The sequence below is a fragment of the Thunnus albacares genome, chromosome 4 (genome assembly GCF_914725855.1).
Source record: "Thunnus albacares chromosome 4, fThuAlb1.1, whole genome shotgun sequence".
In the NCBI taxonomy this organism is placed as follows: domain Eukaryota; kingdom Metazoa; phylum Chordata; class Actinopteri; order Scombriformes; family Scombridae; genus Thunnus; species Thunnus albacares.
Window position 1 is genome coordinate 37,396,512 of NC_058109.1, and position 72,089 is coordinate 37,468,600.

At 39.9% G+C, this 72,089-nt stretch overlaps 2 protein-coding genes and 2 pseudogenes across 2 annotated transcripts; 1 reads left to right on the forward strand and 3 right to left on the reverse strand.

The window, feature by feature from the left end:
• Window positions 1–9,330: 9,330 nt before the first annotated feature.
• LOC122981263 lies at window positions 9,331–10,873 on the reverse strand (annotated as a pseudogene).
• A 6,156-nt stretch (window positions 10,874–17,029) lies between these two features.
• golt1a (golgi transport 1A) lies at window positions 17,030–29,783 on the forward strand. Its single transcript, XM_044349580.1, has 5 exons — window positions 17,030–17,117; window positions 19,011–19,102; window positions 22,506–22,684; window positions 29,051–29,114; window positions 29,234–29,783. Exons 1-5 carry the CDS (start codon window positions 17,093–17,095, stop codon window positions 29,261–29,263), a joined length of 390 nt encoding a protein of 129 aa, XP_044205515.1. The 5' UTR covers window positions 17,030–17,092; the 3' UTR covers window positions 29,264–29,783.
• Window positions 29,784–41,701: 11,918 nt separating this feature from the next.
• Window positions 41,702–45,351, reverse strand: kiss1 (KiSS-1 metastasis suppressor). The gene is made up of 2 exons (XM_044349695.1): window positions 45,237–45,351; window positions 41,702–41,996 (listed from the first exon to the last, which is right to left on the reverse strand). The coding sequence occupies exons 1-2, from the start codon at window positions 45,322–45,324 to the stop codon at window positions 41,773–41,775; spliced, it is 312 nt and encodes a 103-aa protein (XP_044205630.1). The 5' UTR covers window positions 45,325–45,351; the 3' UTR covers window positions 41,702–41,772.
• A 1,326-nt stretch (window positions 45,352–46,677) lies between these two features.
• Window positions 46,678–51,916, reverse strand: LOC122981264 (annotated as a pseudogene).
• Window positions 51,917–72,089: the final 20,173 nt, after the last annotated feature.

Here is a 72,089-nt window from a genome sequence, read left to right on the forward strand (position 1 = left end):
TTGTTAACCACCACCCACCACCACCCGCACTCTAGCATTACCTGTACTACAGCACCTGCACCTCCTTATCCAACCGCCTCACACATGGCCAGCCTCGGCCTTTTCCTGGCTCCCGCACCTCCATCCAGCAGCTACACCATGGCTACCGCCCAGCCACCAGTGTGCCCCCTAGCATCCGCCCGGCCCTCCCCCATGTCTCCCACCCTCAGGCAGCAGATCCTAACCGGTAATTACATTGATCTCGCTCAACTCATTCACCCTACATCAATCAATCCTCACATCCCCAGGGAACTGCTCACCTCATTCGGCCCCTTGGAACTTAAACAGCCACTTCCTGCCCGCTCCAAGGACCTCACAGTCGCCGAGTTCGATTTTGCTTTCTCACTGTATAGGGACATAATTTGTTCAGCCTTCCCCGACCGCAGGTCCGAGCCCGACGACTACTTGTTATTAATTCTTGACCTGGCCTTGCGTTTCGGCGGCAATGGATTCTATTCCTATCATATCCTCTTCGCCTCCCAAGCCGCTGGTCGCCTCCAAAAATCTTCGACTCATTGTCCGAAGCCCTCTGCTGGATTCTTTCCAATAATTATAAACTTCCGTACGTCATCCACCTACTTGATGACTTCCTCACAGTCACGCCACCATCTTCGCCCCCGTCATACGGTCTCACCACAATGATTTCCGCATTCACCGATCTCGGCGTTCCCCTGTCTCCAGAGAAAACGGAAGGCCCAAGCACATCCTTGGAATTCCTCTGCATCACCCTCAACTCCATTACACTCCAAGCATCTCTGCCTACTGAGAAACTCCACCGCATTTCTCTACTCATTCAAAACTTTCTCATGGCCAACACATGCACTAAACGTCAATTACTCTCTCTGCTGGGCCATTTCACCTACGCCATCCCTCAGGGCCGATCTTTCTTGTCACACCTTCTCTCCATAGCCACCGCCGTCCCATCCATCCACGACCACGTCACGCTAGACAGCAAGATGGAACTAAAAATGTGGCACCAGTTCCTCTCTTCCTGGAACGGCATCTCCTTCTTTTACGACGACCATGTCACAGACACCAATGACATCCAGCTATACACCGACGCCACCCCTTCAGTCGGCTTTGGCGGTAACTACGGTGGGAGATGGTTCTCTGCCGAATGGCCACCTGACTTCTCTTCCCTGGCCCCTTCCTCCACCATTTCGGAAATGTACCCGATAATCATTGCTGCCATTCTTTGGGGGCACGAATGGTCCAAAAAGACCATCGCCATCCACTCTGACAACAGCGCCGTCATCGACATCCTCAACAAAGGCCAGTCACACAATCTGGACATCATGCAGTTCGTGCGCAAGCTCACATTGGTTTCAGCCCAGCACCAGTTCATCATCCGAGCACTCCACATCCCAGGTCACAAAAACGCTATCACTGATTCACTCTCTCGTTTCCTGTTTCAGAAATTTAGACAACTAGCTCCAGCCTCCAAACCTCTTCCGATTCCAGTCCCTCCGTTTTCAGCCACAATCTACAACTGAACCGGCAACTGGAACAACTGGTCACCATTTCACGGGACAACATCATCAACAGCGTCACCCCTCGAACACTATCTTCATACCTCACCGGCTGGAATTCCTTTAAAGCCTTTCACGTCTCCCACGGACTCCCATTCCCTTCACTGGACATTCTTACCCTCTCCTGCTTCATTACATTCGCCCACACTCAACTCAAGATCAAGTCTTCCACCATACAGACTTACCTCAGTGGAATCAATTTCGTCGTTAAATTGATTTCCGGAGCGCCATGCCCGGCCTTGTCCCACTCTCATGTCAACATATTAATTAAAGGTCTCCGCAAGGCAGAACCGCACCCCGCACCAAAACGTTCACCCCTCACGTCATACCTTCTGGCCCGATGCATTCACACACTCCGCACAGGCTACTTGTCTCCCCACATAGACAAAACCCTGGAGTCCATGTTTTTACTAGCCTTTTTTGGCCTCCTACGCGACTCAGAAATCACAGCTCCTTCCTACTCCTTTGATCCATCACTACACGCCACATTGTCCGACATCTCTTTCCACTCTTCAGACACACTCATCTACCACCTCAAATGCAGCAAGACCAACCAGTCGAGTCAACCTCAACCCATCTACCTTTTCCGCCTAGATTCATACATAAGTCCTTACAAACCCATCCACGAGTACATCAACACTAGACTGGCCAACCGAGCTTCCCCTCAAGACCCTCTGTTCATCACGGAAACGGGAAGGGTAGCAACACATTTTTGATTCCACCACCACATGCGCTCAGTACTTGCCAGATCCGGAATACCCCCAGACCAGTTCTCAGGACACTCATTCCGCATTGGAGCCGCTTCCACCGCCTCTAGACAAGGCATTCCCGACAACATCATCAAAATCCTCGGCCGTTGGTCATCCCCCGCCTATCATACCTATATCCATCATGACCTGGATAACATAAAGAAATCCCATTCTTGCCTCTCCGGTTGAAGTCTCTTTGGGGGCTTCGTACAGATGCCGGATCATCGAGACAGCACCCCCACCCTGAGTCTCAACCCCCTGTTCCCACTTACCTCCCCGATGTCGACGCCTCTCCTCCTTTCATCTATCACTCTCCTATCCACACCCTCCTTCCCCTCTTTCCCGCCTGCTCTTCTTTCTCCCCATCCCTCAACCCCCATCACCTCTCGACCCTCACCCCCGCATCCTCACACCCCCGACCCTCTCCCTATATATATATATATATATATATATATATACATACACATGTGTGTATATATATATATATATACACACACACACACACACACACACACACACACACATATATATATGTATATATGTATATATATATATATATATATGTGTGTGTGTGTGTGTGTGTGTGTGTGTGTGTATGTATATGTATATATATGTATATATGTATATATATGTATATATATAGTACAGACCAAAAGTTTGGACACACCTTCTCATTCAATGAGTTTCCTTTCTTTTCATGACTATTGACATTGTAGATTCACACTGAAGGCATCAAAACTATGAATTAACACATGTGAAAATATGTACTTAACAAAAAAGTGTAAAACAACTGAAAATACGCCTTATATTCTAGTTTCTTCAAAGTAGCCACCTTTTGCTCTGATTACTGCTTTGCACACACTCTGCATTCTCTTGATGAGCTTCAAGAGGTAGTCACCTGAAATGGTTTTCACTTCACAGGTGTGCCCTGTCAGTTTTAATAAGTGAGATTTCTTGCCTTATAAATGGGGTTGGGACCATCAGTTGTGTTGTGCAGAAGTCAGGTGGATACACAGCTGATAGTCCTACTGAATAGACTGTTAGAATTTGTATTATGGCAAGAAAAAAGCAGCTAAGTAAAGAAAAACGAGTGGCCATCATTACTTTAAGAACTGAAGGTCAGTCAGTCCGAAAAATTGGGAAAACTTTGAAAGTGTCCCCAAGTGCAGTCGCAAAAACCATCAAGCGCTACAAAGAAACTGGCTCACATGAGGACCGCCCCAGGAAAGGAAGACCAAGAGTCACCTCTGCTGCGGAGGATAAGTTCATCCGAGTCACCAGCCTCAGACATCGCAGGTTAACAGCAGCTCAGATTAGAGACCAGGTCAATGCCACACAGAGTTCTAGCAGCAGACACATCTCTAGAACAACTGTTAAGAGGAGACTGTGTGAATCAGGCCTTCATGGTAGAATAGCTGCTAGGAAACCACTGCTAAGGACAGGCAACAAGCAGAAGAGACTTGTTTGGGCTAAAGAACACAAGGAATGGACATTAAACCAGTGGAAATCTGTGCTTTGGTCTGATGAGTCCAAATTTGAGATCTTTGGTTCCAACCACCGTGTCTTTGTGCAACGCAGAAAAGGTAAACGGATGGACTCTACATGCCTGGTTCCCACCGTGAAGCATGGAGGAGGAGGTGTGATGGTGTGGGGGTGCTTTGCTGGTGACACTGTTGGGGATTTATTCCAAATTGAAGGCATACTGAACCAGCATGGCTACCACAGCATCTTGCAGCGGCATGCTATTCCATCCAGTTTGCATTTAGTTCAACCATCATTTATTTTTCAACAGGACAATGACCCCAAACACACCTCCAGGCTGTGTAAGGGCTATTTGACCAAGAAGGAGAGTGATGGGGTGCTGCGCCAGATGACCTGGCCTCCACAGTCACCGTACCTAAACCCAATCGAGATGGTTTGGGGTGAGCTGGACCGCAGAGTGAAGGCAAAAGGGCCAACAAGTGCTAAGCATCTCTGGGAACTCCTTCAAGACTGTTGGAAGACCATTTCAGGTGACTACCTCTTGAAGCTCATCAAGAGAATGCCAAGAGTGTGCGAAGCAGTAATCAAAGCAAAAGGTGGCTACTTTGAAGAAACTAGAATATAAGACATATTTTCAGTTGTTTCACACTTTTTTGTTAAGTATATAATTCCACATGTGTTAATTCATAGTTTTGATGCCTTCAGTGTGAATCTACAATTTTCATAGTCATGAAAATAAAGAAAACTCTTTGAATGAGAAGGTGTGTCCAAACTTTTGGTCTATACTGTGTATGTATATGTATGTATGTATATGTATGTGTATATATATATATATATATATATATATATATCCCACCCCCCCTCCCATGGGGGGTGGTGGTGTGTCTTCCTCAAGCTCGGGTCCTCTACCAGAGGCCTGGGAGTTTGAGGGTTCTGCACAGTATCTTAGTTGTTCCTCGGACTGCGCTCTTCTGGACAGAGACCTCAGATGTTGGACCCGGAATCTGCTGGAGCCACTCTCCCAGTTTGTGGGTCACAGCCCCCAGTGCTCCAATTACCACTGGCACCACTGTTGCCTTCACTCCCCACATCCTTTCTGGCTCCTCTTTTAGCCCTTGGTATTTGTCGATCTTCTCGTGTTCTTTCTTCTTGATGTTGCTGTCGCTTGGGATTGCTACATCTATTACCACTGTCTTCTTCTGTTGTTTGTCTATCAACACGATGTCCAGTTGGTTAGCCATCACCAGCTTGTCAGTATGGATCTGGAAGTCCCACAGGATCTAGGCTTGGTCATTCTCAACCACCTTAGGAGGTGTCTTCCATTGTGACCTCCAACCCATACTCAGTGCAGATGTTCCTGTACACTATGCCAGCCACTTGGTTATGGAGTTCCATGTACGCTGTTCCTGCCTGCATCTTACACCCTGCTATTATGTGCTGAACTGTCTCAGGAGCATCACCTTGTGCTGCCATGATTAGTGCTTCTGTGCTGTCCTTCAGTCCAGCCTTTTCCAGCCACTGGTAGGATTTCTTGATATCAGCCACTTCTTTTATCTGTTGGTGGTACATGCCGTGTAGGGGCTTGTCCCTCCATGATGGTTCTTCCTCCTCCTCTGCATCATCGGGTTTCTGCTGCCTGAGGTATTCACTTAGCAGTTCATCTTTGGGGGCCAGCTTCCTGATGTATTCTTGGATGTTGGTTGTTTCGTCCTGGACAGTGGCCACTGTCCACTAGCCACTGAGCATTGATGTTATGTGATGCCTCCTTCTCCCATATGCTCTTCCAGTATTGTTCAGTCTCAGCCCTGGGAGGATCTGTTCTTGTGTTATTACCTTGCCACTGAGAGTACACTTTGGATGGTTCAGTGGAGAACATACTATTTATTCTCCTGGCTTCTGCTTCTCCTGTGTATCTCTTCAGGCGTGTAGCCAGAGCTGTGAGCCTTTGCTTGGCAGTCTCCAGTGCCTCAGGTATAGACAGCTTGTTGTACTTCCTGGGTATCCCTTTCGTCCCCACACCTTTCTGTAGCTCTGAGAGTTGACTAACTTCTCTCTGCGTTGCCTCCAGCCTCCTTCTCCATGGAGGGTAATGTTCTTTGTGGCTCATGGTGTTCATCTTGTAGCCAAGCATCTCTAGGATCACTGTTGCTATGGTGTATATCAGCTGATTGGTCTCAGTTATGGTCCTGGTAGGGATAGTACATAGTGCTGCATTCACATCCTCTAGCAGACTTTCAGAGGGTACTTTGTCACTTAGCCTTGGTAATCGGCTACGGGGGTGCTGGGTGTCCAGCTTAGTTATAATAGTCATTCTTAGGTCAGTTGCCCTTGTGTTAAGGTCGTAAGGGCTTGTTGGGGCTTGGTACCCAATCTCGGAGTGTGGGGAGGATGATGATATCTCCCCTCTGACCTGTCATCCTGGCTCCCCCTTGCCGTAGCATGTTCGTTGTACCTCATCAATCTCTAGTTGTGATAACAGCTGCCATTTGCGGATGTTGGAACACTGAGCTAGTAGTTGTTTCTTTGTAAGCTTAGATGTTGGGTTTCGAAGCATCCATATATCCCACAACCTCTGCATGTAGCCCCTCTCATTGGGGTTACTTGTATAGTAGCATTCCAACAGATCCCTATTCTCTGCTCCATCTATGTCTTGTTCCAGTAGCCCATTTCTCATCAGGGTGTCCTGGTTCCCTGACACCTGATGCGGACCTTGTTGACCCGGGCGACGTCCGAGCCAGTTTGACTCTCGAATTTGTGGTTATTTATATATTTATGTATATATATATATATATATATATATTTAGTATTTTTGTATCTTTTCTTTCATATATTTCATACAGTTAGTGCCAATGTTTGACTGAACTTGTGGAGGATGTTCAGACCCTCTCTGGAGGGAGACAGGAGAACCAGGTCATCAGAAATTTAACCTTTTTGTCCTGCAGAGTCATACCAGGAGCTGTGGATTTTTGTAGTTGTTCTGCCAATATATATATATATATATATATATAATGTGTGTGTGTGTGTATATATATATATATATATATATATAATGTATGTGTGTGTGTGTGTGTGTGTATATATATATGTTGAAAAGGGCTTGGTTCCTCAGCTCGGATGCTGACAGGGCCACCTCGTGCTCTTTCACGGCAAGCTGTGGTGGAGATAACAGCAGAGTCGACTCAGTTGAAGAAGAGTGGGGCAGAGAAGTTATCCGGGTGTACGTGAAGAAATCCTTTTCTTCCTTCTGCAGACAGTGAGAATGCTGGGTCACAGCAGCAGTGGTCTGCTCTCGGATCCAGTGATTGTGTTTGGTTGAACACGGGGAGAAGTCTCAGCTTGTCCAGTGAGAGGAGAAACTTCCAGTCGGTGGGGAAAAAGACACGTGTCGTGGAAAATCCTCAGATGGGCCAGTAACTCTTCAGATTACTCACGACTCAACACAAATCTCAAAAATTCATAAGAAAGAGAGAGACTCAAAAATACACTGGAAGCTGGTAGAGTTCAATGTAAATAGGTTTACTGTGCATATAAAAAGATACAGAGCAAACCAAGGCCTTTTGTCCTGGGACAAAGAAAAAATCTGATGCAAAATCATAAAACCTCATATTATATACTTTTCATAAAGTATATTCACTAACCAAGACCACTCCTTCTAGAATATGGATTTAATGGTTTATTGGAAGGGTGATGGAAGAGCAGGGTGAAAAGGAGGAAGGATAGTTAGAGGGATGATTGGAGAGGGAAGGATGGATGGGGGAAGGGAGAAGGTCAGGGGTGTGAGGATGCGGGGGGTGAGGGTCGAGGTCGTGGGATGCGGGATGAGGGGGTAAGGGTCAAGGGGATGAGGGTCGAGGGATGGAGAGAAAGAAGAGCAGGCAGGAAAGAGAGGAAGGAGGGAGTGGATATGAGAGTGATAGATGTAAGGAGGAGAGGCGTCAACGTCAGGGAGGTAAGTGGGAACAAGGGGGTTGAGACTCAGGGTGGGGGTGCTGTCTCAATGATCTGGCATCTGTATGAAGCCCCCTGTTCCTGTGTTCAAGCAGAGAAGAGAGGAAAGTTAGCGGAGGGGTCGGGTGGGAGGGACTTGCAAGCTGAGACAAAGAGGAGAGGAGCGGATGTGGTGTGTCTAAATACCCTGTGGTGCGGAAATGGGATGTGTACAAGGCGTGGTCTTTGGTTCCCGAACTTTGATTATAAGTCTATAAACTTCATTTCACTAACCAAGACCACTCCTTCTAGAATATGGATTTAATGGTTTATTGGAAGGGTGATGGAAGAGCAGGGTGAAAAGGAGGAAGGATAGTTAGAGGGATGATTGGAGAGGGAAGGATGGATGGGGGAAGGGAGAGTGTCAGGGGTGTGAGGATGCGGGGGTGAGTGTTGAGGTCGTGGGATGCGGGATGAGGGGGTAAGGGTCGAGGGGATGAGGGTCGAGGGATGGGGAGAAAGAAGAGCAGGCGGGAAAGAGGGGAAGGAGGGAATGGATAGGAGAGTGATAGATGTAAAGAGGAGAGGCGTCGACGTCTGGGAGATAAGTGGGAACAAGGGGGTTGAGACTCAGGGTGGGGGTGCTGTCTCGATGATCTGGCATCTGTACGAAGCCCCCAAAGAGACTTCAACCAGAGAGGCGAGAATAAGATTTCTTTATGTTATCCAGGTCATGATGGATGTAAGTATGATAGGCGGGAGACGACCAACGGCCGAGGATTTTGATGATGTTGTCGGGAATATCTTGTCTAGAGGCGGTGGAAGCGGCTTCAATACGGAATGAGTGTCCTGAGAACTGGTCAGGGGATATGCTGGATCTGGCAAGTACTGAACGCAAGTAGTGATGGAACCAAAAACGTGTTGCTACCCTTCCCGTTTGCATGATGAACAGAGGGTCTTGAGGGGAAGCTCGGTTGTATTGATGTACTCGTGGATGGGTTTGTAAGGACTTATGTATGAATCTAGGTGGAAAGGTAGATGGGTTGAGGTTGACCCGACTGGTTGGTCTTGCTGCGTTTGAAGTGGCAGATGAGTGTGTCTGAAGAGTGGAAAGAGATGTCGGACAATGTGGCGTGTAGTGAAGCCAAAAAAGGCTAGTAAAAACATGGACTCCAGGGCTCTGTCTATGTGGGGAGACAAGTAGCCTGTGCGGAGTGTGTGAATGCATCGGGCCAGAAGGTCTGACGTAAGGGGTGAACGTTTTGGTGTGGGGTGCGGCTCCGCCTTGCGGAAACCTTTAATTATTATATATATATGAGAGTGGGACAAGGCTGGGCATGGCACTCCGGAAATCAATTTAACGACGAAATTGATTCCACTGAGGGAAGTCTGTATGGTGGAAGACTTGATCTTGAGTTGAGTGTGGGAGAATGTAATGAAGCAGGAGAGGGTAAGAATGTCCAGTGAAGGGAATGGGAGTCCGTGGGAGACGTGAAAGGCTTTAAAGGAATTCCAGCCGGTGAGGTATGAAGATAGTGTTCGAGGGGTGACGCGGTTGATGATGTTGTCCCGTGAAATGGTGACCAGTTGTTCCAGTTGCCGGTTCAGTTGTAGATTGTGGCTGAAAACGGAGGGACTGGAGTCGGAAGAGGGTTGGAGGCTGGAGCTAGTTGTCTGAATTTCTGAAACAGGAAATGAGAGAGTGAATCAGTGATAGCGTTTTTGTGACCTGGGATGTGGAGTGCTCGGATGATGAACTGGATGTGCTCGAATGTGAGCTTGCGCATGAACTGCATGATGTCTAGATTGTGTGACTGGCCTTTGTTGAGGATGTCGACGACGGCGCTGTTGTCAGAGTGGATGGCGATGGTCTTTTTGGACCATTCGTGCCCCCAAAGAATGGCAGCGATGATTATTGGGTACATTTCCGAAATGGTGGAGGAAGGGGCCAGGGAAGAGAAGTCAGGTGGCCATTTGGCTGAGAACCAACTCCTGCCGTAGTAATCGCCAAAGCCGACTGAGGGGGCGGCGTCGGTGTATAGCTGGATGTCATTAGCGTCTGTGACGTGGTTGTCGTAAAAGAAGGAGATGCCGTTCCAGGAAGAGAGGAACTGGTGCCGCATTTTTAGTTCCATCCTGCATGCGCGGTCTAGCGTGACGTGGTCGTGGATGGATTGGACGGCGGTGGCTATGGAGAGAAGGTGTGACAAGAAAGATTGGCCCTGAGGGATGATGCGGGTGGCGTAGTTGAAATGGCCCAGCAGTGAGAGTAATTGACGTTTGGTGCATGTGTTGGCCATGAGAAAGTTTTGAATGAGTAGAGAAATGCGGTGGAGTTTCTCAGTAGGCAGAGATGCTTGGAGTGCAATGGAGTTGAGGGTGATGCTGAGGAATTCCAGGGATGTGCTTGGGCCTTCTGTTTTCTCTGGAGACAGGGGAACACCAAGATCGGTGAATGCGGAAGTCATTGTTGTGAGACCGTGTGACGGAGGCGAAGACGGTGGCGTGACTGTGAGGAAGTCATCAAGTAGATGGATGACGTATGGGAGTTTATAATTGTTGGAAAGAATCCAGCAGAGGGCTTTGGACAATGAGTCGAAGATTTTTGGGCTGCTCTTGCAGCCGAAGGTTAGACGCACGGCAAAACGGTACGTGCCCTTCCAGGAGACTCCGAAGAGGTGCCAGTAGTTGGGGTGGATGGGGAGGACTTTGAAAGCACTTGTGACGTCCGCCTTGAACAACCATGCTCCTTGGCCAGCGAGGTGGATGAGGGAAATGGTGTGGTCTATGGTGGCATACTGCATGGAAATGTCCAGGCTGGGAATCAGGCTGTTAATGCTTGGAACAGTGGAAAGTTGGGGGACGAGAGGTCGATGATGAGCCTCTTTTTCCCGGAGTACTTCCTGGTTGCCACTCCGATTGGGCTGACTACAGCTGTTGCTTTGTTGGGTTGTGTGGGCATGTGGCTCTGGCGTGGGTTCCTCCGCAGAATTAACAAGTGTGGAGGAATTTGCAGCTGGAGGAGCTGCAACCGAGGTCGTTGAAGTTATTGCAGATCATCCGTCCTCCCTGGTAGAGGACAGGTCTCCCTCTCCTGTCCGTGCCTTTGGGGAGGGGGCCAAGGATGGACGGCTGATCTATGGCAGGTTTGGGGGTGATGGATGGTGGGGGAGCCACCAGTGGCAAGCTGTATGGCATGGCTGGCCTTCGCTTGTCTGTTACCGAGGCGCAGGGCAGGGGGGCGGAGAGGGTGCATGCTGCAGTGGGATGGGAAGGGGCGCCACACATTTCGCAGTGCAGAGAAGCGCGAGCTGCGAAAACTCAGCAGTAGAGAAAGGGAGGGTGAAAAGAAGAAAGAGGGGGAAAAGGTCAGGTATAACTTGTGGAGCTGCTGGGGCCCGCTGTTGTTGGTGCTGTCTGAGCGGCTGCTGTGGTGTGTGCTGTGCAGGTGGGAGAGCAGCTGAGGTGGCCGGGAGGGAAGGGGCAGCAGAGATAGGAGCCAGAGAGGAGGAGGGGATGCTGGGGTGGTGGGATGTATATGCATGGGATGTAAGTGCTGCTGAAGAGAAAGTAGGAGGAAGAAATGGCTGTGGAGCACAGAGAGCCTGCATAGGATTAGAAGCAGCCTGTACTGGAGAGGCTGAGGTGGCTGAGGATGAAGGTATGCGTCTGGCGGAGTGACGTGCCGTGACTTCATGGAGGTCGTTGCGCGTGCGACGCTGGGAACCCAGAGAATCGTGGGGAGATAAACAGGAGAGAGTGCTGTCCTGCAGGGAGTTTGTGTATAATTGAAACAGTCTTGCCTTGTTGTCGGTGCGGTGGAAGGGGATGTTATTTTGGCTGAGGAAATGCTTTAAGCGAGCGACGGTCCACTCGGACATGTTTGGGGCTGAGGAGTGGTCAGTACGCTGGTGGCGAGGAGAGCGCTGCGCGCGGTGGCTGCTCCTCTTGGGCGGGCTCCGAGATCTCGAGCGAGGCTGGAGTGAGCGTCGGGAATGAGTGACTCCCTCCGGACGCCGAGTACGGGACCTTCCCTTGGAGCCGCTGGGGAGCGAGGGGCTCGATGATCGACGGAGGATGGGGGCCGAGGGGCCGGGATGAGGGTAACTGAGGAGCGCAGGCAAGGCTGCCGGAAAGATCGGACGCCAGGGGATGTCTCCGAGACATCGAACAAGTCCTCGTCCGAAGCATTGAGGAGCAGTTCGAGGTCCATGATGTAAGTAAGAAAAGTTTAAGTTTAGATGCTGGTGTGTCACAGGGTGCTTGCAAGCTGAGACAAAGAGGAGAGGAGCGGATGTGGTGTGTCTAAATACCCTGTGGTACGGAAATGGGATGTATACAAGGCGTGGTCTTTGGTTCCCAAACTTTGTTTATAAGTCTATAAACTTCATTTGTGGAGCTTAGTTTCTAGTCTACGCCTCATTTTTAATTAAATTCAACCATCTGGTCATTATTTCTGGGGTTCATAAGTGAGCTTAACACTGGTGATAATACAAGTGTGACTTATCTTAAAAATGACTGCCTCAGCATCTTCCACCTTTTTCTCACACTAAAAATGGACCTGGCGGCCTTTAATCATTCACACAGAAAACCAAATTGCTATATCACAGATTAGACTTCTTGCTAACTCCCTGGGAACTGTCTCTTATTGGCATAATGCTATTGTTGCACTCTCACTGGCATATTCGTTTGATCATGGAAAGGCAGTTTTTCACCACATTCCCCCCTTTGCGACTTTATAGTCGCATCAAAATATCTTCTCTATCTGCAGTGATGGAGTCAGTCATACCATAGAGCAACAAAGCTCCTGTGGTGAGATGACCATAAATGTGGATACCATCCCGAGTGGGTCCAGTCATTACAGATCATGGCGCGGAAAACCTCTCCTCCCTGTTTGGCGGGGAGTGAGTAAAAGCCGCACCTTGCCTACACCTCCCTGATCTGAGTTGTAAGAGCAAACCTCTGTTAGCTTGATGAGGGAAATCTTCACCTTCACCCACTGATAGAACATGTTAATTTCCCACTGTGTAGTTTTTAATTTACTCATTGCCACCATCTGCTTAGTCTGAGCCTTAATCCATGCTGTCCTAGTATCACGCTTTGCTCTACCTGTGTGCCGCTTGTAGAATTGCTTAAACTCTCTCTTCCATTTTTCTAAGGTTTCTACTGAAAACAACTATTAATTTAACTATTAATTTATTAGCTGAATATAGTCTTGGTCTGGTACTTTAAGGTGTATATGGTGATGGTCAGTTGGTCAGTCATAGATCAGTGTCAGTATTTCTCCTAGCGGTATGCGTCCTTGTGTTGCTGCTACTGTTGCGGTTGCCAATGCACAATTCTCTATCTGTCTGCTGGTGTTCTGCATGTTAGTGTTCTGCATGTTAGTATTCTGCATCTCAACTGACTGTCATGCCTCTACCCCTCTCACTATCAATATCATTACTAAAATTGGAGCCCCTATTATCTGTATCAACATAACAATGATCATGATAATTAGCTCCATCATTAAGCCTACATGCCCTCTAAGAGGATTCCTCAGATTCATCAAGATATTTTGTTTTTTCTTTCGGCTTCTGATGACCCGCTGGTGCTGCTTCTGGGCCTGATGACCTCTTAGCCAATCTCTGGGATCTTCTCTCTCCCTGTGGGACTGTAACATCTTCCCCAGCTTGCTTTCCTAAGGGTGCAGCACTTGCCCTTAAATTGTCTCTGAGTTCAGTTAGTGTCCTTCCTGGCGCCTCCACCCTGCTGCAGTGATTAAGGTGATACCAAACAGTCTTACCTTCAACTTTTATGGCACTTGGAGTGGCTAAGATCACCTTGAATAGCCCTTTGTTCCTGAGTTAGTCCCAGTGTTTTCTCTTTAACACCCCCCGATGTACACGTAGTCACCAGGCTGCACCTGATGGAGATCCTCTTCAATCTCTCTCCTTCCTCCTTCGGTGGCACCTTTCACCTGTTGAAAAATAGCTTTGTGGATAGCAGTTAGGTGTTTGACATAATTTGCTAATTCCATTTCCAACTGTTCGAGCGGAGGACCCTTATAGGGTCCTCTGAGATATGCAACTTGCAGACCTGTAAGCATTTCATGCAGGGTTAAGTGTGTCATACATTTTCATCTTCATTAGTGCCAAAGGTACCACATCTGGCCACTTAAGCTTTCCTCTTTCATACAAATCCCAACACATTTTAGCCAATCTCAGTTTCAAGGTACCATTTGCTCTTTCCGCCATCCCTTGCAACTGCAGATGATACACACACCCTAATCTGTGCTTGATACCCATACACTTAGTCAGGAGCTGTATCGTTGCATTTACAAAGTGTGGACCAATATCTGAACTGATTTTATCAGGTGCGCCAAATCGTGGTATGACCTCCTTAATAAGAAACACTGCTACTGCTTGTTCATAATTCTTAGCTGTAGCTATAGCCTCTATCCACCAACTGAATCCATCAATAATAAACAACACGTACCGTTTGCCTTGTGCCTTTCTGTCTTTTCCCACGTCAATAAAGTCCATCACTTTTTTTGTCTGAATGGACCATCAGGCACCAGAATGGTAGCAATAGGCGTCAGAAACGCTTTTTTGGCAATGTCATAGCTGACAGCAATTGAGCTCTCGCTGCCCCATGAGTTACAGGCGTACCATCAGCTCTCTGAAATCCTCTTTGCCTCCATATGTTGCCAAAAATATGACAGACTCTGTAAGCATAGGCTGAGTCTGTATAGATGTTAACTGTCTGTCCCTCAGCCAACTCAGCAGTCAAAGCCTTGATTTCTGCTAGTTGTGCTGAAAAGGGTTGATCTAACCCTTTCACCTGTACCGGAGAAAAGGTTTTCATATCATCATTTAACTTGGCTATGCCATATCCAGCATGGCGACCCATTTTATCTCCAAAACATGAACCATCAACAAAAAGAGTTAGCTGTGCTTCAATTGGTTCATTGTCTTTTCTAGCTTTTAAAAATGTTTCTGTCACCTCTGTGCAGTCATGCGGCTCCCCATCTGTTGGCAGTACCATTTTTGTTGCTGGATTTATGGTAGTGCATCTCTGAATGTCAAGCTCTGGTGCGGAAAGTGTAACTTCATAAGCTGTTTTTCTCCCATGGTTGAGCACAAATCTGGAACCTGTCAATAATGCATGTAACTGATGTGATGTATATAATATTACTGGGTGTCTCATAGTTATGGTGCCAGCTTTTTCAGGGGCAGTGTCATCACAGCTGTGTCACTGTGACTTCCTGTGGTGTTGGAGCGTCTCTGCCAATAAGAGGCGAGAGTTTCCGGATTTAACACCAAGGTGCGAATTGAGCAGAGCAAGTTGGGAGATAGACTCCCTTTGTTTGACTGGCACCTTCCTTGTTATCAGGTATTGTGACTGCATGCAGGTCTTTGTTTCATGCACATTGAGTATGAGGCCCAACAAAACTATGATGACATCTTGTACAGGCATGCTTAAAGCCCCTTGATGCTGTCTACCATTCTACACTCAGGTTCATTACTGGCAGTATAACATTCATCATTGCATCCTGTAAAAAAGGTTGGGTGGTCCTCTCTCTCTGAGAGGCAGGATTTTCATATGTATTTGTTTATTTACAAGGCCTTTATTGGTAAGCTGCCTTCTTACATTAATTCCATGCTAGTTTCGTCCACTGGACCCCATTGCACTAGGACTAATGACTGGCTTACACTCCATGTCCTTCGTGTTCATACAGAGCTTAGAAAAAGTGCTTTTGGCTTCTTTGCACCATCAACCTGGGCCACACTACAAAGCACTTTAAAAATGAGTTCATTGGTAACCCTTGGTCATTTTAAATCCACTGTCTCAATTTTTTAAACTTCTGGACCTGTTTTTAATTGATTTTGTTGTTGCTCTATTAATTGTATTTATATGTTTGTTTTATTGTCTTCTTTCCTGCTCAACGTCATTGTGTATGAGGGCTTCACCCTAAATGATTTTCGAGTTTAAATAAAGACAAATAATATAAAGGTTAGACCTGTATTTGTCATTTAATGGTTATTAAGTTTCACTACAGAAATCATTCATTAGTATTGTAAGTTTCCGTTGATTATGATTTATTCTAAATAGTTTTACTGAGACTAGGCCTGTATCCCCCAGGTCCCAAAGTGCTTGTAAGCAATAAACAATCAATTAATCGACATCAGAGCTGCTTGTGTGTCTTCGTGGGAATCAACTTCTAACTGTCAGTCGTTAGTCCACCACCATCATCACAACACAACACAGAGACTGTATCAGACATATAAATGAGACTAAATGGGGGCGGTATAGTCAGAAAAGGTATATATATAGCCAGAAAAGACAATCCCCCGTTACATAGACTGATAAAGGCCACGCCCATTTCCGCCTAAAAACTTTTCTGCCATTTTGGATTTTTCATTAAACACATTTTTTGCTTTTGTTGGCACATTTTTCATCTAATCTTAACTAAACTTGATATATACCATATTTAGACGATCCTGAAAAAAGCTTATGTGTTTGTTTTTTGGTATCACTTATCATTTTGTCTGTAATTAGTTACTCAGACTTTTTAAGGTGTGGCCTGATGCCCTTAACAGGCCATAACTCTTCAGTTAAGTTGAATTTACACCAAATTTGGAAATGTTGTACATGCAGCCACACTGAACAAGTGTGTAACCCACAGGGGGCGCTAATGTAATATAACACGATATTTCTATAATTCTGTTGTCTTTAATGAAATGAAACTTGGTACACAAGTTCTCCATGAGAATGTGCATGACATATTCAAACTTGGCAACAACAGCCTCGCCTTGTGGCCCTTAGCGATACACCACCATACTACTTATTTAATTCCATATCTCTTAAAAATAATATTCCATGGTAACAAGTTTAGCAAATTTATACAGATGGGGTTGCTGAACAAGTCTGCAGCATCTGATACAATTTGTAGGTGGTGCTACAAAATTTTAAAAAGTTGCTGCTGAAGCAGAAACTTGCAGTAGCAGCAGCTGGCAATAGCAGCTAACAGCTTGCAGCTCTCACAGGAATTTTCTTCAAAAATACAAATATTCTAGTTAACTATGTAAACCCATCAGAACTTTTAAAGACGGTCTGTGGTATTCAGGAGCCCAAACTAAAGATAAGCGATGAATGAATTAAATGTCTTTGAATAGCTGATGACATCACTCAGGTAGTTGACCCTTAACCTGAGAATCCCCAGTGTTCAATGTGCGCCTGCTCTGCTAGTGTCTGCTAGTTAATGTTCACCTCACAAACTGATAACATCACGCACAAAGGTCACACGAAGAGAAAGAAAGCACTGCCAGGCACAAAAGGAGCAAAGCCAGCAAGTGAGAGGAGGGAAGATAAAAAGGGATTACCATGGTGGTCATCACAGAGCTCCAAAGTAAGTGTTCCCACAGTTCCTCTCTTCTGAAGTATTAGCTTGTAGAAGCTTTGCATCTCAAGGTAAAATACTACATGTATACCAAGAAAGTATAGTATTTGGAAAGTTTATCATTGAGGTCAGTTTACTCAGGCCATTATCCGTAAGCATCACAGAATCATGTCTAGGAATTGTGCTGACAGTTTGACTTAAAAATTACTCCTGTAAGAATGAATGAACAGGGCTGATATATTCAAAACTTCTAAATGCTCTTAACAGTGGTCCTAATCTCTGACTGAGTCAGAAAATGGGATTTAAACCATTTTGGTTGGTTTTGGCTTGGTATAAAGAGGCTCAAACATAGTGTTGTAAAACTGGGACAACGATCATGTCTTCCCACATTGCCCATCTCAAACACAGCCAATAGCAATCCTCCAAAGGTGGCGAGACATGGCTGCTTCACATTCATTCATTACAGTGTCATGCACACCTTGTCATGATCAATCATTCATTGTGTCCAATGTTATATATATCTACTTAATACAGTATTTCATAAATTATTTATACAAATCTGTGGAGGTCTTCTAAAATGTTTGTTTGTTAATTAAATACATAATTGATTGTGTCTGGTTCACTGAAACAGAGAAAACGGGGTCAACATAAAAATAAAATTTAATACTTGTAAGTGCATTAGAATAACTTCATGTGTCATTTCTGTTTTCTTGTCTATTGTTACTCTTTGAAACTCACTAGAATTCTTTGTACTTTTTGTAGGCTCACAACCCCAAAAATGATTGCACTTCAATATAATAATAATAATAATAATAATAATAATAATAATAATAATAATAATGATAATAATAATTATAATAATAATGATAATAATAATAACAACAACAACAATAATAGTAATATTGTATAAAGAGTGCGATCATTTGATTGTATTCATGCTGAAATAATTTGGGCGCTAACACCAGGTGTTTACTCTAAAAGCAAAATGACATCATCCTCAAAATTCTGATGCACATAAAAAATTTTAACACATCAAAATTTGACTCTGAGAGGCTTACATACAGTGAAAAGCAGTGAATCACTAAGTCTTATAGTTTTCTCATTAGCTACACCATGGATTGCTAAAAAAAATACAATCACACCAATTAAATTTCATCTGTCTTTGATCTAAATGGCTAACACAGGTTGAGATCTTGGACTCATTAGTTTTTGTAGAGTAGGGATTTCTGTAACAACTTACCCTACTTCCAAAGTGCATGGAACTGCATCAAGTAAACTGTTTATTAGTTTTAGGCCATGCAAGCAGGTTGCCTTGGCTGCTGCTGAGGCGCTCTACTGGTGTAGGTAAGCCCGTAAAACATGCACTGTGACACTGCACCATTCTTCATGCTCCCATCAGCAATGGACACTAAAAGTATTGTGAATATGTGGTTTTGGAGCTTTGAGGTGCAATAAGCATAAACACAGCTGTGAGTGACTATAATCACTACTGTTTCCTTTTTGCCAGTTAAATGTGAGGAAGCTCATTGATATTTTTAAGAATATGGCTGGTAATGTTCTTTGTTTTTGTAATTATCAACAAATCCCATAAAAAAGATTGAAACCAACCAACACTGAAACCCCCCCCCCCACCACAGACAATAAGTGAAAAGGAAAAATATAGAATAACCCAAAATAAATTCACTGATCTACATGAATCTACAGTCTCCTGTGCAGGTTAGGACATTTCTGCAGTTATCCCTCAGAGATAAATTAAGTAAATAATTAAAATTAACCATTGAGAACTGTTTGCATGCTCTATGTATCTATCACTAAATGAAATGCCCGCAAATCATTGTGCTGAACTTTTTGTATTGACTAAATGAACTGACTACAGTTCCCCTGTGTATACTTGTCTTCCAGAGATTGGCATTGGTCTGATGGGATTTGGTTTATTTTTCCTGCTCTTTGGTGTGCTGCTGTACTTTGACTCTGTCTTGCTGGCCTTTGGGAATGTGAGTGATCACTCACACACACACATCTGCTCAGTGTCATGTCATTTAACATTTTAGAGTTAATGACCAACTTGTTAATTGAGATAATGTATGTATTTCACAGCTGAAGACTAATTATTATAATTATGTTAAATATGACATGATTATTATAATTATCAATGTCACTTTAAATGAGAAGGAATGAAAGAGGTATACATTGTAGGTGTTTAAACAAGAAAAATGGCTGCCAATATGGAATAACCTTAGGCTCAAATCTCATCTTCAGTAAGACTTGCAGCAAAGGTCTTAAATGAATTGTATATGAAATCTTCTTGACCGCTTGGCCACCAGGATCCAACCTATAGGAAAACTTTAGACTAAAAAATCAGCTGGTTATATTATTTACTGGATATTATCCAAACACAGGCTGTGTGTCTGTCAGGTTTTTCATTAAGGGAGCAACTCATCAACATCTTAATTTGCAGTGAGTTAACTGACTGGAAAATTAAAAATCACATAAAATCTGCTGTCATTTTAAACATTTGAATCTTGCATACATATCGTGTATCTTTATAGGGTGATGATGATGATGTTTTTAATTATCATGATGAAAGGCTTCTTACTCTAAACAAGTGTTTAATTAGATTTAATAAGCTGATAAATTCCCTGTTTGTGGTAGAATGACATGCTCTTACAGTAACTGCTAAAGGAGAGTATTTAAACACATGCTAAATATTTACTTTGGGTTACAATTTAAAGCTACTATTTGACTATTTCTCAGTTAGGTGCCACCTGGTGGAATATGAGACAAACAAAACATATTCCATCAGAAAAATTCAGCAATATTTTACTTTAAATACCCCATTAATAATTTATAATCAGTGTATAAACATTTAATAAATGGCTTATAACACACTGTTATTTAGTTATAAATAGATAAAATAACAGATATAAGAAGTGTTTATTAATGTACAGTATCTGTCAGCAATTATAACTTCTCCCTTGAAGACATATTTTATTACTATATTGTCATTTCTTATTATAGTTCTAGTTGTCGACAAATACATTAATAAACACTTATTTCTGCTTACAGCTACATTATTGTGTGTAATGGACCATTGATTAATTGCTTGTTTGCTGCTGATAAATGCTAAATAGCACTCAAATTGTTACCAAAAAGCTTCAACAATAATGTTAAAGAGGACCTATGATGGTCATTTCTCATTTTTTTGATTTTTATTTTTTGACTTGATTAAAGTAGCTTTGCATGATTCACAGTTCAAAAAAACTCTTTATTTATCTTATACTGGCCCTTTATGCAGCCCCTCACCTCAGCCTTTGTCTCTAACAGGCAGTTTTAGCTCCTGTCTCTTTAAGCCCCCCCCCTCCTGATGAGCCCACTCTGTTCTGATCGGCCAGCTTTCCAGAACTTACCAAGGGGCAGCATGTATCAGAGTTGTGTTAAGTTACTGTTGATGCAAACCAAACATTTCCTGCTTTACTGCTTCAAATTAAAGGCTTTAAAATGACTAAAGAACAGGAGACTTTTATTGTGAAGAATTTACAGGCAGTGAAACATGTTCCCCAGTGAATTAGCAGAGATAATTCTTTAGCTTTTTAGCTAAAAACCGGGCAACACAACAACATCTAGAGATATTTGGAACTCTTTGTTGTGTAGATCAGTTAGATACAATGCATGGAATAGTACAAGCAGAGACTGCTACAGTGATGATGATGTTTCTACATATGTTTACCTCATTATTTGACTCATTAACATGAACATTGTAACATTACTGAAAATATAGAAAAGCATAATAGGTCCCTTTTAAGGAGCAAAGTTAAGTTGAGAAACTAATATCTGCAGCCTCTTGTAAAAGCAGCGCTCTACAGTTTGTAAAACAGCAGGGGTCTTATGTAGACCCATACCTGTGCATGTGTACTGCACTGTGAGCCACAGAACAAGAGACTCAACCAGTGGCATGTGGCTGCAGCATCACTGGGTAAGGTTGGGCAAATATTTCCATACTTCATTTCCTGTTACACTCTGCTGTCACCCAGGTGGAAAGTAACTAAGTACTTTTCTTCACCCAAGGACTGTACTTAACTACAATTTTGAAGTACTTATACTGTACTTGAGTAATTCCATTTGATGCTACTTTATACTTCCAATCCACTAATATTTCAGAGGGAAATATTGTACTTTCTACTCCACTATTTTTATTTGACAGCTTTAGTTACTTTATAGAGGAAGATTTGACACAATGGTAACAAGCTTTTAAAATACAACACATCATTAAAGTCGAAACCAGTGGTTTCCAACCTTTTTGGCTTTTGACGTCTTACAAAAAGCAGTGTGTAGTCGGGTCACATTTCAGATGTGTGTGAGTTGTTAACAGCTCCACCAAATAGTGATTTTTCCCTCTAAACTTCTTATATGGTTTAATTTCAGTAATTGTTCACATGATCCAATATTTCACCAAAAATCAAAGATTGGAGAAAAAGTCCAAAAACTGAAAACAGATCTGTGTATCAGAACTTTGTTTTGGCTTCTTTCCTCTCCCATTCTAATCATCTCACAACCCCTCAGATGTATCTGGTGACCCTTTAGAGGGTTCCAATCCCTAGGTTGGGAACCACTGGACTAAACTAGCTAACTGTATATAAAGTAATTAAAACTAGCTCCGCCTCCAGCAGCTACAACAGTAACATGCTGCTTATACACTTATGCTTCCGTATTAATAATCTGATGATGTCATATATAAAAAATATATCAGTCAGGGACCAAACGACTGCTTTTACAGCAATACTTTAACTACATCAAGCAAATAATACTACTACTTAATAGTACTTTTATTGTAAAAGGATTTTTCATGCAGGGCTTTTAGTTGAAACAAAGTATTTTTACAATGTTTAACTGGTACTTTTACTGAAGTAAAGGATCTGAATACTTCCACCACTGACTGTTAGCCAACAATGGAAGGCACAATGACACAAAGTCAATTTGTTGTAAAAGATTAAGAGGAGGGAATGGGTTTCTGTAGAAAAATAATAGATAAAATACATTTTACAGTGATAGATATCATGTGCACCTAAATCTTCAAATGTTGATAATAAGGTCACTTTACCGATAGTATTTATTCCTGGTCATATCGTTAGTACATAGTCAGACGGCAAAGCAACAATAACACTCTAAGGTGTTCTGAGGAATCCCACAGAGACTAAAGGTATTTTATCCAACCAAACATGTGAACAACATGTGATTCTAGAGACAGGGACATCTTCCTACAGTTAAACAAGAAAGTTTACAGGCTGATTGTGAATACATCAGCAATACCTGTACACAACAAACACAAAAAAATAGCAGAAGTGTAAGAATATGTTTCTAATTTCCCCTCACGTTTTGTTCTGATCCCTCTCCTTGTAGATCTTCTTTTTGACTGGTTTGATATTCATCATTGGCTTCAGGAGGACAGCCCACTTCTTCTTCCAAAGACAAAAATTTCGAGGTTCTTTCTTCTTCCTGGGAGGCGTGTCTCTGGTGCTGTGCCACTGGCCAATCATCGGTATGCTGGTGGAGAGTTATGGCTTTGTGCTTTTATTCAGGTAAGTTCACTTGTTTGTGTTTCTGAGACAGGAAAAAAAGTTTCATATGAATCTTTCCCTCATTGAAACCAAACTTTTCCCAGAAATGCCAGAAAGGTCATTAACAGGTTTAATAAGCAATGGTAATCCTCCATCTCCTGTTAACCGACCCGTTGGATGTAGGATATTGCTTGTTTGCACGTTATTCAATCAAGATAAATACAGTGGACAGCCATGCATACTGGTACGACACTCTGGCACTTCTCAAATCGGATGCTAAAGATTAGCATTGATAATCACATCCGATGACAGAAAAACAATGGTAATATAAAAATACTGTACATACAAATATAATATTGAATTTTTAACCTCAGGAACTACACATTATACACATCCTCTGATTGTTTCGTACTGTGTGTGTACCCAAAGCAAAATTTTTGGACAACAACAGAGGTTTACAGCACAGAGGAATAATATATTAGGCTTTGATACACACACAATACTTTTTAGTATTGTTGGTTTCATTGTTGGTTTGGCTCCAAACATGAGATTTGTTTTTAATGAGAAAAATATAAAAAATCACTAGCCATATCCTTTAATGAAAAGAAACCAGAGAGTGAAGTCCATATGTCAGAAGTCCATGAAAATATCATGAATATACTGGAATTGTGGAAATCAGGAAAAATTATCTTTGGGATGGATCAGGGTGATGGTGGGGCCTCCTGTGCTGTAAAATTACTCAGTTCTATCTCAATTCTTTCTGGTGCAGGGAAAATGGCAGCCACAACGTAATATAGTTTAGATGCCAAACCCCAAAAATAATGGTTAAAACTTGGAAATAAGAAAGAAAACAAAATATGCAAAAACAACAGTCTGACGAGGAATGAATCCATGCTCAAGATCAACAATAACAAAGTCTGCCAAAATAGAAAGAACAGAATTCAAAGGTGGCGTCCACCATGGCAGAAAAAGCGAGGTGCAACAATTGTTTGCGGACTTGAAGGACACATTAACTAAAGGAATTAAAGAACTCAGAGATAACCTTAAAGACTTTTGACAAGATATGGAACAGGACATTAAGACAATCATGCAACAAACAGCAGACTTACATAAGGACATGAAGATAAAGTAAAGTGTGTGGAACAGCTGGATATGCGTGTGAGTGAGCTTGATGACACCAAGACCATATAGCAAAAAACACTGGAATACGTGAAGACATGAATGGAGGAGATTGGGGATCAGATGGACCATGCGGAAAGTAAATCTAGGCAGAATAATCTCTGCATTTATAACGTTGAGGAAAAAAGTGAAGGCAGTAACATGACAGCCTTCAAAATTCTGAAAGTGTCAGGTGAGCTCAACATAATCCAAGCGCACAGTATACATAAGGAAGAAAAATTCTACAAGACCTATCATTGCAGCTTTCCTGAATTTTGTCACAAAGAAAAGAGTACTCAAAGCAGCATGGGATAAGAAAGAAGTCTTTCTGTATAAAAGCGCATGTATTTATTTCGATCACAACTTCAGGTTTAAAGCAAGACAGCAGAGAGTTCTGTATAAATGAATCTGGGAACATCTGGAATCACAAGACATAAGACACACATCCTTGCACTCACAATAAAGACAGAACATCTACAACATATTCGAACCCAGCAGAGGCAGCCAGAGATTTGGAGCAGAGAAGCCTATACAAAGCAGTGAAGGCAGAGAAGGTCATCACTCAGCCAGCAGGCCCTCAGGAGACTCTTGGGGAGAAAAACAACTCATCACCAGCGTCAGTCAACAACCAGAGTCTGTAAAGGAACTGTGAAATCAACCATCAGGTGGAGACACTTGTATAATTTAAGTTTATATTAAAATGGAGTTAATAGACTGGAGAAGCCGAATATATTGGCAAAAGAGGGAGGAAATGGAGAAGAAGACAAACAAATAATGGACAATATGAGAGACAATCTGCGTAAAGAATCTATTATGTTGAGATTTTTACAATGCTCTTGAGGTCAAAGTTGCCAATCTCTAGCACTCCCCTGCCCTTCCTTGACTGGATCTCAATCTAAATTTAAGTGTATGGGTGTGCATGTATGAAAGTGAATGGGACAGTTGGGTATATGGAGGAGTGGAGTGGAGTGTGTGCAGATGGCTGGCTCATGAATAGAGAACTTGGGATGGGGAATAGCTAATGACAAGCAGAGGTTATAGAGGTAGAAAATAATAGATCTAAGAAAACTTTCTTTCTTCTAATGTTTTCACCTGCTTTATTTATTTAATTTTCTAAAGTAATCAACTTTGTCTAATTCCCCTCTTTGTCTTTTCTCTCTTCCTCCTCATAATATATCATTATAGAATATTCTTCTTTTTCCCTCCTCTCACCAAGTGGGAAGATATTATATGCTTGTAAAGTTATTAAAATGGGTTAAGAATGGGGGATACAAACTTTAGGTAAACATTTATACGGATATGATATATGAAGGGTTTATAGAGTTGGGAAAATTAAGGAAAATTCTGTTATATTGAAGGGGTTATCATTTTTTGGAGGCATGATAACAAAATTGGCATGCAATTTTTTTCTTTTTCTGTAAAATATAATACAGTACAGATTAACTATGTTTAAAAATAAAGTAAAGAAACAGGTTTTCAGACATAGAGCAGTAGAATGAATAACTAAATAAAGTAAAGAGGCAAATGAAATAAATAGGGGAATGGAGGGGTTATAAACAAACATCATTCATTTTAAGGGGAGCAATCTCAGAGCTTGGATTAGTAGATACATGGTGGATGCTAAATCCAACCAAAAAAGCATATACATATTATTCAGGTAGATTCTTAATTTACAACAGATTAGATTGTTTTTTTATGGTGTCATGTGGTCATGCCACAGTGACCATAAATATAAATCTGAATATAAAGGGAGGAGAAAACATATGGAGGATAAACAACTCACTCTTCCAAGATAAAATATTTTAAGAAAAGATAAATAAAATACTTCAAGAATATATGGAGATAAAAGATACTGGGGACACTAATCCAGTTATTATATGGGAGGGAGCTAAAGCTGTTTTACTTGGACACATAAAAGCACACTCTGATTCTTCCACAATTCTTGTTCTTATTTCAAACCTTCAAAACAAAACAATGGCACTCACTAATCCATCTTCTTGTGCTTTCTATTGTGGACAGATAACGAACGCGTTTCAGCATAAAGCCATCATCAGTGTAGAGAACAAAATGAATAACAATACAAATATAGACAACCAGGTGAGGCCAAGTCCAATCAGTGACAAGAACATATAATTATACAATGTGTGAAAACACACATGCAGCCTCCCTTGTCTATATTTGTATTGTTATTTCTTTTGTTCTTTACGCTAATGATGGCTTTACACTGAAATGCATTCGTTATCTGTCCACAAAAAAACAGAGGATGGATTAGTGAGTGCCGTTGTTTTGTTTTGTTTGTTTAGTCTTTATCACAACCGTGCACCCGATACAATCTCAAGATTTTGAGTTGTGCGCACCACTGCTTAGTACCAGTTCTTATTTCAAACCTTACATATACCCATTCCGCATAGTAGTTTTAAAAGATGGAATGCAATGCTTACAAATTATATCTGGGACTATAAAAGGAAAAGGGAAAAACTTAGTATGCTAACCCAACCTAAATAAAAGGGTGGGCTTAGCTTTCCAGATTGAATGATCTATTTTCATGCTACTCAAGTAGATAAAACAATGCAATGGATGAATAACAGAGTAAAAACAGGATGCACCTTTCTAGTCTTCTGACCACTCAAAGTGCTTTTACACTACAAATCACATTCACCCATTCACACACATTCATACACTAAATGGGTACAGGGGCTACCATGCAAGGTCCCAACCTGCCCATCAGAGGAAACTAACCATTCACACATTCATAGACTGATGGCACAGCCATCAGGAGCAATTTGGGATTAAGTATCTCGCCCAAGAACACATCGGCATGTGGACTAGAGGAGCCGGGAATTGAACCACCGATCTTCCGATTAGTGGACGACCTGCTTTACCTCCTGAGCCACAGCTGCCCCAAAAACAATCAATACTAATATCAATGTGAACACTACCCTCCTTAAGTTTAAAGGAAATGAAAAAATACACTGGAAATAACAGGTGTGTAGAAAATACATTAATGAATTGGAGATATAATCATAAAATATATAAATTTGACAAAGAATGCATACATCTGAGAGAGACAGCCAGTGATCCAGATTTTTTTGCCTAATAAAATGGATAAATTACTAGAGGAATGGGAAGGAAAGGGATTGCAAGTGTATTTACAGATGATTACAAATAATACAATAGACTCATTTGAAACATTAGCAACCAAATTTATTTATAAGTAACAATAATTTATTGAAATATTTACTAATAAGAGGCTTTCTCATGAAACAGCAGGGAGAAGAACAGATTCAAAGAATGCATGGGTTACTGGAATTTATAAACAAAAACAGAAATAGTGAAAATAGTAAAATATCAAAACTGTGTATAATCCTATATGAAAACAAAGGTAAATGTAGACAACACCAAAGAGAAATGTGCGGAACAGGAAGCTAACCATGCACACATTTTTTATTTTTGCCCAGTGTTGAAAACATTTTGGGGGGCAGTCCTGGAGAAAGTCACAAATATTTTTTCATTTAAAGAAGTTATTACAAACATCCAATTAGGTACCACCCCATTAGAAATAGAGAGGGAAGAAGATAAATATCTATATACAATAATTCGCATAGCCATATTAAAACAAATAGCATAGAATTGGCTGGATGTTAAACCACCATCTATTACCACCTGAAAACAGTCAAAGAGATTAAAGAAATGGAAAGAATCACTTATAAGTTGAGAAACAGAAAAGAGGAATGTAAAAGAAACCAAGGTAAATGGGTTACGGAAATGGATGGAGTAGAACAGTAAAACTTAGAGTACTACAATTTTAGTTATTTTTCTTTTTTTTTAATTTTCCTTAAATTTCTTTGGTTATGCCAATAGCAAAACTGTATAAATGTGGCAAGTTAATTCAAATAATAATAAACTGATAACTTGCAATGTAAAAACCTGCGATAAAGTAATAATAAAAAAATCTTTTTGGTACATCACACCAGAAATTCATATCAAATCTGCAGGAAGCTTTAGCATGAGCCCAACAATGCCCAGTGCTACCCTTATGTAGTTGCAGTTTGCAGCGCAGCAGGATGACGAGCAAAGCAGGACACTGGAAGTGTTGCTGGTTGTTCAGCAGCTAAAAGTCTTCATGGCCTTTCAGAGGATGGAAATTTATGTCAGGACTGGCTGAAATTCTTCTCTTCATTATGGGCAAGTGGTTATATGTGTTCAGCACATTTTACAGCCGACTGTCTGCTTAATGAGATTCAGTATGCCACAGGATTTTCTACTGTTTCATCTTGAATTTTTGGATGAAGTTTTAAAACATGGTTTCTTTCTGTTCCTCAGCTAAAGGAATATGATATATCTGTGCTAAAGCTAAGCTAGCAACCCCTGGCTATGTTTGAAAAACAGACTTTTACTTTGTGAGGAAACTTAGACACAATCTTATCGTTCTGAAACATCCTATTGAAATCTCAGTGGTGAAACAGCAGTTTCTTTCCTTCATTCAGGATCAGACTCCACTTCATAGATGCTATATACTGTCTTACATCTCCAGCTGTAGACATTACTTCAGGTAAACATGCTGCATTATTTAATAGGTATTATTCTGATTAGCTGGGGGTAAAGGTGGTGGCCACACCTACAGCCAGTCGGAGTAGGTGCTCGTTAGTAATGCCGATTTTATGTAAATGGCTTCAGAAACAGCCTGCTGAAAGACAGAGGGGAATCTGGGCTGTAAGGAAAGGTGGATTTAGAGAAATCTAAACAGCTTTTGGTGAATAAAATGTCACAGATATGCTTAAAATAGACTAATTTATAAAAAATGAGTCAAAAAGGGCCTTAATACCATATCTTTAAAATACAAAGAAATTACTGCAGACCTATAAAAAAGGTCTCAACTGCACAACACACCACATCAACCCGCCAAATTTGTTTTTTGGTGTTTTTTGTTTTTGTGAAGCTACTTGGGTCACTTGGCTGATCATGATGTACATAGGCTTTGTCTGGATCATACATGACACAGGACCCCCCCTATTGTCAGTGTTAATTATGAACATCAAAAGACCATCCTTGAACAGAGACATTATATACACACACTTGATATCACATGACAAAAGTTTATTATTTGGGTCACATGATGACACCTGAGCCCTCTCAGTTCGCCAAATAAGACTGTGATGCAGTGAACTTTTGAGTTACACATTGTTTACATTTTTTTCAGTTATCACAGTGTTGTGTTTCTCTATGTAGGTCCTTCTTCCCCATGGCCTTGGGATTTGTGCTGTCAGCTGTGAATATCCCTTTCCTCAATGCAGTAAGAATGTTTTGTTTGTGGCTTAGTAGTTTAACACATAATAGGCTTAAAAAGACATTCACTTATAAATTCCTCAGGGATTGTCACTGCAAGGATAATAACATCTCCTGTTTTTTCAGTTATTCACCAGCAGCTCCTCCATGGTCTGAGCAGAGGAAGGAATACCAGAGAACTGATGAGTGAATACCAGAGAACTCATTAACGTTAAATATTGGAATTTATTAATGCTGAAGTATTGATTTATTTTTTACAGTGTACTGCACTGTGTGCCATATGAAGTGACAATTAATACTGAAATCAAGCAGTTAAATTATAAGCTGTTTAAAAGCTAATTTAACATAAAACAAGTTATTTTAAAAACCTTTTAATATCGATATTTAAAGCTTTTTTGAATGAAAATTAAAACATTTCACCACACATTTATTCCATGTTAATTGTTTCAGATCTTCATTTGAGTTATGTAATGTTTACATTTTTTTATGGCTGCACCATCAAATAAAAATATTCTACATGTCATACACATTTCCCCAAAATTCAAATTGACATTCTCTTGAAATTGAGATCTCTACCAGAACATAAAAATAGATTTTTTTTTCTTTTTAAAAATAATTTAAGAAAAAAAATTAAACCATGATAGTCAAGACAAGGCAAAACAGAAAAAAGGGGAAATACACGAAAAACACTATTATACTGCCACATTAAAATAAAAACAACAACACATTGATAAAGCAAATCAGATCAACTCAAATATGTTGGACATCATTAATTAATCTTGTTTAAGAAATCAAGACAAGGGCTCCATATTTTTTTTAAAATCCAACATGAGAGTGCCTGTTGCAAAAATGAATCCTTTCTATTAGAAATGATAAGCCACCTCAAATAACCCTCTGTCAAAGGAAAGTAGGGAAGGAGATCCACCAGTTCTTGAGAATTTGTCTTCTTGCTGCCACCATTCCAAACTTTGGTCGGTTCTGTTTACACTCTGATACAACTGATCTAAGCTCAGAACAGCCAAGTAGAGCAAGTACTGGATCAGTATATCCAGCATATAAGAGTATTAGTCAAAATCTTGTAACTATGAAACATGGGACAGCTTATGGATATATAAATTATATGCAATTTACTGTGTGAGTAATGGAGCCTGTGTACAACCTTAAATTGTATTAGCTGATATCTGCTTAACTGGGGAGTTTTTAGGATAACATATTTTATATATCTGTCAATGTTGTTTGTCTGTAAATCAGCCAGGACAATCTTGAAAAAGAAGACTTCCCTGGTTAAATAAAAGTTAAATAAAATAAAATAAATGAAAATATAGTTTGCATATTGCATTCTCTCTAGCAGTATTATTTATGGATTTTTGCACATGTTCTTTTTGTACTTAAGGGTCCAAACTTAACAGCAGCAAAGACTGGATAGCAAATAAAGTAAGTACAAATTGTAAACTATGTCTTACTGTATGTGTACTTAATGTGATAAGGTGAATAAATGTATGCATGATTGCTGGCTGGGGTGGGGTCAGATGGGAGTCTGAAGTGACATCAAAAACTAAAAGTTTAATTTCATTAAGTGTGATATTTGGTGTCCTGAAAATATGTAAAAAATCAACAAATAATTGCTGTGACAGTGATTACCAGGAACAACACTTAAGATATAATCTGACAGGAATCTTAATAACATTGGCAACATGAACAGTAACTGTGTGATGGGGGATTGTTAAGTTCATCAGGAGAGCTCTTTGACTATTTCAGTCCTAGATCAGTGGGAAAGCCTAACGGGCAGAAGTGGTGCCAAACAGCAGTCAGCTGACGTTTGACTCACCATTTCAACAAAGTAATTACTTGCAGTTGTTACATGGCCTCCATTTCATAATGCAGGGATATTAAAACACAATGACAGGGGCCACTTGAGAGCTACAAACATCTTAAATGATTGGACTCAGGACCTTTAGTCACAGTTTTTGGCCCATCATTTTTTGAGGTGAGATGCCAACTGTGATGACTTGGATAAAACTAATACTATAAAAATCTGTTTTTTGTTCATGACATAAAAACCACATTCTCTAATTATTTAAAGAGGACCTATTATGCTCATTTCCAGCTCTAAATTTTGATTGGACTCCACTATAGTAGTGTTGCATGGTTTTCCTAACCACTTTTCCTTGATCTCGATAGAAAACGTCATTAGGTCAAGGAAAGATGTGAGTGAGAATTTATAAGGACTTAGGAAAAAGACAACTGTAGTGCTAAGAGAATCTGACTACCCTTACAGTGGGCTACGTAATTATGTGACGTCTGATGTTATCGACGTGGGTCTGCCATGGTGAAACTACAATGGTCTGGAGATGGACTACAAAAAGTGCATCTTAGATACTTCATTCTGTGTGTTCTTACTGTGTTGTTTCATACAGGCTACATAAACGTGGACAGCACAGTGAAACAAAGAGAAACTCTTCAGTCAGGCTTTAGGGGGGGACCCAGGGGGTATGGGGTATATATAAAATTTAACACACATAGCCAAATAAATAATGTAGGCTAATATAATACTTGTACTTTTTTGTAGATTTTCATGTGGTGTGAATGTCCAGGTTTATAAAGTGAAACACTTTGTAATAAAGCAGCCCTTCTCAGGATGAATCCTGAGCTCCATCAGAGCTTTTGGGGCATTTTTATTTTAAATAGCTAAAAGTCCAAACTCTGTCTTCTCTGCAGAGATTCCTCTGTCCTGTCAAGTAATTACAGTTTTCATTTTTGCTGTTTAACTGCAATGTCTGTAGTGACACTACTGTACGCATGGAAGCGTTTCCATATAGTGAACACACTCTCTCTAATCATTAAGGTAAATCATTATAAGAAAAACATTTTGTTTTACAATAAGTTAGTTGTTGCCTGATTGGACAGGTAAGCCTATTATTATGCACAGACAGGAGTTTCAGTGTTACTGTGTTCAGGGGACTTGATGGTCAGTTCCTCACGGAGGTGAACTTTTTAGTTCCTCAGATACTCTTGACATAGGCTTTCATACTAGTCCATTTAAAAGTTCAGTTCACCCTTTTTACCCTCTCTTAACTCTGTTTTATTTGTCCAGGTTTGGAGATTTCTGTTTCTGGGATTTTTGCCTCAACATCAATACTGTGGCTCCTTAACAGACTTTGTTAGTCAGGTTATATATATCAAATTTATATCAAGTCAAGTAAAATCAAGTTTATTTATAAAGCACATTTAAAAACAACCAGTTGACCAAAGTGCTGTACATAAAATTAAAACAACATAAGGTAAGAGCAAAAAAAAAAAGTCAAGAGAGTAGAGATGACACAACAATACTATCCCATATGCAAACAAAAATAAACAAATAATAGTAAAACATAGGGCTTTAAGGACACTCAAAGGCCCAAGAGAACATGTGGATCTTAAGTTTAGCCTTAAAAGTGTCTACAGAAGGGGAATGCTTAATTTCAAAAGGTAAACTGTTCCAAATTTTGGGGCAGCTATGGCAAATGTACGGTCACCCTTACCCCTCAGCCTCAATCGAGGGACAGCCAGGAGCAGCTGGTCTGAGAATCTGAGAGATCTGGTGTTGGGGAGGGGGCAGAGGAGCTCCAAGATGTACTGAGGTGCCAGAACCAGTTGCTAGACTACTGTTTAGGATGCTTGATATTGTAGGACCAACAGTGTCAAATACTTCTTTTAAGACACATGATGGGAGAATATCCAGATGACAAGAAGTTGGCTTAGTGTGTGTGACTGTGTCTGTAATATGAGCAAGGGGCACAGGCTGCGTGAGCAGCGCGTGTGTCTTGGAATGACTTGCTTTTCATTTCGGCACCCATGTTAACAGGTTACAGCAGCCATACTTGGCTTGGCTGCTGCTGCGCGTCATCTAGAGATTTGGGGTCTCACCTATTTTTTCAGGGTGACGCGCGCGGTTCTCAGCAAAAACAGACAGAGAAAATGACCTGTTGCCAGTCATATTAACATCATACCAGCAACATTACACCTTTCACTATGGTTTCAATGCCTATATATGTAGAATGTCTCACAGACATAAATGTCACTACTGCAGGTCAGCCTGCGCGGTGCACTCCAAGGCAGGGAGCCTCTCTGGCTGGGAACTCCAGCATGGAGAGTCAGTGACACAGGGGTTCCTGCCTGTTGTTTCACCTGCTTCAAGGCAGAGATTTTGTGGTGTTACTTTCCTTATTTGTTTTTATTTATTTTTCCTTATAGTGTGTTTGGCTCGTTTGGGGAACTTGGTGTCGCCTGGAGGGATTTTCTTCGCTTGGAGCGGTGACAGCGATGTTTAACTGGCAGAATGATTGATATAATCAATAAAAAAAAACATCCTTTGTGAGGACTGTATGTGACTGACACAGAAGTATCCCCAACCAGACCCCACCATGCCCATCAGAAAGAAAGCTGCTTTCACCTCACATATTATTTATTTATTTTCCTCACATAAACAATTGAGCACACGCTTCTTAACTTTTTTCTGACTAAACTAAATATAAATGAAATTTATAATGAAATGATATGAAACATGTTATTATTGATGGGCATTATCAAAGCCAAACTCTGTGTAGAACAGTGGAGGCTGGTCCATAGAGGCAGAGGAGGTTGATCCTCCCCTTTTTGAGAGGCAAAAGGGAGATCAAAATAATAAAAAAGAATATTTGGTTTAAATAAACCATTACATCTCAGTATTATTTATAAAGTATTTTTTCTCTCTTCTTTGAAAAAAATCCATTACTGAAATTCTGTTTAAAATGTTTCAACAGCAACACCTGCAGGGCGAAAGGAGAAAGGGCAGTGTGTGAAGTGGTGGGGGGGGGGGGTGCAATTGGTGGAGGTGGAGTGGGGGACAGAGGAGGACGGGTGCCTGCTGTCCTCCGCAGGGCAGGATCTCTTACATTGGTCTTAATGGGGTTTTTTTCTTGCTAATCTGTGATTTGCCATCACACGTAAAATGACGCTCCAAGGGAGGCTGTCCTCCCTAATCAGTCAACAACCAGAATGCAATATTGACATCGACTTGGTCCAATGATAGTTTCCAGATTTAATTTTCAATTCTCTCCACTGTAAGGCAGAGGAGCAGCAGTAGATAACAAGCAGTAGATAGCTCCTTGCATTAGCCAATGCAACAGTTGGCTTGTTGTAGCAGCCTGAAGGACTCTTTATACATCCATGGAAGGACTGTTAAGGACTGTTGTTAAGCTAATGGGAGAAATTATCTGGACTGTGCAGTGCAGCAGCAGCAGGCCAGTGCCAGGGAGGCTGGAGAGAGAAATAACCGGAGAAACAACCAAGAGAGTTAGCTTGTTTGTCATTGTTGCTAATGATATCAGACTGGTTAAGCAGCAGCCATAAAGTTCTGTTGACTAACAAACAAGATGACCAACAGCTATAAATGGATGTTATGACATGAATACTTCATTTCCATGATAGAAAGAAGAAGACGTCAGATAACATGAGTCAGATACAGCTTCTCTCTCTCTGTCTCTTTGGTCGCTAATTTCATCTCTGATGGTCAAATGTCTCTGTGTGGCTTTTTTGTGTTTTTTATCTCCTTAACAAGAATGCAACAGAGATCATATAATGTGTTGTGGGTAACGTTAGTTTGCTTGTTGAAGTTACAGTGAGCTGTCTGGACTCACTCATTCATTCATTTTTAATTGAGTGGTTGTTCAGTCACCTGTTGATGTTGTATGATTAGTGAATGAGTGCAGGAGGTCTGGCTGCTTGCTTCTGACAGTTTCTTTAGTTCGTTTTTAAGCTGAGCCATATATTTAGTAATAAGCTTAAAGTAACTAGAATGACAAGTGTTAACTAGTGGTGTAACAGATTGTAGTCGATCCGTGTTCCATACTGTGTTCCACAGTTCGGCAGGCATATGAACTGCGGATTAATTGCAAAATTGAACATCTCATTTAAGACAAAGTAAACAAATGTGTTTACTTTCACGTGTCACTAACAGGGATTTTGAAGAGCAACGATCAAACCAGCATCTAACGTTCCAAAGTGACATTTGAGTTATGTTTACCTGCTGTTTAATGTGCTGCAGCTCAGCAGCTAATTAGCATCTAGCTGCAAACTGACGTTAGCGGTGAATGTTTATTATCATCAAGTTTTGATGATGTGGATAGAGGCTGTTTCACTCACTGTTTAAAAGAGGAAGGTTTCATGCCTCATATTGCAATAACTGAGCATTGAATATTTTATATATTTTATTTTATTTTATTTAAACATTGGACATCTTAAAGTTCCTTGCTATTTCTGGCTGTAAGTGTGTTACAGAACAAATGTAAAAAAATTTTTTATTTGTCTCCCCCCTTTTTTTCCCGCTGATGCTAATAATGATCTGATCCGTGACTCAAATCCGTGATGCAATCCGAACCGTGAGTTTTGTGTTCATGTTAACACCCCTAGTGTTAACATGTCAGCTTTGTAGACTATATTTTGTATATCGTACATATAGATAAGGGTGTGTAAGTCATGTATTTGATACAGGCATTAATACTTTCTGATGTGAACCTACACTTTTAGATCTGTGAATGTTTTTAGTGTTCAATCTTTCTTGTATTCAGTACTGATCTGAACCTGTATCACATTATAAGCTTTGTGCTAGTTTATATATTTCTGTATATTAAGAAAATATATAGGAAACACGTGTAAATCATGTGATATCTAATCTGTATGTGATGAGAACATAAATTTGTTGTCACAATAGAACAGTAAATTTGAATTTCATTTTGTTGGAAAGATGACACATTTGAACCACTCCATGGCTAAAATGAGCACTTCTTTGTTTAGAGACAATATGTATATGCTAAAGCAGCCTTTACACCACTCAAGCAAATTGTTTTATTGGCATATAAAATTGCCCCCCACCCCTCCGATTTCATCAGATGGGGCAATGATATAGTTTGATGCGGTTTGTTGTAAGATTCCATGTTGGTTTTCCTCCTGTCTTCCCCAATTTTTTGAGTCACCAGGTCTGTGTCCACTTTCACCCCCAGATTGTGCACAGTTGACTTGTGATACTGTGCCAAAGAACCCAGATCAACCAGGGGGATCACAAAAGTGCCACCAAAGACCATGACTTCTGTCTTTTTTTCATTAAAATTTAGGAAGTTTAGAGACATCCAGGCTTTAATGTCATGTAAACACTCATGCAATGGCTTAACACTGTAGGAGTCTGACTTTTTTAGGGGGACATAGATCTGACTGTCATCTGCATAGCAATGAAAAGAAATGCCATGTTTCCTGAGAATTGAACCAAGTGGGAGTAGATAGAGGGAAAATAAAAGAGGGCCAAGCACAGAGCCCTGTGGTACTCTGTGTCCTCCACTGCTCCCACATGAGAGGGGAGCAGTGGAGGACACAGAGTCATCAAGGCTGACACAGACGTTTGATGTGACAGGTAGGACCTGAACCATTCAAGTGCTGTGCCACTGATGCCCACCCACTGCTCCAAACGAGCAATCAGGATTTCATTGTCCACTGTATCAAAAGCTGCAGTCAAATCTAAAAGTACAAGGACAACACAGTGACCAGAGTCAGAAGCTAAAAAGATGTCATTAAAAACTCTTAAAAGCGCTGATTCTGTGCTGTGCAATGTTTTAAAACCGGATTGGAAAATCTCAAGAATATATTGTTCATTTAAATAGTCCATGAGCTGAGAATAGACAACCTTTTCTAAGATTTTAGAAAGGAAAGGCAATTTAGAGATAGGCCTGAAATTTGCCAAAACAGTAGGATCCAGCCCAGGTTTTTTTTAACAAAGGTTGCACAACGGCATGTTTAAAATGAACAGGAACCACTCCAGAGGACAGACTGCTATTAATAACTGTGAGAAAAGATGGTCCAACAGTCTGGAAAGCCTCCTTAAAAAGTTGGGGAGGGACAGTTTCATCTGGAGAACCTGAGGGCTTCAAATGACCAACAATCTCCTGAACAAAAGGGCAGGGTCACAGGCTCAAATGTGTCCAACCCAGCAGAGCAGGGGACAGACACTGAAGGGTCAATGGCAGGAGGTGAAATAAGTGCCCTGGTAGAAGTGACTTTATCAGTGAAGAAGTGAAGAAATTTTTCACACACAGCCGGGGAGGCCTCAATTCCAACAGTCTGTGGTGCATTCAGAGCAGAGTTGATCACTTTAAACAACACACGAGGCTTGTGGCAGTTTAACAGGACAATATCAGAAAAATATTTTCTTTTAGCCTCTTTCACAGTGGATTGGTAATGACGCCAGTAATCCCTCAACATTTGAAAAGACACTTGCAATTTGTCCTTTTTCCACTTTCGCTCAGCTATTCGACAATCCTGCCTGACGGGTTGTTTCATTCAGCCAGGGCTCCGCCCCCGATTTAGTTTTATGCTGTCTGGTCTTCAATGGAGCTGCAATGTCTATGGCAGTTTGACAGGTGTCGAGAAACCATGAGTTAAGAGCCTCTGTATCCTCATACACAGATTCAGGCATGACGCAGTTTTGACTGAAGGCATCTGAGAAATGAGCAGCAGTGGAAGGGTTAATAACTCGATATGTGCGAGCAGCAGCGCAAGGTTTAACTGTTTGACAGCAAACAGCAGCTTCAAACAGCACAGGCATATGATCAGAGAAAAAAGCGTCACATATCTCCAGGTTAAAAACAAGCAAACCATGAGATAAAACAAGATCAAGTGTGTGACCACGTTCATGTGTAGGCCCAAGCACAGACTGCACAAGATTAAAAGAGTCATTGATGTTTAAAAAGTCCCGCACAAAAGGATTTTCAGGGCAACACACATGAATATTACAATCTCCAACAATAAGGACCCGGTCATACTTAGGCATAATATCAGCCAAGAACACAGAAAAATCTGATAAAAAGTCTCTGTTGTATTTAGGAGGCTGATAAACCACAGCACACAACACGTATTAGAATGCCCCAGCTCAAACAGACTCAGTTCAAAGCTGGTGAAGGAGGATGACAGCGATATCTGTTTGCATTTAAAGTCACTCTTAAAAACAGTTGCAATTCCTCCTTCTCGGCCAGACGTCCTAGGAGAATTAAAATAGCAGCACTCATCAGATAAAAGTTCTGTGAAGACACTGGACTCACCAACACTCAGCCAAGTCTCGGAGATAAAGAGGAAATCCAGTTCCTGGGATATGAAGAAATCCTTAAGGATAAATGATTTATTCCCAAGTGATCTGGCGTTGACCAGACCAAACCTGGCAGGAGCTGGCGGGTCAGAGTGAACAGCTGACGAGGAGGCCCGATACAGAGGCCGCAGGATCCCCAGATTCACTCCGCGCCAGCGGAGACAAGGAGAGCAGGGTCTGTGGGGCTGGAACACCACATCCGAGCCCGCCACTGGGACCAAACAGGCAGCAACAGGGTCCAGGGAACGTCAAGAGACACACAGGCGAGGCCCAGCTCCATATCCGCCTCGATCAGAACGTACCAACCCGGCCCTCAGCCTCACAAGACAGCTGCTAGGCTTTACTTCGCGTTGGTGCCGTTTTTGCCACGGGGGTGGCGCTAGAGTGCGGCGGAGGTATGTCGGGATATCCGATAGGAAATGAGGGTCAGTTTTTCTCCCATAATGATCAAATTTGACAAGATTTTTGGCGGTGATTCTCAGATCTAGCAGCGTTTGGTGATCATACACCAGTAGAGTGTTGACAGTATGTGCAGCAAGTGTTAGAAACAGCAGAAACACACACAACAGTTGGAGCAGCTGACGGCTTGCCTGACACACTGGCGCCATCTTGCCAACCAACCTTCAGCGAGATTGATTGACATCTAGTTTCAGGTATTAGGAAACACAAAATGCTGATTCATCAATCTATAAGTCAAACTTGTCTTGATTTGGCTTTAAGTTTGAGCAAATTAATTCCCCATAAGTCAGTTTTGTTATTTTTTTACATTACAAACATTGATCTACAGTGGTATGAAAAAGTTTAGGCACCCCTCTGAGGCTGCATAATAATTTACTCTGTCTTCACAGAAAATGATCACATTGGCATGCCATTAATTTTCGATTAAAAGCTGAGTACTGGGGTACTTTCCAGACAAAGATTTGTAATGTAGCAATATTAAATTGTATGAAATTAAATCAGACGTGAAAAATAGGCTGTGCAAAAATGTGGGCACCCTTGTCATTGTGTTGATTTGAACACCTGTAACTACTTAGAACTGATTAATTGGAACACAAGATTGGTTTGGTGAGATCATTAAGCCTTGAACTTCATAGCCAGGTGCATCAAATCATGAGAAAAGGTATTTAAGGTTGTTCTTCTCTTTGACTCTCCTCTGAAGAGTGGCAACACGGGGGCCTCAAAATAATTCTCAAATGACCTGAAAACAAAGATTGTTCAACACTATGGTTTAGGGGAAGGCTACAAAAAGCTATCTCAGAGATTTCAGCTGTCAGTTACCACTGTGAGGAACATAGTGAGGAAATGGAAGACCACAGGCACGTTTCTTGTTCAGGCCAGAAGTGGCAGGCCAAGAAAAATATCGGAGAGGCAAAGGCAAAGGATGGTGAGAATGGTCAAAGACAATCCACAGACCACCTCCAAAGACCTACAACATCATCTTGCTGCAGATGGTGTCACTGTGCATCGTTCAACAATTCAGCACACTTAGCACGGGGAGAAGCTGTATGGGAGAGTGATGCAGAAGAAGCCTTTTCTGCACACACGCCACAAACAGAGTCGCTTGAGGTATGCAAAAGCACATTTGGACAAGCCAGCTTCATTTTGGAATAAGGTCCTATGGAATGATGAAAACTGAGTTATTTAGTCATAACAAGGGACGTTATGCATGGTGGCGAAAGAACACAGCATTCCAAGAAAAACACTTGCTACCCACAGTAAAATTTGGTGGAGGTTCCATCATGCTGTGGGGCTGTGTGGCCAGTGCCGGCACTGGGAATCTTGTTAAAGTTGAGGGTTGCATGGATTCCACTCATTATCGGCAGATTCTTGAGAATAATGTTCAAGAGTCAGTCACAAAGTTGAAGTTACGCCGGGGCTGGATATTTCAACAAGACAACGTCCCAAAACCCTGCTCAAAATCTACTCAGGAATTCATGTAGAGGAAAAAGTACTATGTTCTGGAATGGCTATCCCAGCCCCCAGACCTGAATATCATTGAAAATCTGTGGGATGATTTGAAGCGCGCTGTCCATGCTTGGCAAGCATCAAATCTAAGTGAACTGGAGATGTTTTGTAAGGAGGAATGGTCCAAAATACCTTCATCCAGAATCCAGACACTCATTAGAGGCTATAGGAAGCGTCTAGAGGCTGTTATTTTTGCAAAAGGAGGCTCGACTAAATATTAATGTGATTTTTCTGTTGGAGTGCCCAAATTTATGCACCTGTCTAATTTTGTTTTGATGCATATTGCACATTTTCTGTTAATCCAATAAACCTCATTTCACTACTGAAATAATGCTGTGTCCATCAGTTATTTGACTGATCAAAATGAAATGATCCAAACACCCAATGATTTATAAATGAAAATAATGGAAATTGTCAGGGGTGCCTAAACTTTTTCATACCACTGTATATTGAAGACAATATAGACTGATTTGTTTTTAAGATAGTGTGATTGGTCCATCTATCCAACAATAAGGCATACATTTATTTATGTGTGGTATATAAATAACAAAAATTAGGCAAATAAATATTATATAATATTTATTTATTATTATATAATATTATATAATATTTATATAATATTTATTTACCTAATTTTTGTGCACTTGTTTCATTTCAGCTCAGTGTAGAGAAATACACCCATATGGACAACCAACTTTCTGTGCACGCCTATGACGACACTGTCGACACCACGTATCTGTGACATGCCCACCCTGTGAAAAACTAGTGGTATCTGGGGGGCATTTGTAACAAGTAACAGTATAATATAACAGTAGCATTTACAACAACTGGCTGCGAGTTGAATTACTTAAATCAAATCCACTTGAGTGTCATTGGAACGAATGCTTCAGTGGAAGGGATACAACTCAAGGAAATCTGACCTTTTGTACAAAGGAGTTAAGTGCCACAAATTTGCTTAAATTTGAATGCTGATCTAGAAGTAGTGCAGAATCTTAAATATTTCTTTTTCATTTTACATGTCATAACTTGTGTTTTTAAATGTTTCTGAATTCTCAAACCTGATTATTAATCTGATTAATTCCAGGTTTATGTGACAATATTAGAGATTTTCAATGTGGTCTCGGACTTTTGGACCCCACTGTATATGTCTGTAGCTGTATGTCTGTGCACATGTTTTGTTTTATTATTATTATTATTATTATTATTATTATTATTATTATTATTATTATTATTATTTTGTCCTGTCTATTTATTTTTCTAATCTCATGTAACCACAGTAAAATGGAATAGTCTCTCCACTTTGTTCATTGAGGAGAAAAAAACATTGCATCATCGTTGGTAATCTGTATTTGAATCTGGTTTTGGGTTGTATAGTTGTCTTTCTTTTGTATTGGGTGACACAAAAGTAATTCTTTTACAATCATTCACTGAAATTTTTTATTGAGACTTTAACAGTGACAGTTATTTTCTTTTCCCCCTATGAATGTATAAATTAAATAAAATACAGTCAGTGAAAATATCAGATCTAACATAGGATAACAACAGACATCAGTCATTTTCCATAACGTAGACCAAATGAGTTGAAGTTGTATGAGGACATGTCTTGACGTTTCTTGACAGTCTGTTGTAGGACAACCTTTGGGATCCACCATCCTGTCCTGGGAAACTTTCTATCAGCTGAATGGACCTTATCAGCAGGTAAATTCCCGGAAGACATTGATGATTGCAGTATTGATACATGGCTTAAATCTCTCAGAGCTTTGAGTATGACCTGGTCTGCAAGACAAACAAGAGAAAGATGTCTGACTTCAAACAATTTAACTTACAGCTTGTCTACACAGAAAGTGTTTCAGCCATGTGTTTCAGTTGTCTGATTACTTCTATTTTGATCAACACAGACCTTATCAATACAATCACCATATATGTCTAAACACAACCATGCACTATTACGTTTGATTTTGTTCAACTGTGAACAGCTCCTCCATTTCCTTTGTGCATCATATTGTGAGATAATAGTGTCCATCAACAGCTTTTAGTATACATACTAACTGCTTTGAGTATACTTAATTTTGTCACCTTTCCAGTGTGAACACACTACATATTCAGGACCTGCTTAGAATTAGTGTGTAGTTTGGATTTGGGACACATCTACTGACAGAGGACTGAACCTGCTGCTGCTCTTCTACACACTCCTTTCGCTACACATCCAGAGAAGACAATGTGTAAGTCAACTTATTCATAAATGCTTATGAGAAGGACTCCAAAGCTTGTCAGTTTTAATGTTGGTTAACCAAAGTAAATTGATAAAACATTAAAAGTACTTAAATTCTCTTATTTCTCCCAATAGCACCCACAAATCCCCAAAGCTAATTCTCAAACCAAAAAAGATAAACATAAGGAGATAAGATAAACAGGAGGTAGAGTGGGTCGTCCACTAATTGGAGGATTGGCGGTTCGATTCCCACCTCCTCCAGTCCGCATGTTGATGTGTCCTTGGGCAAGATACTTAACCCCAAATTGCTCCTGATAGCTGTGCCATCAGTGTGTGAATGATTTCCTCTGATGGGCAGGTTGGGACCTTGCATGGTAGCCCCTGTACCCGTTCAGTGTATGAATGTGTGTGAATGGGTGAATGTGATTCATAGTGTAAAAAGCGCTTTGAGTGGTCGGAAGACTAGAAAGGCGCTATACAAGTACAGCCCATTTACCATTTACCATCAAGAGAAGTAGTGAATTTCTTGGAGCATAACCATCATGAAAATATGTGGAGCCCTGTCAGTAAGGAAGCATTATCAGTGATGATGGATGAGACACTCTGGCCAATTCTAATGCAGGAAAATCATCAGGAAACACACTCATCTATTTAATTTGTATTTCAGCTGCTGTACAGTAGTTTAGTCATCCACTGATGTCACTACAGCTATCTACACTGGCTGTGTTAACAGCTCACACTTTAAACATGTTACTCTTGTTTGGGCCCCAACTTGATTTTTTTCGAACTCATTTTATGTTCTAAGAAGATCGATTGTATGTTTGGCTGTAAAACATCTGGGTTCTGTTCCAGAAGTAGGAAAACCTAATTCAAAATCACATTGACATTTCTAAAATAAAAGTCCAGTGTTGGAACAGAGCCTCAACAGTATGCAGTGTTAACTTAATATGTTTAGATATAGACAGTAGTTTTTTGTTTTTTTTAAGAATCTAATTCGATATTTATATTTTTCATCCCTCCAAAAGAGTTCAAGTAGAATCAATGCCAAGGCTGAGGAACACCATTCTTCAAAAATATATTCCCTCATATGGTGTGTTGATGATGGTGGTGGAGAGCGCTGTCTAACATGTCAGTCCAAAATCTCCCATAGGTGTTCAATTGGGTTGAGATCTGGTGACTGTATAGGCCATAGCATATGATTCACATCATTTTCATACTCATCAAACCATTCAGTGACCCCTCACGGCCTATGAATTGGGACATTGTCATCCTGGAAGAGACCACTCCCATCAGGATGGAAATGTTTCATCATAGGATAAAGGTGATGACTCAGAACAACTTTGCAGTGACCTTTCCCTCTAAGGGAACAAGTGGACCCAAACCATGCCAGCAAAATACCTCCCAAAGCATTACAGAGCCACCGGATCCCCTCAGTGTAGGGGTCACGCATTCAGGCCTGTACTGGTTTTTCCTTTAATTTGTCATCCGTCTGTATGCACAGTATTAGAGGATATTATTATAAATCTATAAGCGCTTTATTCTGCAATTATTTTTAAGTTACGCTTGTTTAAATTATTTGTTGTCATCTTGGATTTCTACAACCAAGATTATAATACATCAGATAACGTGGATGAGGTGAAAAGGAATTAGTAAATTCACGCTCAGTATTGGGGAAATGCAAGCCAGACTTTCCTGAATCCTGACACCTGCCACATCCTGGCATCATTCATTTCAGCAGCTGCTGTGCTGCTGCACAGCTGACCCTCTCCTCTGCGCTCCAGGTGAGACAGCACTGGTGAAATATTGAGCAGACTTTGATTTAACATTTGATTTGGCTTATATCTACAAATTGAAAGGTGCTTATGGAATAGTTATGACTCACTACAAGCTCAAATACAGATAACACTGCTGGTTTGAATGTTTATGATAACGTGGATCTATAATATATGTTTGATATGAAGTGAAATTAAATGTGTGAGAGGATTATTATGCAATCCAGCTTCAGTTCACTACCTCACCATCTATGTCGCCAATTTCCCCGAATGTATGCATGGATCAGAGTTTACGTACAGGTGCACACATTCTCCCATCAAATTTATTTTTATAGATCACAACTTTTGCATGGGAAGTGGTGTATCCCTCTTACAGGCCCCATTCTGTGCATATGTAACAGTTATAAATGAGACTCCAGGACACTTAAGTGGCTATGGTTAGTTCTGACATGTCTGTAATAACAGCAGGACAGTTAAGTGTCTGTGGTAAGTTCTGACGTGTCTGTAATAACAGCAGGACAGTCGAGTGTCGAGTCTCATGTAGCAAAGAAATGCTACATGACAGATCACACTGAGTTACAGAAGCTAGTGGAACACAGGATAACCGGACATGACTTCATGACTCTATGAGCCCTAGCCAAAGCTTTGTGAGTGGACTGCACATATATAGCACCTTTCTAGTCTTCTGACCACTCAAAGCACTTTTACACTACAAGCCATATTTACCCATTCATGCTCACACTCGCACACTGATGGTGGCAAGCTACCACACAGGGTGCTGGCGCAGCCATCAGGAGCAATATCTTTCCCAAGGACACTTTGATATGTGGACTGGAGGAGCCGGGAATCAAACCGCCAATCTTAAGATTAGTGGATGACGCGCTCTACCTCCTGAGCCACAGTTGCCACATCCAGCGGCAATGTGGTTGACCACTACTGTACTAATGATATGTTGACAGAATATAATCCAGGGTCATGCATTGATCTGTATTTGCATAATGCTTTTACAAGCCTTCAAAACACTGATTATACCTTCTCTATAGTAGGTGGATTTAAGACTGTTGGTGGTGTAGACCTCTGTTGACAAAGCAGCCATCATCAGAACGAGTCGTAGCATCATGACAGACAGTATGTTAGAGCTGCTGAAGTTCCTCTGCAAGTAGACAGAAATGATGGAAATAAACACTAGACAGTCAATATCACACAAAATAACTAAATTTGCAAAACATATCCTGACTTTAAGTGTCCCAGTAAAGCTGAAAACACCACAGCCACACCATGTATGATGTGCGTCAAGTACCGCCCCTAACACCAACAGGAAGCGTCTCTCTGCAGCATGTCAATAGTTCTATGCAACACTTTCTCATCCCAGGTCGTCAAATACTGATGCTTTGTCACACCTCTCTGGCGTCTCATGCAGACACACAAGGTATGGTAATGCTTTATATTAAGGACATGATGGCATTAGTTAATAGGTAATAAGGCCCTTATAAGTCCTTGTAAGATTTTTATTGACATTTTGTTAATAAAACTAGTGTTAATATTAACATCATTAACACATTTATTGTTAGATCATAAGACATTTATAAGCATTTATAAGAAACCTTTTAACAGTTTATAGGATGCTTAAGAATGTTAATAAAAGCCTTTTGAGTTTCTCATAATTGTTTATAATAGCATTAAAAACACATTAATTGAGTTTAACTAACTTACCTATTATGTCATTGTTAAACCTTTACAAAGCTTTTTTCTGTTGCTTTATTAAGGTTGAAAAAACTTTATTATTCATTAATTAGCTGTTAACTATGCTTTTGTAGCTCTAGGTGGAATGAGCACTATATGTTATAAAGGTTGATAAAATGTGAATAAAAAATTACATATAAATACAATATTTTAGCAGTGAAGCACAAAAACACACTTTAAGACAATTTTTTTTTTTAAAGTTTTCATCACTTTCATATAAATGCAACCACAAAGAGAACGTTCTATAAAACATAGCTGCAAATAAGCCTTTGAAAAAACATAGTACAATTATTAGTGCAATTACGGTATCTTTTAACATTGAGATAAACTGTATATTGTAAAAGACATTCTGAAAATGTGATATAAAACATCACTATAGTGCGATGGTGCAAAAGTAGTGCAATTTTAACAAAAAATTAGGTAGGTTTTAATTTTTAAAAAACTTTTTAAAAATCCCATTAAACAATGTTTAAACATTTCTATTGATATATTTATAATGTATCAATGCATAGCAGCTGCTGTTTTGCACATCAGCTAGTCTCTGTCAACATGGATGAAACATTGGCAATCCAAACATTCAGCGCTAAGTCTATTAGATACAATCATATACAATCACTGGAAGAATTACAGAGTGGGATGCACCAGCATCAAAGTTGTTATTAATTGACAATTACTGGCCATATCTGTGAGATATTCTGATGACTGGTCCACAAAGACAAGCAACATGCTGCTAAATGATGCAACACTGGGAATAGTAGGGGAACAAATCAGGAGTGATTCAGCATAATGTCAACTCAATTTCACTGAATAACTTTTCCCCTTCCAAAAGCAATTCAAAAATTCCCCTTCCCACCAGTTTCCCTGATTTCTTAAGGGCCTGAACTGCATCGTCAATACCTGTACTGCCACGAATGGCATCTAGACACTTTCGAGCAAAATCACTGAGCTTGTGCTTTCTTGTATGCTGATCTTTGAACTCGGCATACTTTTGAGTTGCAGTAATAGCGAGTTCTGCAATTGCTGCATTCATGGCAATTGTGTTGCAATCCACTCCCACCGTTTTGCAAGCAGCAGCCATGGATTTCTTCTTCTTGTAGGCCCACAATACTTTCCGGTAACATGCAGTTAGCTCTGGACCATGTGCTTAAGATGTTGAAGAAGTAAACTAGGTATTAGCCTCTGTGACAAAGGATCTTATTTTTCATTCACTCACCTAAAACTTTCATGACGTAAACTAACGATGCAATGCTAACTAACAGCATTCAGCAGCCATAGCCAAACAAAGCTGCAACAGTGTCTCAGCTTGCTTGCACAGTTGGGATGCAAGATTCATTTAGAACACATTATCTATCAATTCCAAATAATGTATCTGAATCCAGTTACATCCCTAGTGTCTTGACTGGTTTGGCTGACCCCCCAGATGTTGCCAAACCAGTCAAGACACTGAAGGAGTAATCGGATATGGTTAAATTATTCGGATCATATTAAGTTCAGTTCACTAAACCCAAAATAGCTGTTAATAATCAATTTTTAGTTTTAAATGATTAACATAAATTACCCCTTGAAACACAGCTCTGTGTGTCCGTTTTGCTTCCTTTCTGCCTTGTTTATTTCTTTCCCTTCTTCTTTGTCTTCATGTTCTTATTTGATTTCTTCCTCTTCCTCTTATTTTTGCTGAGGCTGAGGAGCTTGAAGAGTCTGAGGAGGAGTCAGTAGAGGATGAGTTACTTGACTCAGATAACCCAGACAAATCAGAAGCTGACTCGACAGAGGCCACAGAGGATGGCCCATCATTTCTTATGTTGGTGTTTCTTGATGCTGTATAAAGACAACACAATGAAACATTGACCACAATAGACAGTTAAGAGAGGAGTGGAGAGGAGAGGAGACAGGTTATAATAAGCCTTTAGGCAGTTTAGACATGGTCTGTAAAAAAGGGCTTACAGTACAATATTAGGAAGGTGTCCCTGATGTTTAGGGCACAAAGTATACACATCTATTTAACAAAGTAAAATTACATTATACTCTGTATTGGTTAAAAAAAAAATTTTGGCTTCATACCATTTGTTACACAGATTTGGTGCAAAATTTAACCATTTGTGACCACTCGACAATTGATAAAAAATGGTCAAAAATCCCTCCAAAATACCACACTAATACACCAAAACCTTGAGGATCACTATAGAAAAATTCATGATATCAAAAACTTGACATTTGGAGATTTCTATAAGAATTGCTTTTTCCAGAGATTGTATGGCAACACTTCTGTTCTGGAAATTGCTGAGAAACCCCCTTATTGTCAATTTACCATTGTCATTTTATACAGTGAGGTCAAGTTTCAAAAAATAATCTAACTACAATGAAATGGCTACTATGGGGCTTAACATCATCACACATAATTACAATTGGGCTCATTGAATCCACAAGAATCTCAGCTTTCCAGTCATACCAATTTATGAAATTCCAAGACTGTTTAGGTTCCCCAGTATGCAGAAATATTCAAATACACCATATTTAGAATAAGAGAAAATATCGCATGTATACTGCATGCAAAAAACTGCATGGTTTTTGCCCAAAACTGCATGGGATTAGCATAAAGTGGGCATGTCTGTAAAGAGGAGACTTATGGGTACCCATAGAACCCATTTTTATTCAGATATATTGAGGTGAGAGGTCAAGGGACCCCTTTTAAAATGGCCATTCCAGGTCTTCCCTCACCAAAATTTAGCTTTTTAACTTTGGAGCAACAAGCTAGCATGACACAGTTGGAACCTTAGGTTGTCAGGTTTCATATGATACCTGTATCTTCACTCTAGTTTTAAAACTGAAGCCGCTACAGCCTCTGAAAGACAGTAATGTCCACCAAGGGTGTAGGCGCCTCCCTAGGTCTATATTATTAACACTTATGTAGTCTTATTGACACATAATAATGTTAATAAGCATCTTATAAGGACTTATAAGGGCCTTATTACCTATTAACTAATGCTTATTACAAGCACCTTAATATAAAGTGTTACTCAAGGGAACCTTTGGCATCCGTATAGTGATGTACTGGGCTTTCAACTAAATCCAATGTAGACCCATCTGAGGCAATATTCCACACTTAGAGCAACTAGTGCAGTATCTGCCCCCTCCTAAGAAGGAAAATTTCACCTTATATAGATGTCTCATGGTGTCTAATAATGACACTTGAGGGTGGCTTGTGCGCCGGTGTCAGACTGGTGCCCAATACTCTCTTTAAAACAATGAGAGCTGTACAGACAATAAAACATTTTGAAACCAATTTTTTGGTTGCCCAAATCATTGTTATGGATATTATGAATTTTAGACCATGGCTGCAGTCCTGTAACTATTTAGACTACCCAATAATAATAAAATAGCCTACTTAATTCAATCTCAAAATGTCTTCTGTGAAAAAGGCCTATTGCATCAGTCATATCTTGTGCATTGTAGAGGCCAGACAAACTTAAGAAATTAAGTGTTGACAGTGCAGAATTTACTCAATGTGCACACTCATCTACAAAACAAAATATGTCAAAAAATGTAAATAAACCTGAATACAAAACAAACATTATTAGTTATTTTATGATATGAAAGTCTGTAACTGAATGTAAATGTATATTTTAGACTGCAGCCATCAGATGACGTGTTTTAATGGACTCTGGTTGCGGGCAACAGACACAGCAGTGGACTCACTATTGAATGCACATTCAGGAAACATCAAACATCACACAGGAAACCCAAAATAATTACACCACATTCAAGGCCAGTTTTAGCTGCTAGGGGGCTCTCAGGCAAAAATGAGCTGTGAATCCCTATTGATCCCCCCACACACACATTCTTCCTTTTGCCCGGAAATAAAGCAGTATTCCTAATGTGGAATTATACCTAGCTCAAGTTTTCTGTTAAATTGTGATCATTTGATTTTACACAGGTTTCTTAGTAAGAGTACAGTAATTCCAGGCAGCATTGGGTGTAATTGATATTTTCCTTGATCATCAGTACTGATTCTTCTCCACTTCTAGTTTTTGGCATGTTAAGAATAAACCTGAAATACAGTGGAAACTGCTTATAGTGATCATGGTTACAGTGATCAACTGCTTATATGGATCAAAAAGCTTGGGACAGAATCATTCCTGTACTAATGCTGTTTAAATAATTCACTTAATAGCACAATTATCAGGCGTCGCAGTGCACCTTCACAGGGTTATGGGGAGGTGCGGGGTGCGGTTGTGGGCATCTTTATTTGTAACCGCTGTGAAACAATCAGAAAATAATGTTTTCTTCCTCTCAGTCTCGCCACCACCGCTGACCCGGTACATACCGGACACTAAAAAGATTCGTTCAAAAAGATTTGTTCGTTCATTTTTGCACTTCACTAGTTACCTGAGGCTGGTGGTGCATGCACAGTGAAATCATGACGGGAGAAAGTCATTTTATCTCATTGAAAAACATAGTCTCCTTGAAGCTTATGACAAATTGCCAAAAACAACCCAATGAGATGCAGCAGTGAAACAACAAGCGTTTGAAACAGCTGTTCTGTATTTTGAAACAGTCAATAAAATACAGAAAATAGCGAAGCTGTCCATTTCATTAGTTTATATTCATGTAATAATATACAAATGTCAATTAGATGGTAATCTGTGTGAGAAATTAAGAAAAAGAAACAAAATCAGTTATAATAATCATCCGCTCACAGTGATCAATTTGACTTGGACGGACATGATCGCTATAAGCGGTTTCCACTGTACATCAAAGCAAAAAAACACCTTTATTTTGAATGATTTGTGGGTTTCCATAAACAGTCATGAATGACAAGATGTTGCTCTGATTCCTCAGTGTTTAACTGTATATAGTATAATCTTCACCAAATTACCCACTCATCTCAATGAACAATCAGGCAATGATAAACGAACTAATACACATTACTCTTCCTGTCACTCCCTTACAATAAAGCCTTTACCAGCCAAGAGGTGTAAGGCTTTTATTCTGAAGCATTCAAGCAACAGCTTTCTGTTTCCTAATGTATGTATGTCATGTCATGTAGAATGTAAATTACATGCTCAACACACAAACCAAAACAACTAGTTACATGAGAGCCCAGATACCGCCATCTATTTTGTATCTGTACGTGTGAACGCACTGTGAGTCTGGCGTGTCAGCAAATACCTTGGTGTGTAAAAACAGATCTAAATTAAAGCTGCAAGCAGCAATGATCGGGCCCTTGCACCCGTGCGCATGTCGGGGTGTAGCGCAGTTAAAGGGCTTTTTTTGTAGGCATGCAGATGCATTCAGGACCGGTCTCTTATGGAACATTGCACGAAGGAGTTAAATATCATTTCCTGTGTCCACTATGTGGTGCTAGAGAACACATATTAAGTGTTCTCTAGCATGTTGCTGTATATCAACTGTAGACCACGCCTTGAAAATTTCATGTGAATCAGATGATGTTTGTCATATAAGGCTGACTTCCTCTTGCCAGTAGGCTGCGCTCTGACTATGACTCAATATTGACGTGTAGACATCTTCAGGACAGGATTCTTATCAAGCAGGAGAAATCTGGTGCAGGTTGGACAATGTACATTCAAGCTACAACAACTTCCTGTTTCATGGTGAAACGTCAAAGTTTACAGCATTGCCACGGCAAGGGCATTTAGCAAAAACTCAAGATTTTGATAACTTTTGACTTTTGACAATAAGATGACACTCTGATTTTGAAGTCATTATGATTACTTCTGTAGGAGGAGTTTGTTAAAATACAAGGCATGCAAAATCACCAAAATCGACCACTAAGTTCAAAATGGCTGACTTCCTGTTGGGTTTAAGCTATGGATCCAAGAGACTTTTTTGTGCGCCCTGGCATGATACATGTGTGTACCGATTTTCATACATGTAGGTTTAACATGGCGCAGGGGCTGCTTTGTTGAAATATTATAGGGGGCGCTGTTGAGCCATTCTGCCACACCCATGCCCACCACCTACACAGTATTACAGACTTGAAGACCTATCATGTGTGTACAAAGTTTTCAAGCATGTCTAGCCCCTTAAAAACAGCTTTGTATTTTGTGGCGAACAATGTGTTGCCATGACAACGGCTTTTGGTGAAAACTCAAAAGCTTCACTATTTAGCATCATCAAGCAACGAGAAGAATGATGAGTCCTGCAACAGATGGTATGGTATGGCCCCCACAGAGCCCTGATCTCAACATCATGGAGTCAATCTGGGATTACATGAAGAAGCACCTGACATGGCCTAAATAATGAATCCACAGAAGAACATTCTTTCTCCAGGATGGTTACAACAACCTACTTGCAAGTTACCATGAAAAACTGTGTTAAAGTGTACCGAGGAGGACTGCTGCTGTTTTAAAGGCAAAGCTGCTCACAGCAAATATTGATTTCATTTAGGTTTCTGCTGTTTACTCAACTTTTCGTAAGCATTCTCACTTTACTTTTAGTGCCTAAAACATTTGCACAGTACTGTATATACACACGCACACACACACATACACACATACATCATACATACATATAACTTCATGACTTTTATTATAAAATCTCCTATTGACACCTTTGGCTGTTTCCATCAGTCACATGATCCTAGCCTTGCATTTCATATCAAACTGCCAAGAGTCTCCCAGTCTCCCAGACACGTAAACATTTGTCGGTTTTAATGTTTTAAACAGACCACTGTTCTTTTTCTGTGGAGGGCATTTCCTAAGACAGCATAATATGTCACAATCAGATAATTTGGAAGAAAATTAAACTCAATGACTTCAATATTTATGTACTGAACCCTTACTTGTCCTGTCCCTTTCCTTTAACATGGACCAGTCCACACACAGATTCTGACTGAGTGCAGCTGGACACTGGTTGCTGGGGAACATGTAGCTTTGACCTCAGCACCAACATACCCCGCAGAGATGAAAAACTTGACTATTTTTTGATCAATAATTCAGCAGTGCCTGTTTACGTCCATGCTCTTGTTTGGAATGTACAGCTATATCTTAGGCTTTGACTTTGGGATTTAGCTACCAAACTAGATTTAGGGGGCTCAATTGGCAGAAATGGAATACAATAATCATACGCATGTTTTCATTGGTGTATAATCACCTAAAACTAAGAATCATTGTGTTTGTTTGTTTAGAATGAGCCCTTTATATCTACATAGGGAGCATGTCCCTTTCCACGGAGCCTGCCATGAATTTCACAGCCACTGTAAGTTCTCCTACATGCTTGGAAGGGGAGGGGGAGTGGTATTCAGTCGGTTGCAGTCTGCAACGTCACTGTTAGATGCCACTAAATCCTAGACACTGGTCCTTTAAGCAAAGTATCTAAATGCTTTGCTTAAGACAGGGTGACTTGTTTTTATGACTGATACCAACAAGTTTACTCCTAGTCATAGACCTGATGGGAAAATGATGGCATTTTTACAAAAAAATGATAAATATATAAAATAAAGCTTTTTGTCCCTATATGAAAAATATCAGACTATTTTAAATTGAACTGAAATTGACATTTCATGACTGTTGATGCAGTCTGACATTCATGGTTCTTGTGAGCTTTGGTGAGTTTTCATCTAGTACCATCATCAGGTCAAAGTACCTTCTGATTTCCATTGCTGGAAACACTGATTAGGTTAAATTGTACATACCAGTGTCATGCATATTATAAATAGTTCATGCTTAAATGTTCAGAAAACACAAGGGCAGTACTTCTAACATCTCTAACAACATCACACTCCCATGCTTACAACATGAAATACATAACATGAAATACAATACAGTAAGGTTGCCAATGACCCTTTATTCTGACAGTACCCTGGCCAATAATTACATCTACTTTGCTAAGGATCAGGAAAAAAAGAACCAAGAGTTTGGTTTTCTTTTTTTGCCATTCACTGAGTGACAACAGCTTCCTGCCTCATTCCCAAGGACTTTCTTCCCATCCAGTCATAGACACACGTTCATATGCCACTAGTCCAAGCTCCAGTAGCTTGCTAATGATGTACTTTCCATTATGATTGTTGATCCTTCGAAACAACCACGTGCTGTTCGCTGGTCTAACCACAAAACAATTACTACTGATGTTTTTGACTATGACCACTGTTTGTAATGTAGACATTGGCCTGTATGAGAATACAGATGCATAAGTTACTTACACACACACACACACACGCACACTGGTGTTGGGACTGTGAGAACTTTAATCAAAGTATCCACATCCTCACATCATCAACCAAAGACCTCCTGGAGATACAAACAGAACATGAGTGGAGATGAAATGTGATGCTCTGGTCTTACCTGTGTGCTGAAAGCTGGCAGTTGCGCTGACTGACACCCACACCCCCCCTCCTGAGCAAAAAGTCTCATTTATAGGGTGACACCTCCTGCGTCATCATCACTGTTCACTGGTTGGTGTGTGGTGCCACCACATATGCACCAATATGCATGCACATACACAGACACACATATTGCTCATGATTTCCTTCCTGTTCATTCACCTCTTCTATTGGTCTTACAAAGATTAGTAAAATTCCAAAATGTTGATTCATATGTGCACACACAGATTGAGTTTGGTCACTACTTTGGTTTTTCTATAATAGACATGAAATGAGGTTTGTGGTCAAGACAAAGGCCTGGAGGTCATGGCAATAAACACTCAGCACACAGTGAAGTGGGCTGAGCAACAGAAGAAACAGATTACTAAAAATATACACTGGAGAGATGTGCATTTTCTGTAACTGAAGAAAAATAATTTGTCTTGTATATCCTCAGACCCTTTGCATATTTATATTTTTAATATGTAATACAGCCATGAAACACAGATTCATTGTTCAAATAGAAGCAGAACAGGAATAATGAGGGGTTTTCACTTTGTAATTTTTTCAAGCAAAATCATTCCGTATTTTAATGACCATGAGCAAGTGCACTTATCAACACTCATACAACACTGGCCAGATTGTCCACTGAACACCAGCCACAAATGATTCCATATATTCTACAGTATACCTGAAATCTGATAAAGGACAGTTCCAGTTATAACAATTTGGTAATGTTTTCATACTTTGGTCATTGTTCATTAAAACGTCCTCAAGAAAACCTTAGCAAATAAATTCAATAACTGGACAAAGAGATCTGGATTTATTTATAGATCTCTTCAACCTGCATGCATTCCCTCTGTCCTCCTGAATCCTAGTAAGATCTTTTCATTTCTCCCAAGCAGTGTATCCCTGCGTAAATGGAGCCAAAGGCAATAGCCAGAAGGAACAGTGCTAACTACTTAGAAGCATCACAGAAGAGGAAAGTGTTGAAAACAGGTAGGACTGCCCTTGGTGTTTTATAAGGTGAGGTATACAATCCATGGAATAATAATGCACTATAATGCATTATACTAGCACTGAAACACATGATTCTAGCAATGGAGTGAGTTATAAATTAGTGGCAATTAAGCTCATGAGGAATTGTAAAATAGTGACTTGCTAGTGACTTGAAAATAGTGACTTGATACATTCAGTAAATAATATACATTTTGGCTTCTTTGTTCATGTGCAAGGAGTGTATACAAAGCCAAAGTCAGAAGCACTTTGAAAAAAGGGAATACTAATTTTGCCTGGTGACTACAATAGTGATGGAAAAAACGGGCCAAGGGTGATGTAGTTCTGAACTTTTGTGTTTTTCAACAATATGAACTTTTAAGTCATTAACTGCGCAATTTTTGGTAAGTACTTTCTGCTTTGGTAATTCTTTCAAAACCAAGGCCTCTAGTTTGACTTATCACTCTAACCTTATATACAATGTAGACAGACAGCAGCAGTACTTGTAAAGCTAGTTCTAACAGACAAATACAGTACAGTGGAAACCGCTTATAGTGATCACGGTTAAAGAGATCAATGGCTTATATGGATCAGAAAAGCTTGGGACAGAATCATTCCTATACAAATGCTGTTTAAATAATTTGCTTATAGAAATCCAGTAGTCTGCTTACAGTGTTCATTTTGGGTCTTTTCATACATGAAATCATATGGAAAAATTTTTAAAACTACAGCAATTCTATTTTACTCCCACGATACATGTATGATATGCAATTAGCGGCTGCGGCACCATTATCCGGCATTGTGGCGCACCTCCACAGGAGTGTGGGCATGTTTATTTGTAATCACCATGAAACAATCAGAAAATAACATTTTATTCCTTTCATCCACCGGCTTTTTCGCTACCACTGCCTGCTCTCCTCATCCACTCTCTAGCTTGCTCAACCACTGCTTCTCTCTCTCTTTCTTGGGAAGACAACATCAAAGCGTAACTTTACTTTTAACATTATCAAATGAAGAGAAATGTCACCCCCTCTTCCTAGTTATGTTTTGTCCTCCCATATGGCAGGGTTACAGCTCTAATCAGTCTGATCGCTGGCTGTGATTGGCCACTACACCATTATAGGTTGCTGCAGGCTGCTGGCAGCCCCCACCCCCATAGCATAAATGCACAACTCGTCTGCTTCCAGCTGGTTACCTGAGGCTAGTACTGCATGCACATTGAAATCATGACAGGAAAAAGAAAATCTCTCAATGAAAAAAATAGTCTTCTTGAAACATATGACAAACTGCCAAAAAAGAGCCAACGAGATGCAGTGGCAAAACAGCAAGCATTTGAAACAGCTGTTCTGTATTTTGAAACAGTCAATAAAATTCAGTAAATACTGACACTGCCCATTTCATTAATTTATATTCATGTAATAAATATACAGATGTCAATAAGATGGTCATCTGCATATCTGCATCTGCTTATAGTGATCATTTTCACCCGGACAGATGTGATCACTATAACCAGTTTCCACAATAATTGAAAATAATGAGCTGCGTTTGTTTTCCGTGTACCAGCCAGAAAATTACTGTATATAAGATTATATGGCTCAAGGGTCTCTGGACAAGATCCAGAATTCATTGGGCCTCATGCAAGAACCCCTTGTATAAGTAGATTTGTTTTTAAATGGCACATACCAGTGGTTTCAGAGTATCTGATACTCATACTTACAATTTTCTCTGAGGTACAAATGAAATTCACGAGTGGTCCAGACTCGTCATAGTCTGCCTTTCTCCACAAATGTATTTGTACCTTGCTGACAAGCAAGTCTTAAAGAGGCAGGAGCTAAAATGGCCTGTTTCAGACAGAAGCTGAACTGAGGAGCTGCATAAAGGGTTAGTATGAGTTAAATGAGTTTTTTGAACTAGAAATTATGTAGAGATATTCCAGTGGAGCCCCAAAATAAAAAAATATAGACATGGGAATGTGCAGAATATGTCTTACGTTCTTTAAGAATCAAAATGCCTGACAATACCCGAAATTCACAAGAATAAATAGATACAGTATATAACAAAAAAAAAACTGAATGAAAAATTCATACTCTGCTCACTTTATCATTATTATCATTAACTGTTTACTGTGAGGTTATTTAGATTTTATAATTGTTGTTTTCATATTTCGGCACAGCAGCCTTTTAATTTCAGTAGTCTCTAGGAAACTTCTCTCAGTCTGGGCATTTGAGAAACTCAGGAGTTACATTTCTTTCCAGAAACATTATTCTGGTTACTCAGGAGACCATAGACCTCACTGTGGACAGTGTTATTCAGAGCTATTGGAGATTGTGCTTAATTCGAAGAAGGCCAGTGGTTTGGTGTTTGTAATTCTATGTTCAAAAGTGGGTGTACTGATTTTAACAAGGCATTCAAACAATGTAGATAAATTCTAAAACACACACCGATTTTGTTCACAAAAAATATATTCAAGTTACTAAGAACCCCTTCTTCAAAGACGGTTCACTATGAGTTCTACATATGTCTGTCCATCTATTTTCCTGTGATTATTGAGGTTGCTGTCACTTTGACATTTTTCTCCCCAAACGCATCCTCCAGCTTTTCCAGCAGGATTGGAAAGCATTCCTGTGTCAATTGGTAAATATAATCCCTCCAGTGATTCTGGAGTGAGTGTGTGTGTGCGTGTGTGTGTCTACCCTGGTGTCGCATAGCAGTAGGACATGCCTAGAAAACCCAGTCCCATTATAGTGACACCACCTCAGTCCACGTAAGGACACGGCTCACTGTTCTACAACTGGGAAAGAACTGTTACTACATATATAGGTGTTCAACTGGGTTGAGATCTGGTGACTGCAAAGGCCATAGAATATGATTGATTTGATTTATTGATTTATTGATTGGGACAGTGTGCAGTTTTAAATATTAAAGAGCTAATTTGCATCAGTAGTCCCCCACAATCAAAACATACAACAGCACAACAAACAGTACAAAGCAAAAAAGCAAAAAAACAAAAACAAAACAAAACAAAACAAAACAAAACAAAAAAAAACAAAAAAAAAACAACAATAACAAAAAAAAGAGCACACCATACAAAACACAAAGCTACACACAAGAGCACACCACATACACCCACAATGTCAATCAGAAACTAACCACAAAACTAGACTCATTGGTCACACAGCTGATTGGTCTTTAGTATTTTTTTAGTTTGGCCTTGAATGTATTGATAGAACTACAGTTCTTCATATCATCAGGTAGGGCATTCCACTGAGATGTGGCTTTCACAGAGAAAGCTGACTGCCCAAATGCAGTGCGACGAAATGGTATGGTACAATCTTGTATAGAGGATATTCTGGAGGATCTAATAGAACTTAGGGTTAGGGCCAAACCATTTAAAATTTTATAAACAAGGCACAAATTTGAGAATAATCTAAAATTGTCAAAGCTCAGTAAATTGTGATGGAAATGCATTGGCTTTTTGTCCAGAGTTTTTAGAGTTTGTTTGTATAAGGACTCAAGAGGTTTTATGGTTGTTTCTCCAGCCTGCCCCCAACATGTGATGCAATAAGACATATGGGAAAGAATCATATCATGCATAAATATCTTGGCAGCTTCCAAAGAGAGACAGTTTCTAAAATGTCTAAAATTTGTTAAGTTGTACTTTATAGTTTTAAATGTTTTTTTTAACATGTTTCTTTAAGTTCAAATTTGGATCCAGTGTCACACCAAGATATTTAAAATCAGTAATTGTCACTTTTTTGACCTTTGATGAAAATATCAGCATTAGGAGGTTGTACCATAGTTTTAGAGAAAAACATACCTTTTGTCTTGTTTACATTTAGACTCAGATATTGATCAAGCCAATGTGTGATCCTTTCCAATGCAATTGTTATCTTAGCAGCAGCTAACTCAGCTGTTTTTGCATGTGTGTACACGGCTATGTCATCTGCATACATTTGTAGTTCTACATCATGACACTATTGAGGGAGATCATTAATATATAGGCTAAATAATAGGGGACCTAACACTGACCCTTGTGGAACACCCATTGTGCACTTCATGTTACTGGACAGTGTGTCATCAACTTTAACACACTGTATCCTATTCCATAAATATGAAGACATCCATGCCGGTGTTCTAGATGAGAAGTTAAATTTAGAGAGTTTCAATATTAAAACATCATGATTGACTGTATTGAATGCTTTACGCTCTTTACGATCTAAAAATACAGCACCAACTACTCTTCCTTAGTGAACTCTTGATTTAATTTGCTCTATTAGGTGCAAGGTATCAGTTTTGGTGGAATGATTTGCTCTAAAGCCAAATTGCATACAATGTAGACCAAAATTGCTTGTATTAAATAATGTTGTCAGTTGTTTAATGACAACTTGCCCAGCAAACTTTGAGAGTACTGGCAGTATACTTATTGGTCTGTAGTTACTGGCTTCAAGGTGGTCTCCAGATTTAAAAAGGCGTGACGATGATGAAAAACCACTCATTTCTGCACGATGATATGGGAAGTACCTTTTCTGCTCTTATCCTCGCAAAACACTCTTCTTTGATGCAGAATGAGTGATTTTGGATGATCTGGTTCACATATGATGAAAAATCACTCATTTCTGCACCATGATATGAGAAGTACCTTTTTTTTCAGTTATCCTGGCAAAACACTCTTCTTTGATGCACAATGAATGATTTTTGATGATTCTGGTTTAGATCTCATGAAAAACCACTCATTTCTGGACAATGACATGGAATTACCTTTTCTGCTGTTATCCTGGGAAAACAATCTTTTCTGATGCAGAATAAATGGAAAAAAGCCAAAAGAGAAATTATGAATTACTATTCTGTGTAAGGTGAAAGTGCTCATGAAAGTAATGATTTTGAATGATTCTGGTTCAGATCTGATGAAAAACCACTCATTTCTGCACCATGACATGGAAAATGCTTTTTCTGCTGTGATCCTCACAAAACACTGCTTTTGGAACCTCAGTACATGGGAAAAGGCGTGAAATGAAAGACCCAGATAACATTCTGTGTATGATGAAAGTGCTCATACAATTAGTGATTTTGGTTGATTCTGGTTCAGATCTGATTAAAACCCACTCATTTCTGCACCATGACATGGGAAGTACCTTTTCTTCTGGTGTCATTGCTAAACACTCTTCTTTGATGCACAGTGAGTGATTTTGGATGATTCTGGTTTAGATCTGATGAAAAACCATTAATTTCTGCATAATGACATGGAATGACCTTTTCTGCTGTTATCCTGGCAAAATAATCTTTTTGATGCAGAATGAGTGATTTTGGATGATCTGGCTCACATATGATGAAAAACCACTCATTTCTGCACCATGACATGGGAGGTACCTTTTCTGCTCTTATCCTCACAAAACACTCTTTTTTGATGCACAATGAGTGATTTTGGATGATTCTGGCTTAGATCTGATTAAAAACAACTCATTTCTGCACAATGACATGGGAATTACCTTTTCTGCTGTTATCCTAGCAAAACACTCATTTTTGATGCACAATGAGTGATTTTGGTTGATTCTGGTTCAGATCCGATAAAAAAACACTCATTTCTGCACCATGACATGGGAAGTGCGTTTTCTGCTGGTGTCCTTACAAAACATTCTCTTTTGATGTAGAATGAGTGATTTTGGATGATCTGGCTCACATATGATGAAAAACCACTCATTTCTGCACCATGACATGGGAAGTACCTTTTTTGCTGTTATCCTCGCAAAACACTGCTTTTGGAGGCCTAGCACGTGGGAAAAGGTCTGAAATGAAAGATCCAGATACCAATCTGTGTATGATGAAAGTGCTCATGAAATGAGTGATTTTGGATGATTCAGGTTCAGATCTGGTTAAAAACCACTCATTTCTGCACAATGACATGGGAATTACCTTTTCTGCTGTTATCCTAGCAAAACAGGCAAAACAGGCTCATCAACAGCCAAAAGAGAAATTTGAACTACTATTCTGTGTAAGGTGAAAGTGCTCATGAAAGTATTGATTTGGGATGATTCTGGTTCAGATCTGATGAAAAACCACTCATTTCTGCACCATGATATGGTAGGTACCTTTTCTGCTCTTATCCTGGCAAAACACTCTTCTTTGATGCACAATGAGTGATTTTGGATGATTCTGGTTCAGATGTGATGAAAAACCACTCATTTCTGCACCATGACATGGGAAGTGCCTTTGTTGCTGTTATCCCCACAAAACACTGCTTTTGGAGCCCCAGTACATGAGAAAAGGCCTGAAATGAAAGATCTAGATACCATTCTGTGTATGATGAAAGTGCTCATAGAATTAGTGATTTTGGATGATTCTGGTTCAGATCTGATGAAAAAACACTCATTTCTGCACCATGATATGGGAGGTCTGCTCTTATCCTGGCAAAACACTCTTCTTTGATGCACAATGAGTGATTTTGGATGATTCTGGTTCAGATGTGATGAAAAACCACTCATTTCTGCACCATGAAGTGCCTTTGTTGCTGTTATCCTCTCAAAATACTGCTTTTGGAGCCCCAGTACATGAGAAAAGGCCAGAAATGAAAGATCCAGATACCATTCTGTGTATGATGAAAGTGCTCATACAATTAGTGATTTTGGTTGATTCTGGTTCAGATCTGATAAAAAAAAAAACCAAACGACTCATTTCTGTACCATGACATGGGAAGTACTTTTTCTGCTCTTACCCTGGCAAAACATTCTTCTTTGATGCACAATGAGTGATTTTGGATGATTCTGGTTTAGATCTGATGAAAAACCACTCATTTCTGCACAATGACATGGAATTACCTTTTCTGCTGTTATCCTGGCAAGACAAACTTGTTTGATGCAGAATGAGTGATTTTGGATGATCTGGCTCACATATGATGAAAAACCACTAATTTCTGCAAAATTACATGGGAAGTACCTTTTTTTGCTGTTATCCTGGCAAAACACTCTTCTTTGATGCAGAATGAGTGATTTTGGATGATTCTGGTTCAGATGTGATGAAAAACCACTCATTTCTGCACAATGACATGGGAAGTGCCTTTTTTGCTGTTATCCTCACAAAACACTGCTTTTGGAGCTGCAGTACATGAGAAAAGGCCTGAAATGAAAGATCCAGATAACATTCTGTATATGATGAAAGTGCTCATACAATAAGTGATTTTGGTTGATTCTGGTTCAGAAAAAAAACCCACTCATTTCTGCACCATGACATGGGAAGTGCCTTTGTTGCTGTTATCCTCTCAAAATACTGCTTTTGGAGCCCCAGTACATGAGAAAAGGCCAGAAATGAAAGATCCAGATACCATTCTGTGTATGATGAAATTGCTCATACAATTAGTGATTTTGGTTGATTCTGGTTCAGATCTGATTAAAAACCACTCATTTCTGCACAATGACATGGGAATTACCTTTTTTGCTGTTATCCTGGTAAAACAATCTTTTTTGATGCAGAATGAGTGATTTTGGATGATCTGGCTTACAAATGATGAAAAACCACTCATTTCTGCACCATGACATGGAAAATGCTTTTTCTGCTGTTATCCTCGCAAAACACTGCTTTTGGAGCCCCAGTACATGGGAAAAGGCCTGGAATGAAAGATCCAGATAACATTCTGTATATGATGAAAGTGCTCATACAATTAGTGATTTTGGTTGATTCTGGTTCAGATCTGATTAAAAACCACTCATTTCTGCACCATGACATGGGAATGACCTTTTCTGCTGTTATCCTGGCAAAACACTCTTCTTTGATGCACAATGAGTGATTTTGGATGATTCTGGTTTAGATCTGGTTAAAAACCACTCATTTCTGCACAATGACATGGGAATGACCTTTTCTGCTGTTATCCTGGCAAAACACTCTTTTTTGATGCAGAATAAATGGACAACAGCCAAAAGAGAAATTATGAACTACTATTCTGTGTAAGGTGAAAGCGCTCATTAAAGTAGTGATTTTGGATGATTCTGGTTCAGATGTGATGAAAAAACACTCATTTCTGCACCATGATATGGGAGGTCTGCTCTTATCCTGGCAAAACACTCTTCTTTGATGCACAATGAGTGATTTTGGATGATTCTGGTTCAGATGTGATGAAAAACCACTCATTTCTGCACCATGAAGTGCCTTTGTTGCTGTTATCCTCTCAAAATACTGCTTTTGGAGCCCCAGTACATGAGAAAAGGCCAGAAATGAAAGATCCAGATACCATTCTGTGTATGATGAAAGTGCTCATACAATTAGTGATTTTGGTTGATTCTGGTTCAGATCTGATAAAAAAAAATCCAAACGACTCATTTCTGTACCATGACATGGGAAGTACTTTTTCTGCTCTTACCCTGGCAAAACATTCTTCTTTGATGCAGAATGAGTGATTTTGGATGATTCTGGTTCAGATGTGATGAAAAACCACTCATTTCTGCACAATGACATGGGAAGTGCCTTTTTTGCTGTTATCCTCACAAAACACTGCTTTTGGAGCTGCAGTACATGAGAAAAGGCCTGAAATGAAAGATCCAGATAACATTCTGTATATGATGAAAGTGCTCATACAATAAGTGATTTTGGTTGATTCTGGTTCAGAAAAAAAACCCACTCATTTCTGCACCATGACATGGGAAGTGCCTTTGTTGCTGTTATCCTCTCAAAATACTGCTTTTGGAGCCCCAGTACATGAGAAAAGGCCAGAAATGAAAGATCCAGATACCATTCTGTGTATGATGAAATTGCTCATACAATTAGTGATTTTGGTTGATTCTGGTTCAGATCTGATTAAAAACCACTCATTTCTGCACAATGACATGGGAATTACCTTTTTTGCTGTTATCCTGGTAAAACAATCTTTTTTGATGCAGAATGAGTGATTTTGGATGATCTGGCTTACAAATGATGAAAAACCACTCATTTCTGCACCATGACATGGAAAATGCTTTTTCTGCTGTTATCCTCGCAAAACACTGCTTTTGGAGCCCCAGTACATGGGAAAAGGCCTGGAATGAAAGATCCAGATAACATTCTGTATATGATGAAAGTGCTCATACAATTAGTGATTTTGGTTGATTCTGGTTCAGATCCGATAAAAAACCACTCATTTCTGCACCATGATATGGGAAGTACGTTTTCTGCTGGTGTCCTTACAAAACACTCTCTTTTGACGTAGAATGAGTGATTTTGGATGATCTGGCTCACATATGATGAAAAACCACTCATTTCTGCACCATGACATGGGAAGTACCTTTTTGCTGTTATCCTGGCAAAACACTCTTCTTTGATGCACAATGAGTGATTTTGGATGATTCTGATTTAGATCTGATGAAAAACCACTCATTTCTGGACAATGACATGGAATTACCTTTTCTGCTGTTATCCTGGGAAAACAATCTTTTCTGATGCAGAAGAAATGGACAACAGCCAAAAGAGAAATTATGAATTACTATTCTGTGTAAGGTGAAAGTGCTCATGAAAGTAATGATTTTGGATGATTCTGGTTCAGATCTGATTAAAAACCACTCATTTCTGCACCATGATATGGGAGGTACCTTTTCTGCTCTTATCCTGGCAAAACACTCTTCTTTGATGCACAATGAGTGATTTTGGATGATTCTGGTTTAGATCTGATGAAAAACCATTAATTTCTGCACAATGACATGGAATGACCTTTTCTGCTGTTATCCTGGCAAAATAATCTTTTTGATGCAGAATGCGTGATGTTGAATGATCTGGCTCACATATGATGAAAAACCACTCATTTCTGCACCATGACATGGGAAGTGCCTTTGTTGTTGTTATCCTCTCAAAACACTGCTTTTGGAGCCCCAGTACATGGGAAAAGGCCTGAAATGAAAGGCCTGAAATGAAAGATCCAGATAACATTCTGTATATGATGAAAGTGCTCATACAATTAGTGATTTTGGTTGATTCTGGTTCAGAAAAAAACCCACTCATTTCTGCACCATGACATGGGAAGTATGTTTTCTGCTGGTGTCCTTACAAAACACTCTCTTTTGATGCACAATGAGTGATTTTGGTTGATTCTGGTTGAGATCCAATAAAAAAACACTCATTTCTGCACCATGATATGGGAAGTACGTTTTCTGCTGGTGTCCTTACAAAACACTCTCTTTTGATGTAGAATGAGTGATTTTGGATGATCTGGCTCACATATGATGAAAAACCTCTCATTTCTGCACCATGACATGGGAAGTACCTTTTTTGCTGTTATCCTCGCAAAACACTGCTTTTGGAGGCCCAGCACGTGGGAAAAGGCCTGAAATGAAAGATCCAGATACCAATCTGTGTATGATGAAAGTGCTCATGAAATTAGTGATTTTGGATGATTCAGGTTCAGATCTGGTTAAAAACCACTCGTTTCTGCACAATGACATGGGAATTACCTTTTCTGCTGTTATTCTGGCAAAACACTCTTTTTTGATGCAGAATAAATGGACAACAGCCAGAAGAGAAATTATGAACTTCTATTCTGTGTAAGGTGAAAGTGCTCATGAAAGTAGTGATTTTGGATGATTCTTGTTCAGATGTGATGAAAAACCACTCATTTCTGCACCATGACATGGGAAGTGCCTTTGTTGCTGTTATCCCCACAAAACACTGCTTTTGGAGCCCCAGTGCATGAGAAAAGGCCTGAAATGAAAGATCCAGATACCATTCTGTGTATGATGAAAGTGCTCATACAATTAGTGATTTTGGTTGATTCTGGTTCAGATCTGATTAAAAACCACTCATTTCTGCACAATGACATGGGAAGTATTTTTTCTGCTCTTACCCTGGCAAAACATTCTTCTTTGATGCACAATGAGTGATTTTGGATGATTCTGGTTTAGATCTGATGAAAAAAACACTTATTTCTGCACCATGACATGGGAAGTACGTTTTCTGCTGGTGTCCTTACAAAACACTCTCTTTTGATGTAGAATGAGTGATTTTGGATGATCTGGCTCACATATGATGAAAAACCACTAATTTCTACAAAATGACATGGGAAGTACCTTTTTTTACTGTTATCCTGGCAAAACACTCTTCTTTGATGCACAATGAGTGATTTTGGATGATTCTGGTTCAGATGTGATGAAAAACCACTCATTTCTGCACAATGACATGGGAAGTGCCTTTTTTGCTGTTATCCTCACAAAACACTGCTTTTGGAGCTGCAGTACATGAGAAAAGGCCTGAAATGAAAGATCCAGATGACATTCTGTGTATGATACAATGAGTGATTTTGGATGATCGGGCTCATATATGATGAAAAACCACTAATTTCTGCTCAATGACATGGGAAGCACCTTTTCTACTGTTATCCTGCCAAACACTCTTTTTTGTGAAGCAGAAAAAGTGGAAAACGTCAAAAGGGAGATTATGAATGACTATACTGCATAAGATGAAAGTGCTCATTAAATTAGTGATTTTGGATGATTCGGGTTCAGATTTGATGAAAAATCACTAATTTCTGCTCAATGACATGGGAAGTATCTTTTCTGCTATTATTGCAAAACACTCTTTTTTGATGCAGAGTAAGTAGAAAACAGCCAAAAGACAGATTATGAACTACTATTCCGTGCAAGGTAAAAGTGCTCATGAAATGAGTGATTTTGGATGATTCTGCTTCAGATCTGATGAAAAACCACTAATTTCTGTTCCGTCAAAGGAGCACGTGGGAAAAGGCCTGAAATGAAAGATCCAGATACCAATCTGTGTATGATGAAAGTGCTCATGAAATTAGTGATTTTGGATGATTCAGGTTCAGATCTGGTTAAAAACCACTCGTTTCTGCACAATGACATGGGAATTACCTTTTCTGCTGTTATTCTGGCAAAACACTCTTTTTTGATGCAGAATAAATGGACAACAGCCAGAAGAGAAATTATGAACTTCTATTCTGTGTAAGGTGAAAGTGCTCATGAAAGTAGTGATTTTGGATGATTCTTGTTCAGATGTGATGAAAAACCACTCATTTCTGCACCATGACATGGGAAGTGCCTTTGTTGCTGTTATCCCCACAAAACACTGCTTTTGGAGCCCCAGTGCATGAGAAAAGGCCTGAAATGAAAGATCCAGATACCATTCTGTGTATGATGAAAGTGCTCATACAATTAGTGATTTTGGTTGATTCTGGTTCAGATCTGATAAAAAAAAAAAACAAACCACTCATTTCTGTACCATGACATGGGAAGTATTTTTTCTGCTCTTACCCTGGCAAAACATTCTTCTTTGATGCACAATGAGTGATTTTGGATGATTCTGGTTTAGATCTGATGAAAAACCACTCATTTCTGGACAATGACTATTCTGTGTAAGGTGAAAGTGCTCATGAATGTAGTGATTTTGGATGATTCTGGTTCAGATCCGATAAAAAAAACACTTATTTCTGCACCATGACATGGGAAGTACGTTTTCTGCTGGTGTCCTTACAAAACACTCTCTTTTGATGTAGAATGAGTGATTTTGGATGATTCGGGTTCAGATTTGATGAAAAATCACTAATTTCTGCTCAATGACATGGGAAGTATCTTTTCTGCTATTATTGCAAAACACTCTTTTTTGATGCAGAGTAAGTAGAAAACAGCCAAAAGACAGATTATGAACTACTATTCCGTGCAAGGTAAAAGTGCTCATGAAATGAGTGATTTTGGATGATTCTGCTTCAGATCTGATGAAAAACCACTAATTTCTGTTCCGTCAAAGGAGCACGTGGGAAAAGGCCTGAAATGAAAGATCCAGATACCAATCTGTGTATGATGAAAGTGCTCATGAAATTAGTGATTTTGGATGATTCAGGTTCAGATCTGGTTAAAAACCACTCGTTTCTGCACAATGACATGGGAATTACCTTTTCTGCTGTTATTCTGGCAAAACACTCTTTTTTGATGCAGAATAAATGGACAACAGCCAGAAGAGAAATTATGAACTTCTATTCTGTGTAAGGTGAAAGTGCTCATGAAAGTAGTGATTTTGGATGATTCTTGTTCAGATGTGATGAAAAACCACTCATTTCTGCACCATGACATGGGAAGTACGTTTTCTGCTGGTGTCCTTACAAAACACTCTCTTTTGATGTAGAATGAGTGATTTTGGATGATCTGGCTCACATATGATGAAAAACCACTAATTTCTACAAAATGACATGGGAAGTACCTTTTTTTACTGTTATCCTGGCAAAACACTCTTCTTTGATGCACAATGAGTGATTTTGGATGATTCTGGTTCAGATGTGATGAAAAACCACTCATTTCTGCACCATGACATGGGAAGTGCCTTTTTTGCTGTTATCCTCACAAAACACTGCTTTTGGAGCTGCAGTACATGAGAAAAGGCCTGAAATGAAAGATCCAGATGACATTCTGTGTATGATACAATGAGTGATTTTGGATGATCGGGCTCATATATGATGAAAAACCACTAATTTCTGCTCAATGACATGGGAAGCACCTTTTCTACTGTTATCCTGCCAAACACTCTTTTTTGTGAAGCAGAAAAAGTGGAAAACGTCAAAAGGGAGATTATGAATGACTATACTGCATAAGATGAAAGTGCTCATTAAATTAGTGATTTTGGATGATTCGGGTTCAGATTTGATGAAAAATCACTAATTTCTGCTCAATGACATGGGAAGTATCTTTTCTGCTATTATTGCAAAACACTCTTTTTTGATGCAGAGTAAGTAGAAAACAGCCAAAAGACAGATTATGAACTACTATTCCGTGCAAGGTAAAAGTGCTCATGAAATGAGTGATTTTGGATGATTCTGCTTCAGATCTGATGAAAAACCACTAATTTCTGTTCCATGATGTCTGAAGTGCCTTTTCTGTTGTTAACCTCGTAAAACAACTTTTCGAGTCCCAATACGTGGGAAAAGGCCAGAAATGACAGATCCAAATACCATTCTGTATATGATGAAACTGTTCCTGAAATGAGTGATTTTGGATGATCTGGCTCATATATGATGAAAAACCACTAACTTCTGCACAATGACATGGGTTTCTGCACCTTTTCTGCTCTCATTCTGGCAAAACATACACTTTTTCTGATGCAGAGTAAGTAGAAAAAAGCTAACAGAGAGATTATGAACTTCTATTCTGTGCCTGATGAAACTACTCATGAAATGAGTGATTTTGGATGATTCTGGCTCATATATGATGAAAAACCACTAATTTCTGCTCAATGACATGGAGCAGAAATGACAGCTGTCTAATGACAGCAGTACCATTTCTGCTGTCATCCTCACAAAACACCACTAATGGAGCCCCAGTACGTGGGAAAAGGCCAGAAATGAAAGATCCAAATACCATTCTGTATATGATGAAACTGTTCCTGAAATGAGTGATTTTGGATGATCTGGCTCATATGTAATGAAAAAACACTAATCAATGACATGGGAAGTACCTTTTCTGCTGTTATCCTGGCAAAACACTCTTTTTGATGCAGAATGAGTGATTTTGGATAATCTGGCTCATATATGATGAAAAACCACTACTTTCTGAACCATGACATGGGAAGTGCCTTTTCTGTTGTTATCCTCACAAAACACTCCTTTTCGAGCCCCAGTATGTGGGAAAAGGCCAGAAATGACAGATCCAAATACCATTCTGTGAATACACAGAATGGTATTTGGATCTGCTCCTGGAATGAGTGATTTTGGATGATCGGGCTCATATATGATGAAAAACCACTAATTTCTGCACCATGACATGGGAAGTGCCTTTTCTGTTGTTATTCTCGCAAAACACTCTTTTTTCTGCGTAAGATAAAAATGCTCATGAAATCAGTGATTTTGGATGATTCTGGTCCAGATCTCATAAAAAACCACCAATTTCTGCTCAATGACATGGTTAGTACCTTTTCTGCTATTGTCCTGGCAAAACACTCTTTTTGATGCAGAATGAGTGATTTTGGATGATTCTGGCTCATATATGATGAAAAACCACTAATTTCTGTACCATGACATGGGAAGTACCTTTTCTGCTCTCATTCTGGCAAAACATACACTTTTTTGATGCAGAGTAAGTAGAAAAAAGCCAAAAGAGAGATTATGACCTACTATTCTGTGCCTGATGAAACTACTCATGAGATGAATGATTTTGGATGATTCTGGCTCATATGTGATGAAATACCACAAATTTCTGCTCAATGACATGGGAAGTGCCTTTTCTGCTCTTATCCTGGCAAAACACTCTTTTTGATGCAGAATGAGTGATTATGGATAATCCGGCTCATATATGATGAAAAACCACTCATTTCTGCACCATGACATGGGAAGTTCCTTTTCTGTTGTTATCCTCACACTCTTTTTTGATGCAGAGTAAGCAGAAAACAGCCAAAAGAGAGATTCTGAATGACTATTATGCGTAAGATGAAAGTGCTCATGAAATTAGTGATTTTGGATGATTCTGGCTCATATGTGACGAAATACCACAAATTTCTGCACCATGACATGGGAAGTGCCTTTTCTGTTGTTATCCTTGCAAAACACTCCTTTTCAAGCCCCAGTACGTGGGAAAAGGCCAGAAATGACAGATCCAGATAGTATTCTGTGTATGACGAAACTGCTCGTGAAATGAGTGATTTTGGATGATTCAGGTTCAGATCTGATGAAAAGCCACTAAATTCTGCAGTATGACATAGGACATGCCTTTTCTGCTGTTATCCTGGCAAAACACTCTTTTCTGATGCAGAGTAAGTAGAAAAAAGCCAAAAGAGAGATTATGACCTACTATTCTGTGCCTGATGAAACTACTCATGAGATGAATGATTTTGGATGATTCTGGCTCATATGTGATGAAATACCACAAATTTCTGCTCAATGACATGGGAAGTGCCTTTTCTGCTCTTATCCTGGCAAAACACTCTTTTTGATGCAGAATGAGTGATTATGGATAATCCGGCTCATATATGATGAAAAACCACTCATTTCTGCACCATGACATGGGAAGTTCCTTTTCTGTTGTTATCCTCGCAACACACTCTTTTTTGATGCAGAGTAAGCAGAAAACAGCCAAAAGAGAGATTCTGAATGACTATTATGCGTAAGATGAAAGTGCTCATGAAATTAGTGATTTTGGATGATTCTGGCTCATATGTGACGAAATACCACAAATTTCTGCACCATGACATGGGAAGTGCCTTTTCTGTTGTTATCCTTGCAAAACACTCTTTTCTGATGCAGAGTAAGTAAAAAACAGCCAAAAGAGAGATTCTGAATGATTATTATGCGTAAGACGAAAGTGCTCATGAAGTGATTTTGGATGATTCAGGTTCAGATCTGATGAAAAACCACTAATTTCTGCTCAATGACATGTAAGTACCTTTTCTGCTGTCATCCTCACAAAACACCGCTAATGGAGCCCCAGTACGTGGGAAAAGGCCAGAAATGACAGATCCAGATACCATTCTGTGTATGATGAAACTGCTCATGAAATGAGTGATTTTGGATGATTCAGGTTCAGATCTGATGAAAAGCCACTCTCTCTTTTGGCTTTTTTCTACTTATTCTGCATCAGACAGGGTTATAAAACTGAAGTTTACGTTTCACATCCCTCAGTTAAGCCCTACACTTTCACTTTCGTAATATTCATCAAACTGGACTTTAGATTGTTCATTTTATTCAACCTCCATTGTGACATAATGTAACTATTTCAATCAATCAATCAATCAATCAATCTTTATTTATATAGCGCCATATCACAACAGAAGTCATCTCAAGGCACTTTTCACATAGAGCAGGTCAAGACCGTACTCTTTAATTTACAGAGACCCAACAGTTCCCCCATGAGCAAGCACTTGGCGACAGCGGTAAGGAAAAACTC

Excerpts from the sequence above, each read along its gene's own strand:
- golt1a (XM_044349580.1), top strand. The coding sequence starts at position 17,093 with ATGGTGGTCATCACAGAGCTCCAAA. Across the intron at positions 17,118-19,010 it reads GGTCATCACAGAGCTCCAAA|AGATTGGCATTGGTCTGATG; the intron begins GTAAGTGTTCCC and ends CTTGTCTTCCAG. Across the intron at positions 19,103-22,505 it reads TCTTGCTGGCCTTTGGGAAT|ATCTTCTTTTTGACTGGTTT; the intron begins GTGAGTGATCAC and ends CTCTCCTTGTAG.
- kiss1 (XM_044349695.1), bottom strand. The coding sequence starts at position 45,324 with ATGATGCTACGACTCGTTCTGATGATGGCTGCTTTGTCAACAGAGGTC. Across the intron at positions 41,997-45,236 it reads ATCCACCTACTATAGAGAAG|ACCAGGTCATACTCAAAGCT; the intron begins GTATAATCAGTG and ends TTTGTCTTGCAG.